General features: G+C 25.8%; 7 protein-coding genes and 1 long non-coding RNA gene across 15 annotated transcripts in view; 4 read left to right on the top strand and 4 right to left on the bottom strand.

Annotated features, from left to right (window-relative positions):
- Window positions 1-5,054, bottom strand: part of LOC145974642 (aminopeptidase N-like) — a 12,702-nt gene extending 7,648 nt beyond the window's left edge. For 2 of the 3 annotated variants that reach the window (XM_083104613.1, XM_083104614.1), the window contains exons 1-7: window positions 4,901-5,054; window positions 3,936-4,421; window positions 2,761-3,207; window positions 2,369-2,552; window positions 1,743-1,878; window positions 1,417-1,498; window positions 413-765 (exon numbers count right to left, since the gene is read on the bottom strand). In XM_083104613.1, coding sequence (XP_082960739.1) covers window positions 413-765; window positions 1,417-1,498; window positions 1,743-1,878; window positions 2,369-2,552; window positions 2,761-3,207; window positions 3,936-4,408 — 1,675 coding nt within the window. In that variant the 5' untranslated portion in view covers window positions 4,409-4,421; window positions 4,901-5,054. Of the gene's footprint in view, window positions 1-412; window positions 766-1,416; window positions 1,499-1,742; window positions 1,879-2,368; window positions 2,553-2,760; window positions 3,208-3,935; window positions 4,422-4,900 lie in introns of those variants that run through there. The other variant, XM_083104615.1, reaches the window with a different exon arrangement.
- Window positions 5,055-9,407: 4,353 nt separating this feature from the next.
- On the top strand, window positions 9,408-19,028 carry LOC145974728 (aminopeptidase N-like). The gene is made up of 12 exons (XM_083104752.1): window positions 9,408-9,911; window positions 10,317-10,769; window positions 11,134-11,314; window positions 11,793-11,928; window positions 12,343-12,421; window positions 12,995-13,332; window positions 14,438-14,712; window positions 17,010-17,221; window positions 17,334-17,639; window positions 18,164-18,233; window positions 18,605-18,682; window positions 18,864-19,028. Exons 1-12 carry the CDS (start codon window positions 9,451-9,453, stop codon window positions 19,026-19,028), a joined length of 2,754 nt encoding a protein of 917 aa, XP_082960878.1. The 5' UTR covers window positions 9,408-9,450.
- Window positions 19,029-20,940: 1,912 nt separating this feature from the next.
- Window positions 20,941-30,429, bottom strand: LOC145975015 (thyrotropin-releasing hormone-degrading ectoenzyme-like). Its single transcript, XM_083105140.1, has 13 exons — window positions 30,362-30,429; window positions 29,398-29,883; window positions 28,223-28,669; window positions 27,471-27,654; window positions 26,845-26,980; window positions 26,519-26,600; window positions 25,486-25,838; window positions 23,561-23,838; window positions 22,792-23,003; window positions 22,338-22,643; window positions 21,742-21,811; window positions 21,287-21,364; window positions 20,941-21,105 (listed from the first exon to the last, which is right to left on the bottom strand). Exons 2-13 carry the CDS (start codon window positions 29,868-29,870, stop codon window positions 20,941-20,943), a joined length of 2,784 nt encoding a protein of 927 aa, XP_082961266.1. The 5' UTR covers window positions 29,871-29,883; window positions 30,362-30,429.
- Window positions 30,430-33,562: 3,133 nt separating this feature from the next.
- Window positions 33,563-47,217, top strand: LOC145974641 (aminopeptidase N-like). 6 transcript variants are annotated; one of them, XM_083104608.1, is made up of 14 exons: window positions 33,563-33,681; window positions 34,188-34,682; window positions 35,392-35,838; window positions 36,226-36,409; window positions 36,893-37,034; window positions 37,426-37,507; window positions 38,175-38,512; window positions 41,377-41,651; window positions 43,602-43,816; window positions 43,950-44,246; window positions 44,340-44,409; window positions 44,899-44,979; window positions 45,162-45,348; window positions 45,784-47,217. In XM_083104608.1, the coding sequence occupies exons 2-13, from the start codon at window positions 34,243-34,245 to the stop codon at window positions 45,312-45,314; spliced, it is 2,724 nt and encodes a 907-aa protein (XP_082960734.1). In that variant the 5' UTR covers window positions 33,563-33,681; window positions 34,188-34,242; the 3' UTR covers window positions 45,315-45,348; window positions 45,784-47,217. The 6 variants fall into 6 exon arrangements, with proteins under 6 accessions (XP_082960734.1, XP_082960733.1, XP_082960736.1 ...); XM_083104607.1 differs by having other exon boundaries at window positions 45,162-45,343; XM_083104610.1 differs by having other exon boundaries at window positions 34,631-34,682; window positions 45,162-45,343.
- Window positions 47,218-50,735: 3,518 nt separating this feature from the next.
- Window positions 50,736-62,913, top strand: LOC145974400 (thyrotropin-releasing hormone-degrading ectoenzyme-like). Its single transcript, XM_083104217.1, has 13 exons — window positions 50,736-51,220; window positions 51,841-52,299; window positions 52,687-52,870; window positions 53,379-53,517; window positions 53,909-53,990; window positions 54,679-55,016; window positions 57,429-57,703; window positions 59,484-59,698; window positions 59,832-60,119; window positions 60,213-60,282; window positions 60,758-60,838; window positions 61,021-61,202; window positions 61,640-62,913. The coding sequence occupies exons 1-12, from the start codon at window positions 50,772-50,774 to the stop codon at window positions 61,159-61,161; spliced, it is 2,721 nt and encodes a 906-aa protein (XP_082960343.1). The 5' UTR covers window positions 50,736-50,771; the 3' UTR covers window positions 61,162-61,202; window positions 61,640-62,913.
- A 1,919-nt stretch (window positions 62,914-64,832) lies between these two features.
- LOC145974467 (uncharacterized) lies at window positions 64,833-65,501 on the bottom strand. Its single transcript, XR_014439695.1, has 3 exons — window positions 65,411-65,501; window positions 65,188-65,320; window positions 64,833-65,018 (listed from the first exon to the last, which is right to left on the bottom strand). It is a non-coding gene; the product is annotated as an uncharacterized LOC145974467 (long non-coding RNA).
- A 266-nt stretch (window positions 65,502-65,767) lies between these two features.
- LOC145975016 (uncharacterized) lies at window positions 65,768-66,432 on the bottom strand. Its single transcript, XM_083105141.1, has 3 exons — window positions 66,351-66,432; window positions 66,027-66,237; window positions 65,768-65,946 (listed from the first exon to the last, which is right to left on the bottom strand). The coding sequence occupies exons 1-3, from the start codon at window positions 66,426-66,428 to the stop codon at window positions 65,768-65,770; spliced, it is 468 nt and encodes a 155-aa protein (XP_082961267.1). The 5' UTR covers window positions 66,429-66,432.
- Window positions 66,433-69,834: 3,402 nt separating this feature from the next.
- LOC145974450 (putative chitinase 2) overlaps window positions 69,835-72,089 on the top strand; it is a 7,053-nt gene continuing 4,798 nt past the window's right edge. The window contains exons 1-2 of the mRNA XM_083104297.1: window positions 69,835-69,861; window positions 70,554-70,700. Of these exons, the coding sequence (XP_082960423.1) occupies window positions 70,643-70,700 (58 nt within the window). The 5' untranslated portion in view covers window positions 69,835-69,861; window positions 70,554-70,642. The remainder of the gene's footprint in view (window positions 69,862-70,553; window positions 70,701-72,089) is intronic.

Below are 72,089 nucleotides of genomic sequence, written 5' to 3' on the forward strand. Positions count from 1 at the left end.
CAAGATATTTTACGGTTTATGTAAAATTAAGAAATTATTTCAAGCCTCATAACTCAAAAAGTACTTAACGAAAAGGTACTTAATTATAGTGTTTTGGAAAGCTCTCGAGATAAGCTACAAGAGTATGTAAAAATATATAGGATGTTCCATTTAAGAAAATTGAAGTGACCTTCACGTGACCTTCAAATGACTCTTCAGTGTCAAACCAATGATACCATCTTATGGCCCCCTCGAAACCATAAAACTTTTGTCTGAAACATTTTTCTCTAAAATGCTTTGTTTCCGAAATAATTGCGTGCGTTAATTAAAATGGCTCACCCTGTATATAAATAAAAATTGAATAAATATGATAGAGGATAAATGTATCTATAAAATACATATCAGAACAATAAATGTATCGATTCATATTTACCACTTTCTTGTGAATCGACTAATATCCAGTCACCCTTAATTACAGAGTCGAAAGTCAGCATATGATTTGAAATATGTGGTGGCAATAGCCATACTGGACGCACAATTTTCACCAAATCGAAATACGTTTCCGTAGTAATGCTTACAGGTATCGATATATTTGTATTAAAATTTTCTACCGATATATTCAAACTGAAAGTATTATAATCTCTTTTCACATTTACCACAGGGTAGTGATTTAGTTCTGCCCAACTAGGTATTTTGTCTTGTATACTATAATTGTATTTAACTCCGAAAGATGTATCATATAGTACAGTCTGCATAACTTTCCAGAAATCATTAATGCCTGTGTATCTAAACATCCAAACAGGAATTGAATGATAAAAAAAGATAAATAAAAGAAGATATATATTTTAAAAAATATTGAAAAACAATTAAGATATTTGAAGAAGTAAAAGTGAAAAAAGGGGGGAAAGAATAAAATCAAGCAGAATTGGAAAGGTAGGAAAAATATTAACGGTAAATAGTAGAAAAGAATAAATAGAATAATAAGTAAAAAAGATAAGTGTGTCACATGGAGCGCGAAAAGAAATATATAAATAAAAGAGATAAAAGAAATGAAAAGATTTAAAAAACTAAACAAAATTATAATATTAGGGAATGTAGGAAAAGAAGAAATAAAAAAAAGAATAAAGAAAATTAGAAGAAGATTAAGATAATAAGAAAGAAAATTAAAATAATAATAAGGTGGAAGAAAATAAAATAGAAATTAAAAATTAAAAAATATAAAATTAACAAGTCTTGAAATTACTAGTAGAAATTAAATGTAAAAGAGAGAAGGTAGAAGCATAAAAGAGAATAGAAGAATTAAAAAATAGATGGAGAAGTAAAAATACATATCAAAAATTAAAAAATAAAAATAATTATATAAAAGAGCAAAATTAAATTATCATTAAAGATATGTGTTTAAAATAATAATGTAATTATATTGTAATCTATACTCACTGTTTTTGTAAATATATTTTGATACCATTTTCAAACATCTTTTTGGTGAATGTATTTTGCAATGTGTGCAACATAATGCTTACTACGAAAATTGACATCGTAAAATATAAAATGTAATATGTATAAATAAATTTAAATTCATGAACATAACTGAATTATATATGATAAATAAAAATTAATCTTAATTTAATTTTCCTGGTAAACGTTAATACTTATATAAATAATAATATAAATAAATCATAACTAAGTTATTTTCCTTCTTATAATTTTAACATTATATATAGCAATAAAGAATTTATGACAATGAATTGTTTGCTTGATTATACCTTTAATGTTACAAGGTAATTCAAACGAATTATTGAATTGTGATTTAAGCGGCCATGTGTCTTTGGTACTCCAGTGAAGAACATCATGTTGCATTTGAACTACAAAAATATCCTGTATCCGAAAGCGTGGAAAACTCTGGACGAAAAGATTTTAATATAATTAAACAAATATTTAATCATAAGAAATGCTTAGAGATAAGCAATACGCATTAAGAACTGTTATAATATATTAAAAAAATATTTACAAGCACATTCGCTCATTAAATTTTTCTTATTAAGTTTAAAACATTTATTCAAAAGTACCTGTAATAATATGTAATAATATATAAGAATAATTATGCATTTCTAAAGTTATTTAAAAGTGCATATGTAAATGCATATAATTATAATATTTTAATATATTATTACTTTTCTGGCAAGTTTTGGCTGAATATCGTTATAGAGTACAAATTTTAAATTTTAATTTTATAAAAGAATCTTCTTCCTATCTAAATTAGTATATTATGAATGATAGAAAATATTTATAAAGATTTTGGAATGATTTATTGGATACATATGATACTTAATATTTTTATATCACTCTGATCGTAATTAATTAAAAGAATTAACGCTAAATATAAAATAACCTTATCGGCGGCGTAGATTCCAAGGAATGTAGCAAAACCTTTGCTTAAACACGGATCCCACTTATATGGAAAGATTGCATTATAAAAAAACCATTCGTGCACCACTTTACGTCCTATTATTCGTATTACTTCAAATTTGCGTATCTCAGGATCTATTTCTTGATCAAAGATAATATCTGCTTCACTAAAAATAATTTACAAATATTATAATAAAGTCGAGAAAACCTGTTATAAATATGTAAATCAGTTATATCATAAATTAATTATGTTTCAATTAAATTATATTTCAGTTAATACACACAGATATCGAATTTTGTAATACTAAATATCGAGAAAAAATAATGTGTTTTAATGTAGAAATTAGTATTTTTTGTAAATCAAAATATGTTTACTTATAAAGAATAAATCCCAACTTTATCTCTTCCACATCTAACAACTTCGGAATCGCAATATGATTTGTTTCCGGAGTTTTTCTGATATACGGAAATATATTTTTTAATAATTGCGCAATTTTTAGAATAACTGTGTATGCAAATATCATAGGTGGTATCATGTCTGTTCTGCACCACAATTTGACATTCTGACTTGTATCTAGAATAAAGCCGAGATGTACCACACTCGCCGCTATGAAATAATCAGGCATCATGGGAGTACTTTGGAAATGTGTCCATTGCATATTATTTTCATCCATATTTATTTCCTGCACGGGCATATTTGATAAAGCCGTGTAATTTTTATGATGCTTTATAGAAATGTTATAACTAACATATCTAGTATTCTTCAAAAGAGGAAATAATCTTCGAGTCGCAAATGTTTGATAATGCGTTGCAGTCAACCACCTAACATATATAAAAATACATTTTAAATAACATAATTTTTCGGGTACTATTGAAGTATTAGAAATTTTAAAAGAAAGATAGAAATAGAAAAATATTAATGTATCTTAAGGATAATGCTTCAAGAATAGTTGTAACATATTTTGTATTACAATTTTATTATTACATTATGTTTTTAGTATATAATTTAACATAATATATCGTAAAAATTTTGTATGATATTATACATGTATTATATCTTTATGATGTTATACATATATTATGTACATTATAATATTTATGTGTACATAACAATATATTCACAATATTTTCTAGAATATGCATATATAACGTAAATATAATAATATGAAATATATTACAGCATATATTTTAATATTTAAAATTCCATCATATTTATGTATGATTAATCTGTCTTGCATTAAAAAGTTGTTGATAATAGGAATATTATATATGCTTGCGCAATTCAATAAATGATTTTTCTGATTAATTATTTATTAGACAATTTTTTGCGAACTTTAAGAGAGAGAGAGAGAGAGAGAGAGAACTGTATTTAAAAATAATAATTTATTAAACCATACGATATATGTTAAAACTATGTCTTGGTACCAATAATACGAATTGTTTGCAAAGATTGAAGCAAGAAACAAACGGTATTCAAAACACATATAGGCATTTATTACATATGGTGTAGTATATATAGCTAATTATTTAATGTTTGAAAAATATCTCACACTCTGTTATATTGTTGATTCATATAAAAAGTTCTAAAGCCTCCATTTTCAGCTAAAAGTCCAATAAACTTCATGTTTAGAGTGTGATATCCTCGTGATAAATCATATGGAAAAGAAATGTAGGTTTCATTTGTTTCAGTGACATAGATTAAATTATTAGGTCTATGGGCAAAAACTTTTTCTTCATTTCCTTTAGATATTTGTGTATTTTCTGTTACCATAATTTCAGTTATACCCAGATTTTCCGTGTAAATGTATATACCTTTCATTTTATAAGGAATATAAATGCTGACATTGCATTCGCCGTAGAATATATCGTCGTTGACATATAGCATAAATTTGATGTCGTAATGTAGCGGTGATATGTTGAGTGTCACCAATGGTACAGAATCAAAATTATCATTAAAAACAGCCATCGCTACGATGAATATCAAATTGCAACTTAACACTCTCAAGAATGCCATGTCACTCATTCGTTTCAAATATCTATAAAATAAACATCCTTCCTTCTTGAGAAAAGAGACTTATTGCTTTTATTATATATAAATAAAAGAAAAGTAAATAAAAAATATTATATCATCTTGTAATAATAAAATATATCCTTAGGATAAAAGAATTATAATCTTCCATTATATATTTAATAAACGCATTTGCTTTAATTTAATTTTATTAAATATAATCATATCACAATAACACATTTAATAAGTAACCGTTTTATTTAATTTTAAATTAAACTGAGATCATTTCAAAAATAATACAATAATATGCAAATCTCTCTCAAATTAGAATCTTCTCTTTTTAATAATTTTAATAATGGAAAAAACTGTCTTTTTTGACGAAATATAACTATGCTTGTCATATGTACCTCGAAATTATTTAATTTGTCCTTAACGTATATAATGTACACATTTTATTTTCTTTTTCTTTTTGAAAATAGCTATGTATTCTGTTTTATTATAACTTACCTTGTATATTATGATGTCAGCCGATCAGAATTTAATTTTTCATATTAGATAATTTATAATTAAGTATAATTAACTCTTTATTATTCCAAATTTTATTAATATCGAAAATATATCTATATTAACTTGATCTTGCTGTTTCGGGATACTATCGAGAAGTGCCAACGTTCGACATGTGATATCATAATAAGCACGTTATTGAAACAACTTTGAAAATCAAAATAATATAAAATCAGTTTAATACTTGTCTTACTAGTCAATAAACACAATAAAATGTCAATATATGATTAAATCAACTTTCTGATATATATATAAAATTTTAAAGTAATTTTGAAACTCAATTTAGAATAATTAAAAAATTGTATTCTCTCTATACTTTTATATTTTTTCCTATGAGCAAACAATCCAACGCCGTTTATATCTTAATTTACTGGCCCTACTTGTAAATTTATCAATGTCCAGAATTAATAGTTTCTTATTGTATGAATAGAACAAAAAGCAGATTTCAAAAGAAAAATTCGAAATAAATTTTAAAAATAAATTTTGCAAATTATGCAGTATATGTTATATAATTTCGTATTTTTGTAAGTGTACATAAATGTTAAAATATTGTACCAGTAAAAAGATTTATCCAACGAAAAATAAAACCTTTTTAAATAATTAATTTTCAAATTTATCAAGTTTTTCACATTACAAGTTTTTACATATATGCCATATATTTATTGTTATGCCAATTCTAAAAATGTGTCAAGAATTATAGATCCAATGTTTTGAGAGGGCTTCAGTTGCCTACATTCCCGATTGCCAACTGCTTTGATTGCGCACAACATTTTACCGACAGCTTCTTTTGCCAACATTCCCGATTGCCTACATGTATTATTGCATACACGAAAAAAATGAAGATACAAAAGTACGATTGCATATATGACATTATTGGGCACATACACATTGCACCCATGACATTATTACACACATGCTTATTGCACACATGAAATTATTGCACACATACAGATTGCACACATGACATTATTGCGCACATACACATAGCACATATGATATTATTGTACACATGCACATTGCACACATGATATTATTGTACACATGCATATTGCACATATGACATTATTGTACACATGCATATTGCACACATGACATTATGGTATATATATAAAATAAAAAAATCATATTATTATATCTTTATTTAATCTCGAGGATTGAATTCACCCAGTGATTTGAATCTGATTATACACAAGAGTCAGAACATACTTATATAATTTAATATATTTCTTATTTTTTATCTTTTATTTCAGAAATTGAAAATATTTTATAATTTGTAATGAATATTATATACAATTGCTAACTCCTCGAAATTGCCTAGGGATTGCAAAAGTCTTAATCAAAATGTATGTACGTAATATTAATCTCAAGTAGATAGAGATTTGCTTTAGAATCGACATAGAGTTGCAGTGTCTGCGAACAAATCTTTTTTATTATCTGGTGAACAAGTTAGTTCCTTCAATACAAAAGTAGTAATCATAGCAAAACAATAATATAGGCTGTCTAACGCAATAATACCCACAGAACACGAAATGTTTAAAAGTCATCATAAAGGACGTCAGAAATTATCGAATCTTATGACGAATATTAAATAACGACAAATAATTGCATTTAATTAAAATTTGATCTTGAAAAACTAACAATCAGAGAAAGACTGTATTAAATGATGAGATAATGTAATATATTTATATAATGTTATATAATTCAAAAATATTAATTTTGATATATTAATATCCCTTTTAATATATTGCTTTCTTGCATGTATATATCGTTATCTGTATTGTATGAAGCAACAGCAATTTCAGCAAATTATCCGCGCTATTGTATTTGTTTTACTAATTTATAAATCATTTATAATCGTAATAAATGATGGTGGCACAGTTTTAACCAATAATCGAATATCTTTCATATGTATTTAAAATAGATTATAATTTTATAATAATATATAAATAATATTTTGCCAATTTTTTAAAATACTGCTTGTACGTGATAATTAAAAGAGAATATTTTTAAAGATGAATGTTGATATGTATGTCTATATAATGCATTTATATGCATCATATTATTTCATAGGAGCATTTGAAATATTTCAATTCTCATACGAATTTTATAAAATATTTTTAAGATATTAATGATAAAGAATTAATGGTAATTTCATTTTTCCTGATTATAATAACTTTTTTCAATTATAATAACGAGAAAAAAAGAGAAGATTAAAAAATGAACTAACACTTGACATATAGATTAAATGTTAAATAAATAAATTAGAATCAACAATTAATAAATAGGTTTATAGTGGATTAGATTAAAATTGGTATCAACATTTTTTTATCAAATTTAGATCAAATGTACAATTTTGTTACCAGATTAAACTCAAGACAAATAATACAGTTTTCTCTATTCAAAGCTTACAACTAAGTACATGTTTAAATTCTTTCGATTAATATCAAGACTTTTTAACGTAATAAATTATTCTCTTAATTCGCAAACTGATCTGACGCTTCTAAAGTTCCATTTTAACGTAAAAAATCGAACATTTTTTTAATAACAACTTAATTATAATGCATATAATATCATTACTTAAAAATTATTAACTAAAATGTCTTTAAAAGATTAAGAATTAAAATTATATCGAAATTATTAGAAACTTTAAGTCCATAACACTTTTAAGATTGTTATAATAGTAAATAATTGCATATACGAATAAAAACCTGTGTGTGTGTATGAAAAACTTGATAAATTTGAAAATAAATTATCTAAAGACGTTACATTTTTACTTGTACACATTTTTTTACTAGTATAATATTTTACCATTTATGTAGTACTTACAAAACTGTGAAATTATATAACATATATTTTATGATATAATTTTGCAAAATTTAATTCTATTTAGTTTTTCTTTTTATCTATTTTTATTGTATTTTATTGTATAAAATATTTTGGACATTGAATACCATAAATCTACAATTAGAGCCAATAAATTAAGATACAAACAGCGATGGATTATTAGCTTATAAGAAAAAAATAAGAAAGGAGAGAATAGAACATTTTAATCGCACTAAAATACATTTTAAATATTATTAATATTAAATATATAAAGCAGAGAATTACTTAATCATGTATTAGCATTTTGTTGTGTTTAATAACTGATAAGACACGTATTAATCTGGTTTCATATTATTTTGATTTTCAAGATTGTTTCCATAACATGCTTATTATGATCGCTTGTCGAACATTGGCATTTCTCGGTAATATCTCAGAACGGCAAGAAAGAGAGAGATCAAATTAATATAGATATATTTTCAATATTAATAATAATTTATAGTAATAAATAGTTAATTATAATCTTAATTATTATCAAACAATTAAATTCTGATCAACTGACATCATAATATACGAGGTGAGTTATAACAAAACAGAATATTTAACCGCTTTCAAAAAAATAAAATGTGTACATTAGATATGTATTGAGGACAATTTAAAAAATCTTAATATACATATATAACAAACAGTATAGTATTTTTCTTCAGAGACAATCATTTTTCTCAAAATTATCGTCTTTATAAAGATAGTAGAGGAAAAAGATTTTAATTTCACATGTGCGTGTATTATTATATTATCTTAGAAGTGAATTCATTTAACTTAAAATCAAACATTTAATAAAGAAATTTTTATTAAATTATGCCAATGTGTGATTAAATCTAATCCAATTAAATTAATATTATACATTGCATTTACAGAAATATGTACTGAAAATTTATGATTCTTTTATCTTAAAGCTAGATTTCTTTAATAAAAGATTGTGTAACATTTTTTATATACTGTTTTTATTTTACACGTAATAATAGCAGTAATTAAAAAAAATATTTTACTATAACTATGTAGATAAAAACTTATATAAAGAAACATAATATGTTAAATCATGATAAATTTGAAAACTGATTATCTAAAAACGATATATTTCTTTTCTTCACATTTTTACTGGAATAATATTTTATCATTTATGGAACGCAAAAAAAACATTATTATATATAATATATTACACGACATAATGCGAAACTCATGTCAGTTGAATTCCTCTTTCGAAATCTGTCTTTTAATCTATTTATATAATAAAAAAATATATTAATTTTAGACATTTAATGTAAAAAGAGCTTACAATATCTGCCCAATAAATTAAGATACAAAGGCAATGAATTGTTTGCGTATAAGAAAGAAAATAAAAGTATAAAATACAATTTCTTGGTTGCTCTAAAATGTTTTTCAAAAATAATTGCTTTCGAAATCATATATATGTTGCGGGGATTAATTTAATCAAATATTGTGTTTATTGATTAATAAAACTTATTAAATCTGATTTCACATTATTTTGATTTTAAAAGTCGTTTCATTGACATGTTTATTATAATGTCGAGCGTTGTTATTTCTCGGTAGGTTCTCAGAACATCAAGATCAAATTGATATAGATAGAAAGAAATTTAAAGAGAAAAAGTGGCATGGCATTTTTAAAAGTGTTAAGTTCCAGTTTAATATTCATCATCGCGGCGGCTCTTTTTATTGATGAACATATGTTTGTACCGAAACTGGACATATTATATTCGCAACATTATAATATTCATTTTATACTATATGGCAATCAAGATGTCTTCCACGGTGAATACAATGTCAGCATTTATATTCCTTATGAAACGCAAAATATATTCGTTCACACAGAAAATCTGACTATAATTGGAGTTAGGGTAACAAATGATACACAAGTGTCTAAAAAAAATAAGGAAGAAGCTTCTGCCAATAGCTCTAATGCATTTATCTATGACAATGAAACATGTATAACTATCATTTCTTTCCCGTACAATTTATCATTAGGATTTTACATTCTGAATGTAAAATTTAGGGGACTTTTAGCTGAAAATGGAGGCTTCAGAACTTTCTACATGAATCAACAAAATGATAGAGTGTGAGTAATTTTTAAAACGTTAAATATTTAGGTGCTATAATTACATTAATTTCTTGTTTCAATTCTTTGCAAAGAATTCGTATTATTATCATGGCATGGTCTTAATGTATGTATAAGTGTATGGTTTAATAAATTATTATTTAAACATAGTTCTCTCTCTCTTACAGTTCGTAAAATGTTGTCTGATAAATAATAAATTCAGAAAAAGCATTTTTTACATTGTGCAATTATAATATAAAATATGTTACTACTATTCTTTAAACATTACGGTTAAGATGTATTTTTTCTCTCTCACGTTTTCTTTCTCCTTTTTCTATTTTTTCTATTCTTCTTTATATCTTCTAGTACTTTAGCAGTAACTAAAAACTTTTTGTGTTATTTAAAATATACTATTATATATGCTAGATGGTTGGCCGCAACGCATTATTACAAATTTGCGATTCGAAGTTTATTTCCACTTTTGAAGGACACTATATATGCTAGTTATAACATTTCTATAAAGCATCATATAACCTACACGGCTTTATCAAATATGGATAATGTAGTTTCACCGCAGAAAGTAAATGTGGATAAAAATAATATGCAATGGACACGCTTCAAAACTACTCCCGTAATGCCCGTTTATTTCCTAGCGGTGGGTATAGTTCGTCTCGACTGTATTGTAAGTCTGAATATCAGATTGTTCTGCAGAAAAGACATGCTACCGCATGTGAAATTTGCACACACAGTTGCTACCGATATTGCGTGGTTCTTAAAAGAGGAATTGCCGAATATTAGAAAAACTCCGGAAACAAATCATATAGTGATTCCGGAGTTGTTCGACGCAGAAGAGATAATGTTGGGATTCATTCTTCATAGGTAAACATTTTTTGGTACAGGTAAATATATTTAGAGAGAAATATACATCAAAATATATACATCAAAAAATAATATTCTTTCTCGCTACTCAATATCATAGAACTCAAAATTATGTATCTTTTTATATTTGTAGTTCTAATAAATAATAACAATAATGTATCATAGTTCAAGATGTAGAGTAATTTGCGTATGTGTGTGCGTTTGTAAATGAACACATATAATATATTATTTCTTGTTTAAAGCAATTATACATTTCTTTTTTATCTATTTAATTTAATCATTTAATTTATTTATAATATAACTAATTTTCACATTTATAACAGGAATTCTCAACTTTATTGCAATATTCATGAATTATTTTTAGAGAAGCAGATATTATTTTTAATCAAGAAACAGATTCTGAGATGCGCAAAATTGAAATAATGCGAGTAATAGGATATAAGGTGGTGCACGAATGGTTTTATCATGCAATCGATCCATATAAGTGGGAGCCCTGGTTAAGCAAAGGTTTTGCTACATTCTTTGGAATTTACGCCGCCGATGAGGTTATTTTATATTTATTTTATATTAATTATTTCAATCACACACACGTAATCAGAATGACGTAAAAATATTCAGATTTCTATGTACAGACTTTAAAAAATTCCTAAACATTTGTAAATGTGTTTTATCATTCAATAAATACTAACGTAATTTACATCGGAATTTTATTTATAAAATTTCTAATCTATAACGCTAATTAGCTACAACTTACCACATAAGCAATATTAAATTATAATGTCATAATTTATATATATTGACATATATACTTTTAAATAACTTGAAAAATACATAATTTGAAATGATATTATTGAATATCATTAGACTTTAACAAATTTTTTTTTAAATTTAATAGGAAAAATGCAGTGAACGAGTGTGTGTAAATTTTGTTTAATATATTGTACAGTTCTAATGTATGTTGTTAATGTGTGAGCATTTGTATTGATTAAATATTTATTTATATTAAAATTTTTTTGCGTCCAGATATTCCCACATTTTCGGATACAAGATTTCTTTGTGGTTCAAATGCAACACGATTTTCTTCATTGGAGCACTAAGGACACATGGCCGCTCACATCAGAATTCAATAGCTCTTTTCAAATACCTCGTTACATCAAAAGTATCAACATCAAGCAAATAATTAATTGTTGATAGATTCCTTAATGCTACATATAAAAAACATTATAATAAAAAATAACTGAGTTTTATATATAAATTAGTTGTTTTATATAATTTATTTATATTATTGTTTACATAAACATTAATATTTGCTAGAAAAATAAAATAAACTTTTACTTATCATACACCGAAAAAATTGTATTCTCAACTTAAGAATGTGCCACTTATTTTTAGAAATAGCGCTAAGAGGATTTCCTTTTTTTACTATATATTCTAAAGATAAGTGGCATATACTTGGGTTTTTTTTTCGGTGTATAAATAAGTTATGCTCATAGAATTATACATATTCAAATGATGTATAGCAAATTTATGTTATTCATACTGCATTTTTACTTTATAATGTCAATTTTCGTAGTAAGCATTATGTTTCGCACATTGCAAAATTTCTCAAAAGGAGCTTTCCGGAATTGTATCGAAATGTATTTAAATTATTGGTGAGTAAAATACAGATTACAATATGATTATATTATAAATTTAAATACATATTTTAAAGTGATTTTTTAATTTTGATTATTATAATTATATTTTGTTTTATTTCTTAATTATTGAAATTTATTTTTGTTTACTTCTCAATCTTCTTTCCTATTCCTTTATTCTTTTCTGGTGTTTCTAATTTTATTTATATTTAATTTTTACTAATGATTTCAAAATTTGTTGACTTTTCCCATGTTAATTTTTATCTTCTATTTTATATTTACTCATATGTTCTCTATTCGTGTTTCTTAATTCTTTTTATTTATATATTTTTTTTTATTTCTTTTCTATGACACATTTATCTGTTTCAATTACTATTCTATTTATTCTTTTTTGCCATTTATCATTAATACTTTCTTTTATCGTTCTAATTCTATCTAATATAATTTACACTACTATTACTACTGTTTTTTCAATTTTCGTTCCAAAATTCGTTCTTTAAAAATCTTAATTGCTTTATAATATTTTTCTTAAAATATCCTCTTTTACTAATATTTTCTTATCATTTATTTGTTATCATTTTGGATTTTTAGCTATACAAGTAGTAGTGATTTCTGGAACGAAATGCAGGCTGTTATGCATAAATCATCTTTCAAAATAAAATACAAATTAGAGGACAAAATAACTAATTGGATGCATCTAAATCATTCCCCTGTGATAAATGTGCAAAGAAATTATGATAAATACAGCTTGAATATATCGGTAAAAGATTCTAATGTAGATGTATTTACATTGAACATTATTACGCAGACCAATTTGAAGGAACTTTTGAGTGTAGTGTGGCTAATACCACACATTTCGTACCATTCACAAATTATTACAGATTTCATGGGCGAGAATGATTGGATACTAGTCAATTCATCACAAAGTGGTAAATATTTATCAATATATTTATTTTATATCACATATAGCTGCTCTTTACAAATTCGTACTTTTTTTTTAAATATTTAAGTGTTTTCTTTCTACCATGGATACCTCTCATTATTCTATGCACAAAAGTATTTAGGTAATCTAGAAATAAATATTTTACGAGATGTCGTATAGTTTTTGTGTAAAACTTTATCAACTTAAAGTATAAAATATTTCGTAAACTATTCAATTTTTGGCTATCTTACTCTTATCACTTTTTACGAGGAATATTGTGAGGAATTGATTTTATATACAAATTATATATAGAATAGCTCCATTTAAAAAAGATTAGGTTGACTTTGACTTTTACATATCCAAGCTCTATATAAGGTCTTAATATTCCTATCTTTATTTTCCCTCCAAGCTCTACAACTTTTATTTGAAACATATTTTTCTAAACGCTCGTTTTCGAATTATTACTGTGTGAAAGTTAAAGTGGGACACCGTATATATAATTCAATGCACATATAATTCAATCTGTTATTTAAATTATAGAAATAGCAAATCTTTCTATATATTAGTTAGAGGATCTTTTTCTTAAATATCCAACAATGATTAAAATTATTTAATAATTAAAAGTTTAGTTATTGGATAATTTAATTATTATATTTAATGAATATGATAATTTACAATTTGCTACACATATATATGTATAAATTAGCTATTTTTTTATCTGATTATTTCTATTTGATAAATTATGTCTACGTACTGTACTGTTATTAAAATAAAATTTTACGCACGATCTAAAGATTGTACATACATTAAAACATTGCACACAACGAAATATATAATTTGATTATAATTTTTGATTATCATAAATGTAGTCAAAAAGAATTTGAGTTGACATAACGTTTTTAGTACATTGATTTATTAGAGTGACATAATTTAATATTATCAATCCACAATTTGCTTCTTATAATAATCGCAATTTTTAATATATAATTTTTAATAGATATTTTATACGTTTTGAATATATGAAAACAAAAGATATTTTAAATTATTACTTGACAAATTTAATCAAAAAGTGTAATTTAATTTATTGATAGAATTTATTTATCGTATAACAGGATGCTATCGCATCAATTATGATGCCGAGAATTGGAGTAGACTTTCAAAATACCTGAACTCCAACTCCTTTGGAAAAATACATGTTCTCGATCGTGCTAAAATCATCGACGACACATTTCACTTTATGATGTCAGGCCAACTTAATTGGACTGTATTCTTGAATATTTCACAATATTTAAGACAAGATACAGATTATATCGCATGGCATCCTATGTTCAAAAACTTGGAACATATGTCAGGTTTCTTTGCATTTCCAGAAAGCGAACCAATAAAGGTATAAATAATATTAGTTTATATAAGTAAAAAAACGTGTGTTTTATGTTAAATAATTTATATATATATATATATATATATATATATATATATATATACACGGTGAGCCATTTTAATTAACGCACGCAATTATTTCGGAAACAAAGCATTTTAGAGAAAAATGTTTCAGACAAAAGTTTTATGGTTTCGAGGGGGCCATAAGATGGTATCATTGGTTTGACACTGAAGAGTCATTTGAAGGTCACGTGAAGGTCACTTCAATTTTTTTAAATGGAACACCCTATATATTTTTGCACACTCTTGTAGCTTATCTCGAGAGCTTTCCAAAACACTATAATTAAGTACCTTTTCGTTAAGTACTTTTTGAGTTATGAGGCATGAAATAATTTCTTAATTTTACATAAACCGTAAAATATCTTGTAAAATATTCATTTTTCGATTATCTTACCTTAGTACTTTTACGTACAAAATAATGAGAGGAATCAATTGGTCTAAAGAAAACACATAGTTGTTTTGAAGAAAAAATATGTAATTTGTAATTAACAATTCCATATTTTTTCTTAAAAACAACTATGTGTTTTCTTTACACCAATTGATTCCTCTCATTATTTTGTACGTAAAAGTATTAAGGTAAGATAATCGAAAAATGAATATCTTACAAGATATTTTACGGTTTATGTAAAATTAAGAAATTATTTCAAGCCTCATAACTCAAAAAGTACTTAACGAAAAGGTACTTAATTATAGTGTTTTGGAAAGCTCTCGAGATAAGCTACAAGAGTGTGCAAAAATATATAGGGTGTTCCATTTAAAAAAATTAAAGTGACCTTCACGTGACCTTCAAATGATTCTTCAGTGTCAAACCAATGATACCATCTTATGGTCCCCTTGAAACCATAAAACTTTTGTCTGAAACATTTTTCTCTAAAATGCTTTGTTTCCGAAATAATTGCGTGCGTTAATTAAAATGGCTCACCCTGTATATATATATGTATATACAAGGTGGCCAACGTAAAGAGTTACAAATTTATATCTCGGAAACGAAGCAATTTAGAGAAAAATGTTTTAGACACAAGTTGTATGGTTTCAAGGGGGACATAAGATGTTGCCATTAGTTTGACCTTGAAGAATCACCTGAAGGTCACGTGAAGGTCACCTCCAACTTTTTAAATGGGATACCTTATATGCTTTTGCATATTCTTGTAGCTCATCTCGAGAGCTTTCCAAAACACTATAATTAAGTTAGTTTTCATTAAGTACTTTCCGAGTTATGAGGCTTGAAGTCATTTCTTAATTTTACATAAACCGTAAAATATCTTGTAAAATATCCATTTTTCGATTATCTTGCCTTAATACTTTTATGTACAAAATAATGAGAGGAATCAATTGGTGTAAAGAAAACACATAATTGTTTCGAAAAAAAATGTAATTCTTAATTGCAAATTACATTTTTTCTTTCGAAACAATTATGTGTTTTCTTTACACCAATTGATTCCTCTTATTATTTTGTACATAAAAGTATTAAGGTAAGATAATCAAAAAATATTTTACAAGATATTTTACGGTTTATGTAAAATTAAGAAATGATTTCAAGCCTCATAACTCGGAAATTACTTAATAAAAACTAACTTAATTATAGTTATATATGTTTTGGAAAGCTCTCAAGATAAGCTACAAAAATATTCAATAAAAAATAGGTGATTCCATTTAAAAAATTGAAGGTGACTTTCACGTGACCTTCAAACGACTTTCCAAGATCAAACTAATGACACCATCTTATGACTCCCTTCAAGCCCCCATTCAACTTTTGTCTGAAACATTTTTCTGTATCTCTCTTAGTTTTCCAGATATCCGCCTGGAGCGATTAAAATGCCCCACCCTGTATATATATATATATATATATATATATATATATATATATATATATATATCAACAATATACAGAACGCGTATATTTTAAAATTTTATATTTTAAAAATACTTTTGATAAAATATCGATGAATATACACAATGCTTAACTGTCCAAAGTTCATGAAACTGCTTCCGCTTTTAAATTTTTATGCAATTATTTGTTTATAGTATTAAGAATAATAATAATAAATATCAAATTGTGTTAATTAGTGTATTATAATTACTCATTTATTATTATGTTTTTAACTTTATAAAAGATTATTATATTATTTGCATAGCGTTTTAAATAATAGCATATGCATGCATAAAAACTTTATCAATTCTTCTGTAATATATAAATTAATACAAAAATATATATATTTTTATACATTATTTAACAATTTGTAGAAGGAAATAATGCAACCATTGAATGAGATATTAAGGGGAATTAAATTTCCTCATTTTAAACTTGATATAAATCAGGAGAGCGTTTTTACTAAATCTTTGAAAAAAGAGGCTGCAAGATGGTTATGCACTTTAAGTCATGATTATTGCCTTTCAATAGCCAATAATGAATTAAAATCATATCTTAAAAGTCGTAACAAATCTTCACTATACAAGTAATTATTTTTCAAACACGATTATTTCATAAATACATTTCTCTCGTATTTTGTGAAATACTTAATAAAATTACAAATTATAATAATATATATTTCATTTCGAATATCATAGAATTTGGAAAGGATGGAAAGAATGGACATTCTGCAATGGTTTGAAGATAGCGAATAAAGATATTTGGAAGAAAGTATTTCTTATGTATTGGATAGAATCTGATAATAGTGCTTTAAAGTTCCTAGCTTGTTCCACAAATTCTCTTATCATTCAAAAGTATATGTATTTAATGAAATTTGGCGTTGTTGTGGAAGAAATAAGAGTTCTCCACCATATACAGAGTTTTTGTTCTATTATTGCAAGGCATGCAAAAAATAACTTAATACTTGATTTCATATTAAGAAATTTGGAAGATATAAAACCTGAGTAAATGATATTACTTTTTATAAATATACAGTATATATTTATACATGAAGATTTGCTTCATTTGCTAATTACACTATTCAACATTATTTTTGTAAAACGTGTACGAATATTCATTTTCAATGTATTTTTGCCTGCTGAACACGAATCCATTATCCAAATTTGACTATCACGTCACAATTTTGAGAAAATGGTGTCAAAGAGGCTAAAACGACGATTTGAAGATTTTCGTGACATTGTACAATCGTGAACACTGGCCAAATTTTTTTCTAAATTTCGTTAAAATGCCATGCAACAGTGTAAACTTTCATATTTCAAATGCAGTTGTTTGTGTCATGAGAACATTCGAATTCGTCGATTTGGGTTTTCTGATGCTATTTTTCTTAAATCTATGGTGTAATAACCGGATTTGAAAATTGTGTTCATCAAGCAAAAATACATTGAAAATGACTGTTTACATTTGAGTTACAAAGAGAATCAAATTTTATTGGACCATGTTATATAAATCTATTATTTTGTTTTTATAGAGAAATCAGTATTATTACAGCATTAACTATAATTATTAACCACGTATATTCTAAGGAACAAATTAAAAAGGTAAATTTTAAAATCTCATATACAAATATCTCATATGAAAATTTGCATATTTATTCCTTCAAACTCATTCATCAGTATATACACACACACACACACACACACACACACACACACACACACAAGATGTTTCCGGTATCGTGTAACAAAGAATAACCATAAGTATATCTCGTTAACCTGAACTAGAAAGTCTTATATTATATTTAACGAAAAACCACGTAAAATTTCGAGATATTAATTAAATCAAAGTTTTTTTGGATAAACGTTTTATAATGAATTACAATAAAGACAAGTTATATTATAACAATTTTTATTATATATTACCAGGTAAAAAATTACTACTTACATTTTAATCTAACAAATAATTTTTTTAGATAAACATGGAAATTGATTTCAGGGATAATGTACAGTCTCTGATTTATTGTAGTACTGATAATCAAAACGATGATGAGGTTTGTAAGCTTAGACATATTTAGTTATTAATTTCTTATTAACATAAGTTTCTCCATCTTTGTACATATATGTATCACTACTATCTTATTCTAATTATGCCAATAACCAGAAATCCTGGTAGATATTTATTATACAAAAGAAATTACTATTGAAAATAAATGTTAAAATAATCTGTTTTAGGTAAATAAATGTTTGTTATTTAAAACAAGGTATAAGGAAAATGAAATAATATACCTAAAACGCAAACTAAAATTACGTTGGAATCAAATAAAAATTCAATTGTATGAATTTCGACATTTAGCAAAAAGCTTGGAAGATATTCTTACACAAAGCTTGGATGATTAATCAAATCAGGAAGATAATAACGAAATGTAATGCATATACATATTTATTTTTTAATATATGAACAGTTTTCGTATTTTTATTTATTTATTTTGTTTAAAAATATGCATTCACGTATAAAAAATACATATATAATAAGTGGCAATATAGTTATTGAATCATAATAGAATAAAAAGTTAAAAAGTTAACGTTTCTATTTCTAACGTTTCTATTCAAAAGTTAAAAGCTTTCTATACAAAACAGGATAGTAAATATTAACGTGTCTCCTTTTTTTTGCGTTTTTTACAATTTGCGATTTTTCTTATAATTTTTCTATTTTTTAAAGTACTACTTGTATGCGATAATTAAAAAAGAATATTTCTTTCCAGATGAATTGATGTGTTTATGTAAATCACATATGAAATATTTCACAACTATCATAGAAATTTTATAAAACATTCTTAAAATATTAATCATAAAGACAAAGAGTTAATGCTTAATGATAATTATTTTTATAGGACAGAGTATGAGACACAACGTGCTGGTAGATGTAACTTTATTCTACTTGATACAAGAAAAGAATAATATAAAATAGAGTGTATTGAATGAGTGTCAAATAATCGTTGCAGCAGAAATAACACATTCGATTGAATAATGCAAAAGGTGAACTATATCTGTGACGTAATATACAAAAAGGAACTCGAGGAAAACAGAAAAAGGCAATCATAGTTTTAACTACAGCGGCGCAGTAGTAGTAAAATAAATCCCCAATTTTTTATGATAATTATAATAGTTCTAGAAAAGAAGAGAGTAAAGAAATGAGCAAGCGGATGATACACATAAATTAAAATCAAAATAAATAAATAGATTAAAATAAAATGTCAGAAGTTCTGTACTGAATTAGATTCAACAGATTGATTTGGTTTTTTGATTAACTTAATATTTCTTAATTAATATTTCTTTGTCGAATTTAGAATTTAAGAAGAGAGTTTAAAAGTGTGTTGTCAGATTAAGTTCAATACAGATGGTATACTGATTATTTCATTCAAAATATTTACAAATTACATATTTTAATTCTTCTAATTAATAGAAAGACTTTTTAACGTAAAAAAGTAATTAATTCTGTTAATTCGAACACTTCTAAAGAGTTTTTATTTTGATATGAAAACTCGTGCTTGTAGCAGACAAGATATCAACGATGTGTCACCAATAATTTAAAATCTGTAATTTGTTTTTAATAGAAAATGAATTAAAAATTAAGTTTATATTAAGATTATCAAAAAGCTTATATGTCACATTTAGTATGTTATTCGAATTGACATAATATAAATTAATTATTATATAATAATTTATTATATAAATTAATTATTTAATTATTAATTTGATATATATGTGTTTGTCTATGTACGTATAAACATGTAATGTGAAAAATTTGATGAACACAAGAGAACTGATTATTTATAAATATTATATCTTCTTTCTATTATAGATATATTATCTTAGTGTTCATGAAATACTAACAAAAATAATATTATACTTCGAAATAACATTATAAAATTTGTATTTCAATATTTATCGTGTATTCTATTAAATTCTACTTCTTTTATTAAAAAAAAAAGAATTATTAATTTTAGACAATCAATATATTAAAAGTATTTACATATCCCTATCATTAAATTGCGGCACAAGCGATGAAAAATTTTGTTTAGAAAGCTTTTAACTTTTGAATAGAAACGTTAGAAATAGAAACGTTAACTTTTTAACTTTTTATTCTATTATGATTCAATAACTATATTGCCACTTATTATATATGTATTTTTTATACGTGAATGCATATTTTTAAACAAAATAAATAAATAAAAATACGAAAACTGTTCATATATTAAAAAATACATATGTATATGCATTACATTTCGTTATTATCTTCCTGATTTGATTAATCATCCAAGCTTTGTGTAAGAATATCTTCCAAGTTTTTCGCTAAGTGTCGAAATTCATACAACTGAATCTTTATTTGATTCCAACGTAGTTCTAATTTGCGTTTTATGTCTATTATTATATTTTCCTTATACTTTGTCTTAAATGACAAACATCTATTTACCTAAAACATATTATTTTAACGTTTAGTTTCAACAGTAATTTCTTTTGCATAATAAATATCTACCAGGATTTCTGGCTATTAGCATAATTAGAATAAGATAGTAGTGATACATATATGTACAAAGATGAATAAGCTTATGTTAATAAGAAATTAATAACTAAATATGTCTAAGCTTACAAACCTCATCATCGTTTTGATTATCAGTACTACAATAAATCAGAGACTGTACATTATCCCTGAAATCAATTTCCATGTTTATCTAAAAAAATTATTTGTTAGATTAAAATGTAAGTAGTAATTTTTTACCTGGTAATATATAATAAAAATTGTTATAATATAACTTGTCTTTATTGTAATTCATTATAAAACGTTTATCCAAAAAAACTTTGATTTAATTAATATCTCGAAATTTTACGTGGTTTTTCGTTAAATATAATATAAGACTTTCTAGTTCAGGTTAACGAGATATACTTATGGTTATTCTTTGTTACACGATACCGGAAACATCTTGTGTGTGTGTGTGTGTGTGTGTGTGTGTGTGTGTGTGTGTGTGTGTATATACTGATGAATGAGTTTGAAGGAATAAATATGCAAATTTTCATATGAGATATTTGTATATGAGATTTCAAAATTTACCTTTTTAATTTGTTCCTTAGAATATACGTAGTTAATAATTATAGTTAATGCTGTAATAATACTGATTTCTCTATAAAAACAAAATAATAGATTTATATAACATGGTCCAATAAAATTTGATTCTCTTTGTAACTCAAATGTAAACAGTCATTTCCAATGAATTTTTGCTTGATGAACACAATTTCCAAATCCGGTTATTACACCATAGATTTAAGAAAAATAGCATCAAAAAGCCCAAATCGACGAATTCGATTGTTCTCATGACACAAACAACTGCATTTGAAATATGAAAGTTTACACTGTTGCATGGCATTTTAACGAAATTTAGACAAAAAATTTGGTATCAGTGCACGCGATCGTATAATGTCACGAAAATCCTCAAAATCATCGTTTTAGCCTCTTTGACGCCATTTCCTCAAAATTATGACATGATAGCCAAATTTCGATAATGGATTCGTGTTCAGCAGGCAAAAATTCATTGAAAATGAATATTCATACACGTTTTACAAAAATAATGTTGAATAGTGTAATTAGCAAATAAAGCAAATCTTTATGTATAAGTATATTGTATATTTATAAAAAGTAATATCATTTACTCAGGTTTTATATCTTCCAAATTTCTTAATATGAATTCAAGCATTAAGTTATCTTTTGCATGCCTTGCAATAATAGAACAAAAACTCTGTATATGGTGGAGAACTCTTGCTCTTTTCGTAATAACGCAAAATCTCATTACATACGTATACCCGCGAATGATAAGAGAATTTTTGGAGCAAGCTAGGAACTTTAAAACACTATGATCAGATTCTACCCAATACATAAGAAATACTTTCTTCGAAATATCCTTATTCGCTCTCTTTAAACCATTGCAGAATGTCCATTCTTTCCATCCCGTCCAAATTCTACGGTTATTCAAAATGAAATAAAAATAAATTATTAGAATTCATAATCATATATCTTGATCACATATATGAATTATAAAATACTTCACAAGATACGAGAAGAAATTTATAAAATGATCGTGATAAAAAATGTGCAAAAATTAATTACTTGTATAATGAATCTTTATCATCATTTGAGACATACGACATTAATTCATAATTGGCTGTCGTCAAGCAAGTGGCATCATCCATGATACATAACCATCTTGCAATCTCTTCCCTCAAATAAGTGTAATCGGTGTTTTGATTGATTTTACCTGCTTTAAAATTGGGATAGCTTATTTTCCACATAATCTCAATTAATGGTCGATTTATCTCTGCCTAAAAATTATGTAAATAATATATACAAAATATATACATATATATATATACATATATATATATATATATATATATATATATATATATTTATAAATATATATTAACTTTATATATTTATTTATTTATTATAGAAAAAAAGAGAAAGAGTTTGCGTGCAGGCACGTATGCTATTATTTATAAAAAGCTATGCAAATAATTTAATAATAATCTTACGATTAAAAAGATGATAACGAATGCATGATTATATTACACTTACAATTACTACAATTATATCACACTTACACTTACACTTACTTAGTGCAATTTGATATTATTTATTTTTTGTAAAACTAAAAAAATTATTGGATAAAAATTTAGAAGCGGAAGATGTTTCGTGAACTTTGGAAAGTTAAACATTATGTGCTCGTCTATTTTATCACAAATAATTTTGAAAAATAAATGTGTATAAGTTGTTATACTTAAATTAGTTATAAATTAATTTTATTTAATATAAAACATACATTTATTTAATATAAAACATACATTTTTTTATTTACACAAACTATTATTATTTATACCTTTATAAGAGCGCTTTCTGGAAATGCAAAAAAATTCGATATATATTCCAAGTTTTTGAACATGGGATACCATGCGATATAATCTGTATCTTGCCGTAGATATTGTAAAATATTCAAGAATAGATTCATATTAAATTGGCCTGACATCACAAAGTGAAATGTGTCATCGATGATTTTAGCACGATTGAGAACATGTATTTGTCTAAATAAATATTTATCGTTTAAGTATGTTGAAAGTCTATTCCAATTCTCGGCATCGTAATTGACACGATAATATCCTGTGAATAAATAAATTGTCAATAAATTATTAAATTTTTTTGATTGAATTTATCAAGTAATGCTTTTTGAAATTTCTGTTGAAATGTCTTTTTGTTATATTTGTGTATTGTTATATTTGTTTGTATATTGTTACATTTGTATATGTTATATATTGTTATATTTGTATGTTGTTATATTTTGTTGTATCTGTATTTTTATTATGTTCAAAGCGTATAAAGAAATATCTATTAGAAATTGTGATTACTACAAAAAGTAAATTACAGATTATCAGTATAATTATAATTGTCATACTGATAAATCAATGTATTTATAGAGGCAAAAAGCATTATATCAATTTAAATTTATTTTCATTCATGATAACCAATAATGATAATCAAATTATACTACATGCTTTGTTGCGTGTAACACTATATTGTATGTATACTGAGAAAAAAATCTGGTTACATTAATTAGAAATCTGGCAGATTCAACCAGTATGTCTGTTGGAAAATGAACGAATCCCTTTAGGAAAATTCCTTTAGGAATTACCAGATGATTAACTAATTCCTGTTAAATTTATCAAATTTTCTGGGTAATAATACTAAATTTACAAAAAAATGGCATTACCGTGTCCATGTTTAGTTAATATAGCAAGAAGTTTTATAGATTCAACTAGAAAATACTAACCATCCTTGTAGTAAATTCTATTAAACGTTCTAGTTATAAAAAATCGAGTCTTATCGTAATAACTAGAAATTTTGCTTGATTTAACTAAAATGCCTTCTATCAGATATGTCTTGTCAGTACAATCAAATGATTTTTCTCAGTGTATATATTTTATATTGTCGGCTTTTTAATATGACAGTCAAAGCCATTATGACTAATTCCAATCAAAATCCTATTATTACAAAGAACTTAACTTTTTAACTTTCTTTTTGCGTCTATTGTGCTTGAACAATATTGGGAACTTGGCCAATTTGATTCCTCGAATCTCCAAAACTGACCCTATGCTTCATTTAAAAGTTTTTTGAGATTAATGTACCATAGTATTGTTTGGCATACAAATTGATTCGAATTTCAAGGGCCACAAAATAGGCGAATTTGGGATAATTTTTTTTGTTCATATAATAAGTGTAAAGACAACTCTCAATTCCAGATTTTTAGCAAATCTTTCTTTACCCTCCTGAAGAAGCGTAGGCGAAAAAAATAACGAGTTGATTCGGTGAATCGGGAATCGAGTCTTTCGCCTACAGTTCTCAAGAGCGGGAAAAGAAGGATAAAAAAATCTCGAATTGAGATTTAAATATACACTTACAATTAGTATATAGAGAGAAGAATTTGAATCGCGTTCTCAATTAATCGGTTTCATCGAAAAATTAATATTCGATGACTTACTATTTGCATCTGGTTCTTATTCACCACGAAATAGAAATAATAAAGATATGCTATTTCAATAATAATACACAAAATGTTTCGCACACTTTGTAAATACTCTATACATATTTTGCCGCATATAAAGTTAGTTATATTTATATGGCATTTAATGTACTTTGTATTTTTAAACTAAAAAATACATATCGAAATAAAAATTGAATAAATCGCTGATAGAGGATAAATGTATCTATAAAATATATATAAGAACAATAAATGTATCGATCCATATTTACCACTTTCTTGTGAATCGACTAATATCCAGTCATCCTTAATTATAGAGTCGAAAGTCAGCATATGATTTGAAATATGTGGTGGCATTAGCCATACTGGACGCACAATTTTCTCCAAAAAGAAATACGTTTCCGTAGTAATGCTTACAGGTATCGATATATTTGTATTAAAATTTTCTACCGATATATTCAAACTGAAAGTATTATAATCTCTTTTCACATTTACCACAGGGTAGTGGTTTAGTTCTGCCCAACTAGGTATTTTGTCTTGTATACTATAATTGTATTTAACTCCGAAAGATGTACCATACAGTACAGTCTGCATAACTTTCCAGAAATCATTAATGCTTGTGTACCTAAAAATCCAAACAGGAATTGAATGATAAGAAAAGATAAATAAAAGAAGATATATATTTTAAAAAATATTGAAAAACAATTAAGATATTTCAAGAAGTAAAAGTGGAAGAAGAAAAAAGGGACAGAATAAAATCAAGCAGAATTGGAAAGATAGGAAAAATATCAACGGTAAATAGTAGAAAAGAATAAATAGAACAATAGGTAAAAAAGATAAGTGTGTCACATGGAGCGCGAAAAGAAATATATAAATAAAAAGTAGTAAAAGAAGTAAGAAAAGAAAATGTGAGATTTAAAAAACTAAACAAAATTATAATATTAGAGATGTATGAAAAAAAGATATAAAAAAAAGAATAAAGAAAAATAAATTGGAAGAAGATTAAGATAATAAGAAAGAAAATTAAAATAATAATAATAAGGTGTAGGATAACATAAAAGAAATTAAAAATTAAAAAATATAAAATTAACAAGTCTTGAAATTACTAGTAGAAATTAAATGTAAAAGAGAGAGAGAAGGTAGGAGCATAAGAGAGAACAGAAGAATAAAAAAATAGATGGAGAAGTAAAAATACATATCAAAAATTAAAAAATAAAAATAATTATATAAAAGAGCAAAATTAAATTATCATTAAAAAATATGTGTTTAAAATAATAATGTAATTATATTGTAATCTATACTCACTGTTTTTGTAAATATGTTTCGATACCATTTTCAAACATCTTTTTGGTGAATGTATTTTGCAATGTGTGCAACATAATGCTTACTACGAAAATTGACATCGTAAAATATAAAATGTAATATGTATAAATAAATTTAAATTCATGAACATAACTGAATTATATATGATAAATAAAAATTAATCTTAATTTAATTTTCCTGGTAAACGTTAATACTTATATAAATAATAATATAAATAAATCATAACTAAGTTATTTTCCTTCTTATAATTTTAACATTATATAGAGCAATAAAGAATTTATGACAATGAATTGTTTGCTTGATTATACCTTTAATGTTACAAGGTAATTCAAACGAATTATTGAATTGTGATTTAAGCGGCCATGTGTCTTTGGTACTCCAGTGAAGAACATCATGTTGCATTTGAACTACAAAGAAATCCTGTATCCCAAAGTGTGGAAAACTCTGGACGAAAAGATTTTAATATAATTAAACAAATATTTAATCATAAGAAATACTCACACATAAGCAATACGCATTAAGAACTGTTATAATAATATATTAAAAAATATTTACAAGCTCATTCGCTCATTAAATTTTTCTTATTAAGTTTAAAAAATTTATTCAAAAGTACCTGTAATAATATGTAATAATATATAATAATAATTATGCATTTCTAAAGTTATTTAAAGGTTCATATGTAAATACATGTAATTATAATATTTTAATTTATTATTACTTTACTGACAAGTTTTAGCTCAATCGTTATAAAGTACAAATTTTAAATTTTAATTTTATAAAAGAATTTTCTTCCGATCTAAATTAGTATATTATGAATGATAGAAAATATTTATAAAGATTTTGGAATGATTTATTGAATACATAAGATTCTTAATATTTTTATATCACTCTGATCGTAATTAATTAAAAGAATTAACGCTAAACATAAAATAACCTTATCGGCGGCGTAGATTCCAAGGAATGTAGCAAAACCTTTGCTTAAACACGGATCCCACTTATATGGAAAGATTGCATTATAAAAAAACCATTCGTACACCACTTTACGTCCTATTATTCGTATTATTTCAAATTTGCGTATCTCAGGATCTATTTCTTGATCAAAGATAATATCTGCTTCACTAAAAATAATTTACAAATATTATAATAAAGTCGAGAAAACCTGTTATAAATATGTAAATCAGTTATATCATAAATTAATAAACTTGTGTGATATTAATATTCGGATAATAAGAGCCTATCGCGGATGTAATTGCGCGAAATTTTTCTTTGATACAATGATCAAGACTTTATTTGGAATAATCTCTTGGTTTGAGATTTAATTCCAACGAATTCCCCTCTAACTCCCCTAGATGGAAGTAGGCGAGAAAAATATCGGTCTGAATTCGTTGAAATTAAATCTCAAACCAAGAGATTATTCCAAATAAAGTCTTGATCATTGTATCAAAGAAAAATTTCGCGCAATTACATCCGCGATAGGCTCTTATTACCCGAATATTAATATCACACAAGTTTATTTATATTCAAGAGCCGACATCAAGAATCTAAAAAATAAATTAATTATGTTTCAATTAAATTATATTTCAGTTAATACACACAGATATCGAATTTTATAATACTGAATATCGAGAAAAAATAATGTGTTTTAATGTAGAAATTAGTATTTTTTGTAAATCAAAATTTGTTTACTTATAAAGAATAAGTCCCAACTTTATCTCTTCCACATCTAACAACTTCGAAATCGCGATATGATTTGGTTCCGGAGTTTTTCTGATATACGGAAATATATTTTTTAATAATTGCGCAATTTTTAGAATAACTGTGTGTGCAAATATCATAGGTGGTATCATGTCTGTTCTGCACCACAATTTGACATTCTGACTTGTATCTAGAATAAAGTCGAGATGTACCACACTCGCCGCTATGAAATAATCAGGCATCATGGGAGTACTTTGGAAATGTGTCCATATCATATTATTTTCATCCATATTTATTTCCTGCACGGGCATATTTGATAAAGCCGTGTAATTTTTATGATGCTTTATAGAAATGTTATAACTAACATATCTAGTATCCTTCAAAAGAGGAAATAATCTTCGAGTCGCAAATGTTTGATAATGCGTTGCAGTCAACCATCTAACATATATAAAAATACATTTTAAATAACATAATTTTTCGGGTACTATTGAAGTATTAGAAATTTTAAAAGAAAGATAGAAATAGAAAAATATTAATGTATCTTAAGGATAATGCTTCAAGAATAGTTGTAACATATTTTGTATTACAATTTTATTATTACATTATGTTTTTAGTATGTAATTTAACATAATATATCGTAAAAATTTTGTATGATATTATACATATATTATATCTTTATGATGTTATACATATATTATGTACATTATAATATTTATGTGTACATAACAATATATTCACAATATTTTCTAGAATATGCATATATAACGTAAATATAATAATATGAAATATATTACAGCATATATTTTAATATTTAAAATTCCATCATATTTATGTATGATTAATCTGTCTTGCATTAAAAAGTTGTTGATAATAGGAATATTATATATGCTTGCGCAATTCAATAAATGATTTTTCTGATTAATTATTTATTAGACAATTTTTTGCGAACTTTAAGAGAGAGAGAGAGAGAGAGAGAGAACTGTATTTAAAAATAATAATTTATTAAACCATACGATATATGTTAAAACTATGTCTTGGTACCAATAATACGAATTGTTTGCAAAGATTGAAGCAAGAAACAAACGGTATTCAAAACACATATAGGCATTTATTACATATGGTGTAGTATATATAGCTAATTATTTAATGTTTGAAAAATATCTCACACTCTGTTATATTGTTGATTCATATAAAAAGTTCTAAAGCCTCCATTTTCAGCTAAAAGTCCAATAAACTTCATGTTTAGAGTGTGATATCCTCGTGATAAATCATATGGAAAAGAAATGTAGGTTTCATTTGTTTCAGTGACATAGATTAAATTATTAGGTCTATGGGCAAAAACTTTTTCTTCATTTCCTTTAGATATTTGTGTATTTTCTGTTACCATAATTTCAGTTATACCCAGATTTTCCGTGTAAATGTATATACCTTTCATTTTATAAGGAATATAAATGCTGACATTGCATTCGCCGTAGAATATATCGTCGTTGACATATAGCATAAATTTGATGTCGTAATGTAGCGGTGATATGTTGAGTGTCACCAATGGTACAGAATCAAAATTATCATTAAAAACAGCCATCGCTACGATGAATATCAAATTGCAACTTAACACTCTCAAGAATGCCATGTCACTCATTCGTTTCAAATATCTGTAAAATAAACATCCTTCCTTCTTGAGAAAAGGACTTATTGCTTTTATTATATATAAATAAAAGAAAAGTAAATAAAAAATATTATATCATCTTGTAATAATAAAATATATCCTTAGGATAAAAGAATTATAATCTTCCATTATATATTTAATAAACGCATTTGCTTTAATTTAATTTTATTAAATATAATCGTATCACAATAACACATTTAATAAGTAACCGTTTTATTTAATTTTAAATTAAACTGAGATCGTTTCAAAAATAATACAATAATATGCAAATCTCTCTCAAATTAGAATCTTCTCTTTTTAATAATTTTAATAATGGAAAGAACTGTCTTTTTTGACGAAATATAACTATGCTTGTCATATGTACCTCGAAATTATTTAATTTGTCCTTAACGTATATAATGTACACATTTTATTTTCTTTTTCTTTTTGAAAATAGCTATGTATTCTGTTTTATTATAACTTACCTTGTATATTATGATGTCAGCCGATCAGAATGTAGTTTTCCGTATCAGATAATATATAATTAAGTATAATTAGCTCTTTATTATTCTAAATTTTATTAATATCGAAAATATATCTATATTAACTTGATCTTGCTGTTCCGGGATAATATCGAGAAATGTCAACGTTCGACATGTGATATCATAATAAGCACGTTATCGAAACAACTTTGAAAATCAAAATAATATGAAATCAGTTTAATACTTGTCTTACCACTTAATAAACACAATAAAATGTCAATATATGATTAAATCAACTTTCTGAAATATATATATATATATATATATATATATATATATATATAATTTTAAAGTAATTTTGAAACACATTTTGAAGTGATTTAGAATAATTAAAAAATTGTATTCTCTCTATACTTTTATATTTTTTTCCTATGAGCAAACAATCCAATGCTGGTTATATCTTAATTTACTGGCCCTACTTGTAAATTTATCAATGTCAAAAATTAATATTTTCTTATTGTATAAATAGAACAAAAAACAGATTTCAAAAGAAAAACTCGAAATAAATTTTAGAAATGAATTTTGCAAATTATGCAGTATGTTATATAATTTTGTATTTTTGTAAGTGTACATAAATGTTAAAGTATTGTACCAGTAAAAGAATATATGCAACGAAAAATAAAACATTTTTAAATAATTAATTTTCAAATTTATTAAGTTTTTCACATTACAAGATTTTACATATATGCTATATATTTATTGTTATGTCAATCCTAAAAATGTGTCAAGAATTATAGATCCAATGTTTTGAGAGGACTTCTTTTGCCAACATTCCCGATTGCCTACATCCCGATTGCCTACATGTATTATTGCATACACGAAAAAAATGAAGATACGAAAGTACGATTGCATACATGACATTATTGGGCACATATACATTGCACACATGACATTATTGCACACATACACATTGCACACATGACATTATGGTATACATAAAATAAGAAAATCATATTATTATATATTTATTTATTAATATCTCGAGGATTGATTTTTAATTCACACAGTGATTTGAATCTGTGATTATACACAAGAGTCAGAACATTATACTTATATAATTTAATAAATTTCTTATCTATTTTATCTTTTATTTCAGAAATCGAAAATATTTTATAATTTGTAATGAATATTATATACAATTGCTAGCTCCTTGAAATTGTCTAGGGATTGCAAAAGTCTTAATCAGAATGTATGTACATAATAGTCTCAAGTAAATTAGAGATTTGCTTTAGAATCGACATGGAGTCGCAGTGTCTGCGAACAAATCTCTAATACCGACTGAATTACCGAATTATATCTATCTTGTACTGAGAAAATCCATTGGAGTAATATTTTTGACTATTTCGTGTCGTCATCCATCTAAAAATTAAAGTTATTTATTTGTTTACTTATTATAACAAAATAATAATACATTGGACATGCTAAATAAATATTAAGAATCTACTTAAAAATTAAAAGATAAGAATATGAATAATGAAAAAAAGAATAACAATATAAAAGAAAAAGGATATGTATATAAAAGGTACATACAAAGATAACATTAAAGTAAGAAACGGATATATCTTTAAATATACTGAATAGTAAAGAACTATCAAAATAATTATTTGCTAATATAAAAACGGTTAATAAATTTAAATTTTTTATATAAAATATATCAGTTTCTTGCTTGAGGAAAATGATTTTGTCAAAGGAAACCAAGAGATGTTCTATTTAAAAAATATAAAATTTATAAAACGCTCCACTATCAGAATAATATGATATGCTTATTTAAAAGAGTAGAGATTTAAAAGTTTTAAAGTTTTAATAAAATCTTTCTTATTATCTGGTGAACAAGTTGGTTCCTCCAATACAAAAGTAGTAATCATAGCAAAACAGTAATATAAGCTGTCTAACGCAATAATACCCACAGAATACGAAATGTTTAAAAGTTATAAAGAACGTCAGAAATAATCGAATCTTATGACGAATATTAAATAACGACAAATAATTGCATTTAATTAAAATTTGATCCTGAAAAACTAACAATCAGAGAAAGACTGTATTAAATAATGAGATAATGTAATGTATTTATATAATGTTATATAATTCAAAAATATTAATTTTGATTAATATTAATATCCCTTTTAATATATTGCTTTATTGCTTTATTTATATATCGTTATCTGTATTGTATGAAGCAACAGCAATTTCAGCAAGTTATTTGCGCTATTGTATTTGTTTTACTAATTTATAAAATATTTACAATCGTAATAAATGATGGTGGCACAGTTTTAACCAATAATCAAATACCTTTCATATGTATTTAAAATAGATTATAATAATATATAAATAATATTTTGCCATTTCTTTAAAATACTACTTGTATGTGATAATTAAAAGAGGATATTTTTAAAGATAAATATTGACATGTATGTTTATATAATGCATTTATATACATCATATTATTTCATATGAGCATTTGAAATATTTCATACGAATTTTATAAAACATTTTTAAGATATTAATGATAAAGAATTAATGGTAATTTCATTTTGCACTTTTAGGATTGGTATAATAGTAAATAATTGCATATACGAATAAAAACCTATGTGTGTTTGTGTATGAAAAATTTGATAAATTTGAATATAAATTATCTAAGAACGTTACATCTTTACTTGAACACATTTTTTTACTAATATAATATTTTACCATTTATGTAGTACTTACACAAAACTACGAAATTATATAACATATATTTTATGATACAATTTTGCAAAATTTAATTCTATTTAGTTTTCCTTTTTATCTATTTTTATTGTATTTATAAAATATATTTATAAAATATATTGGACATTGAATACCATAAATCTACAATTAGACCCAATAAATTAAGATACAAACAGCGATGGATTATTAGCTTATAAGAAAAAATAAAAGAGGAGAGAATACAACTTTTTAATCGCACTAAAATGCATTTTAAATATTATTAATTAAATATATAAAGCAGAGAGTTACTTAATCATGTATTAGCATTTTGTTGTGATTAATAACTGATAAGACACGTATTAATCTGGTTTCATATTATTTTGATCTTGAGGATTGTTTCCATAACATGCTTATTATGATCGCTTGTCGAACGTTGGCATTTCTCGGTAGTATCTCAGAACGGCAAGATCAAATTAATATAGATATATTTTCAATATTAATAATTTATAGCAATAAAGAGTTAATTATACTTAATTATTATCAAAGGACTAAATTCTGCTTACATCATAATATACGAGGTGAGTTATAACAAAACAAAATACATGGCCGTTTAAAAAAAAATAAATGAAATATGTACATTTTATTCGTTGAGGACAATTCAAATAATTTTGAAGTGCAAAAATAATAATTCTTTTCGTCTGAAGCTGTCTTTTCCATAATTATTAAAAGGGTCAACATTTTCATTTAAAGCATATATTATTATATTATTTTTCAAATAAAATTCAATTTAATTTCTACTCAAATGTCTAATAAAGAACTTCTTTATTAAATGTGAAAGCATGATAAATTTAATCAAATTAATATATTGTGTTTGCTAAAATATATATTGAAAATTTATAAGAATTTCTCTTACCCTAAGATATATCTTATTATATACATTTTATTAATAAAAAATGATATGATATTTTACTCTCTCTCTTTATTTATACATAATAAAAGCAACAATGAAAGCAAATTTTTTATTATACATATACATACATATATATTCCACATAAATATTATTTTATTTGTCTCTTTTTTCAAGAGGAAAAGATGATTATTTAGATATTTAAGACCAATGAAGAAAGAAAAAGAGTGACATGGCACTCCTAAAAGTATTAAGTTGCAGTTTAATATTTATTGTTGCTGCGGCTCCTTTTATTAATGCACAATTATATTACTTACACCATTGTAACATCCACTTTATACTATATGCCAATCAAGATATCTTCCACGGCGAATACAATGTTAGTACTTATATTCCTTATGACACGCAACATATATATTGTTATACAGAAAATCTGTTTATAAGTAAAACTATACTAACAAACAATACACAAATATCTAAAGAAAATGAAGAAAAAGTTTCTACCCATAGGGCTAAGAAATTTGTCCATGACCTAGAAACGTATATAACCACCATTTCTTTTCCGTATGTTTTATCATCAGGAAGTTACATTCTATATATGAAATTTTCCGGTCTTTTAGCTGAAGATGGAGGCTTTAGAACTTCCTACATGAATCAACAAAATAATAGAGTGTGAGTAATTTTTAAACCATTAAATAACTTAGACGTTATAAATACGATTCTTGCTTCAACTTTTGCAAACTATTCCTGTTATTATTATTACTATGGTTGATATAGTTTTAACATATATGCGTATGATTTAATAAATTACTATTTAAACATAGTTCTCTTATAATTCACAAAAATTTCCTTATAAATAATTAATTCAGGAAAAATCTTTTGCATTGCAAATATATATAATATTTCTATTGTCAAATACTTTTTACGAGACAGATATTGGTCACACATAAATAACGAAATCTTAAATATTAAAAATGCTGTTATATGTTATATTATTATCTTCACATATTTATTATCTTGTAAGTGCAATTTTTAGAGAATATGGTGAATATATTATTTTATATATTTTACATTTATTATAGATATTATAGATATTACAAAAATTGTTTATAACATCCGTGTATATTACATAAAAATATAGTATAATGATAAAATACGTATAGATATAAAATATACATATAAATATAAAATATACATATATAGATGTAAATATAATATAGATATAAAATATACATATAAATATAAAATATACATATTACAATTACTCTTTTAATAATATTTTTAATAGTCTTAATATACATTTGTATATTTTCTATTTCTGTTTTCTTTTCCTTTAACTGAATACACTTTGTTATTTAAAATACATTGTTATATATGCTAGGTGGTTGGCCGCAACGCATTATCACACATTTGCGACTCGGAGATTATTTCCATTTTTGAAGGATGCTACATATGTTAGTTATAACATTTCCATAAAGCATCATAAAAATTATACGGCTTTGTCAAATATGCCCGTACGGGCAATGAATATAGACACAAATAACATGATATGGACACATTTCCAAATTACTCCCAGAATGGCCGAAAATATGATAGCGGTGGGTCTAGTTCATCTTACCCCTACATTCGAAAGCAATCAGAGAGTCAGATTCTGGTGCAGAATAGGCATCCTACAGTCCGTGAAATTTGCACACACAACTGCTAAATTTACTCTGCAGTTCTTAGAAACGAGATTTCCAAACATTAGGAAAACACCAGAAATAAATCATATCGCAATTCCGAAGTTGTTAGATGAAGAAGACATAAAGTTGGGATTCGTTCTTTACAGGTAAATATATTTTGATTTAAAAGAAATGCTAAAATCTCTATATTAAAACTCAATATTATTTCTCGATATATTCAATATTATAAAGTGTGATACCTATGTGTGTGTATATAACTGTGAAACATATACACCCTGTATAAAATACACGTTTTGTTCCTTTTTCTTTTGTCGCACCTTATTTAAATGTATTCTTAAACAGAATTGTCGCAGTCTTACAATGTGATTAACACACGAATTGATTATGAAATATAATTAATCTCTGATGTAACTAATTATATTCATAACAAGAATTCTCTAAAAGTGTGTCTAGTGATTGTACAACTGAACAGCGATCGCTAACGTAAGAAAAGAATTCTCGATTTTATTGCAATATTTGCGAATTATTTTTAGAGAAGCAGATATTATTTTTGATTCAGAATCAGATTATGAGATACGCCAAATACTTGAAATAACGCAAGTAGTAACATATAAAATGGTACACGAATGGCTTTATAATGCAATCAATCCAGCTGAATGGGAACCCTGGTTAAATAAAGGTTTAGCTACGTTCCTTGGAATTTGCGCCGCCAATGAGGTTATTTTATAATTAACGTTAATTATTTCAATCACACACACATAATCGGAATGACATAAAAATATTCAGATTTCTCTGTACAAAATGTAAAATATTTCTAAAGCTTTGTAAATATTTTTTATCATTCTCTCAATATATATTAACGTAAGTTAGATCGGAATTATTTTATAAAATTTGTGATCTATATCAGCCGAAGCTTGCTACATAAGCAACATTAAACTAATATATACATATATATACTTTTAAATAACTTTAAAAATACATAATTTGAAATGATATTATTGAATATCATTAGATACTTGAATATATTTTTTAAACTTAAACTTAAGAAAATTTCAACGAACGAATGTGTGTAAATTTTATTTAATATGTAAGGTTTGTTTAATTCATTGTAGTTCTAATGTATGTTGCTAATGTGTGAATATTTGTTTTGATTAAGTTATTTATTACATATTTATTTATATAAAATTTTTTCGTATCCAGATATCCCCACATTTATGGATACCAGAACACTTTGTGGTTCAAATGCAACATGATTTTCTTCATTGGAGCACCAAGGACACATGGCCGCTCACAATCGAATCAAAATTCAATAACTCTTTTGAAATTCCTCGTTACATCAAGGGTATATTTTAATGTTGCTTTTTTTATAATTATTTTTTGTTTTATTTCCTAATTTTTGAAATTTAATTTTGTTTACATCTCGACATTCTTTTTTATTCCTTTATACTTTTATATTTTTAATTTTATTTATATTTCATTTTTAATAGTAATTTCAATATTTAAGCAAATAATTCATTGTCGATAAATTCTTTAATGCCTCGTGTAAAAAACATTATATATAATAAAATAATAACTTGTTTTATGTATAAGTTAGTTGTTTTATATAATTTATTTATATTATTGTTTACATAATTATAAATCAGTTATGTTCATAAATTTATATATTCAAATGCTGTATAGCAAATTTATTTTACACATACTACATTTTTACTTTAAAATGTTAATTTTCATAGCAACCATTATGTTCCGCACATTGCAAACTGTACTCACCGAAAAAATGTTCCGGAATAGTATCAAAATATATTTAAATCAACTGTGAGTAATACAGATTACAATATGATTATATTATAAATTTAAATACATATTTTTAAATGATTTTTTAATTTTGTTTTTCTTATATTTATTTTTTGTTTTATTTCTTAATTTTTGAAGTTTAATTTTATTTACTTCTCGACATTCTATTCTATTCCTTTATACTTTTATGTTTCTAATTTTATATTTATATTTAATTTTTAATGGTAATTTCAAGATTTGTTAATTTTTCTTATGTTAATTTTTATCTATCTATTTTATTTTGTTCGTACTTATTACTCTTATTATTTTAATTTTCGTCTTCTTTCGATTTTCCTTAATTTCTTTCTTTATCTGTATTTTCGCTCTTAATTCTTGTTTTTTATATTTTCTCATATGTTCTCTACTTATGTCTTTTAATTCTTTTTATTTGTATATTTTTTTATTTCTTTTCTATTCATATTTATCTGTTTTAATTACTATTCTATTTAATCTTTTCTACCATTTATCATTAATATTTTCTCTTATCGTTCTAATTCTATCTAATATAATTTACACTACTATCACTACTGCTCTTTCAATTTTCGTTCCAAACTTCGTTCTTTAAAAATCTTAATTGCATTACAATATTTTTCTTAAAATATCTTCTTTTACTAATATTTTCTTATTTTTTACTCGGTGGGATTTTTAGCTATACAAGCAGTAATGATTTCTGGAACGTTATGCAATCTGCCCTGGATGAATCATCTTTCGGAATGAAATACAATTTAGAATATAAAATAACTAATTGGATAGAGCTAAATCGTTATCCTGTGATAAATGTGCAAAGGAATTATGATAAATACAGCTTGAATATATCGGTAGAAGATTCTAATATAGATGTATGGACATTGAACATTATTACGCAGACCAATTTGAAGGAACTTTTGAGTGTAGTGTGGCTAACACCACATATTTCGTACCATTCACAAATTATTAAAGATTTCATGGGCAAGAATGACTGGATATTAGTCAATTCACTACAAAGTGGTAAATATTTATCAATAAATTTATTATACTTTTACATATAGCTGCTCTTTACAAATTCATACTTTTTCTTAAAAAAGTTTGTGTTTTCTTTATATCATTGATATCTCTCATTATTCTATGCATAAAAGTATTTAGGTAATCAAGAAATAAATATTTTACGAGATGTATAGTTTTTGTGTAAAACTTTATCAACTTAAAGTATAAAATATTTCGTAAACTATTCAATTTTTGGCTATCTTACTCTTAACTTTTTACGAGGAATATTGTGAGGAATTGATTTTATATACAAATTATATATGGAATAGCTCAGGAGGGTCCCGTTTGCCTACATTCCCGATTGCCAACTGCTTCGTTTGCGCACAACATTTTGCCGACAGCTTCTTTTGCCAACATTCCCGATTGCTTACATCCCGATAGCCTACATGTATTATTGCATACACGAAAAAAATGAAGAAACGAAAGTACAGTTGCACACATGACATTATTGCGCACATACATTGCACACATGATATTATTTCATGTAAAAAATAAAAATATAATTAGATGCTTTCGTATGCGACCCATTTCCGAATTTGATCAATTTTTACAGATATATAGTACGTACTAAATGAAATCGAATGCCACAAATGCAAATGGGCAGAAACGTTTTGTTTTTAACGTATTCAAATTTTTATTATTTTTATATTATATTATTTATATTATCTTGAATTTTTCGATTGTGTAAGCACAAAGTCGATTCTTGGAGAACTGAGTTGGTCACTAAACATAGTGCGGTCGGAAATGAGGTCTATAATTGTTCTATTCTACATGGGTTACTGACTTTCACGCGAAGCGAGATTCATTTCTATTTCTAAAGTATAGTCCTATAGGTCCAAAATATTTTTAAATTCTAATATTTCTTTCTATATGGAAATCTTAAATATTATTCATTTAAAAAGATAATTAAAATTAAAATATTAAAAATAAATGTTTCTGCATATCCGCTCTTATAGGATTCGACTTTATGTAGTATTACATGCATGTAAAAATTCATCGAATTCGAAAGTGGCATACGGAAATCTTATCATCAAATTGATTAAAGATTTTAAGATAGGATTCTGTGAGTAATCCAGTATCAGTCTGCACTTTTAATCGTGGATTCTAATTATGCAAAGCCATTTTCTTATTGTATGTGTGCAATGTGTTTATATGTGTTCAATATCATATGTGTATTAAGATTATGTGTGCAATGTGCATGTGTACAATAATATCATGTGTGCAATGTATTTGTGTGCAATAATGTCATGTGTGCAATAAAGTCGTGTGTGGAAAGTGTTAATATGATTTTCTTACTTTATGTGTGCAAAATGTCATGTGTGCAATCGTACTTTCGTTTCTTTATTTTTTTCGTGTGTGCAATAGTACATGTAGGCAATCGGAATGTGGGCAATCGGGAATGGCAACTGAAGTCCTCCCTATTCAACAATGATTAAAATTATTTAATATTTAAAAATTTAATTATTGGATAATTTAATTATTATATTTAATTGAATATAATAATCTACAATTTGTTACACATACATACAGGGTAGACCATTTTAATCTACGCACTGAAATATCTCAAAATCCATAAGTTTAAGACAAAAATGTTTCAGACAAAAGTTGTATGGTTTCGAGGGTGCCATAAGGGAGTATCATTGGTTTGACCTCGAAGAGTTATTTGAAGGTCACGTGAAGGTCACCTTCAATTTTTTAAACGGAACCCCCTATTTTTTATTACATATTCTTGTAGCTTATTTCGAGAGCTTTCCAAAATACTATAATGAAATATTTTTCCCTTAAGTACTTATTGAGTTATAAGGCTTGAAATCATTTCTTAATTTTACATAAATCGTAAAATATCTTGTAAAATATTCATTTTTCGATTATCTTACTTTAATACTTTTATGTACAGAATAATGAGAGGAATCAATTGGTGTAAAGAAAACACATAGTTATTTTTAAGAAAAAATATGTAATGTAATTGTTAATTGCAAATTACATATTTTTTCTTCGCAACAACTATGTGTTTTCTTTACAGCAATTGATTCCTCTCATTATTTTGTACGTAAAAGTATTAAGGTAAGATAATCGAAAAATGAATATTTTACAAGATATTTTACGGTTTATGTAAAATTAAGAAATGATTTCAAGCCTTATAACTCAATAAGTACTTAAGGGAAAAATATTTTATTATAGTGTTTTGGAAAGCTCTCGAGATAAGCAACAAGAATATGCAATAAAAAATAGGGAGTTCTATTTAAGAAATTGAAGGTGACCTTCATGTGACATTCAAATAACTCTTCAACGTCAAAGCAATAGTACCCTCTTATGGCCCCCTCGAAACCATACAACTTTTGTCTGAAACATTTTTGTTTTAAACTTATAGATTTTGAGATATTTTAGTGCGTAGATTAAAATGGCCTATCCTGTATACATGAGTTATTTTTTAACTGATTATTTCTATTTGATAAATTTTGTCTGTACTGTACTGTTATAATAAAATTTCAAGCATGATCTAAAGATTGTACATACATTAAAATGTTACGCACAACGAAATATATTGTATAATTTGATTATCATGAATGTAGTTAAAATCAATTTAAGTTATCATAATTCTCTCTTTGCATAGCACTCTAAATATATTGATTTGTCAGCGTGACATAATTTAATATTAATAATCCACAATTTGCTTCTTACGACAATTTTTAATACACAATTTCTAATACATTTTTTTATACGCTTTGAATATAAGAAGATAAAAGATATTTCAAATTATTACTTGACAAATTCAATCAAAAAAGTTTAATTTAATTCATTGATAGAATTTATTTATCATATAACAGGATGCTATCGCGTTAATTATGACGCCGAGAATTGGAGTAGACTTTCGGAATACCTGAACTTCAACACCTTTGAAAAAATACATGTTCTCGATCGTGCTAAAATCATCGACGACGCATTTCATTTTGTGATGTCAGGCCAATTTAATTTGAATCTATTCTTGAATATTTCACGTTACCTGCGACATGATACAGATTATATCGCATGGTATCCTATGTTCAAAAACTTGGAATATATGTCGGGTTTCTTTGCATTTCCAGAAAGCGTATCAATAAAGGTATAAATAATATTAGTTTGTATAAGTAAAAAAACCTGTGTTTTATATTAAATAATTTATACATATATATATATATATATATATATATATATATATATATATACAGGGTGTTTTAAAAAGGTATGTCAAAAATTTAAGGAGATATTCCGCACACCTAAAGGATGAAAAAATGTTATATAGACATAGGTGCGGAAATGCTTATTTCAGGAGTTATGTTGAAAATACTGTTAGCTGTATTACTTACACAAGGAAAAATTTAAGACTAATTATTGTAGACGACAATCATTTAATTAGGCTTGTTTAAATTTGGTTTCAATGTGACCTTGAGTATGTTACAATAAATGTTGAAAATGTTCACCATTTTCCTGAATACAAGCAGTGACACGTCGACGCATCGATTCATGGACGGTGAACATTTTTAACATTTATTGTAAGATACTCAAGGTCACATTAAAACCAAATGTAAATAAGCCTAATTAAACGATTGTCGTCTACAATAATTAATCCTAAATTTTTCCTTGTGTAAATAATACAGCTAACAGTATTTTCAACATAACTCCTGAAATAAGCATTTTCGCACCTATGTCTATATAACATTTTTTCATCCTTCAAGTGTGAGGAATATCTCCTTAAATTTTTGACATACCTTCTTAAAACACCCTGTATACACACGCATATACAGGGTGTTTCATAAGTGGTGGGCAAAATTTCAGGAATAGATTCCTTATGCTAAGAGAAGAAAAAAAAGTTCATCAACATAGGTCCGGAAATGATTAGTTTTTGAGTTATTAAGATTTTGAACAATTAGAGGAAATGTTCAATATGTCCACCTCCTGTCACAATACAAGCCTCAGCTCGTCGTTTCATTGAGTCCCGAACACGCTCCCAAATTCCTGGCGTGGCGCGTATCGTCTGAAAAGCTGCCACAATTCGGTTGCGGAGAGTTTCTACGTTATCCACTGCAGATGAATACACTAAAGACTTTGCATAACCCCACAGAAAGAAGTCCAACGGGTTTAAATCTGGTGAGCGTGGGGGCCAAACAATTGATCCACCTCTACCTACCCACTTGCCAGGAAACGTTTCATCGAGATGCTGACGGACAAGGAGACTAAAATGTGCGGGAGCACCATCATGCATAAAGTGCAGTTCTCGACGTAAAGAAGAATAAGAATAATATACCGCGCTAACGTAAACATAGGCCGCCGAACTTGAAAAACATTGTTGATGCCTGTAAAAGGACTTCTAAGACGAGAAATGAGACAAAATTTTATATTACAAGAATCTTAATAACTCAAAATCTAATCATTTTCGGAACTATGTTGATTAACTTTCTTTTTCTTCTCTAAGCATGAGGAATCCATTCCTGAAATTTTGCCCACCACTTATGAAACACCCCTGTATATATATATATATATATATATATATATATATATATATATATATATATATATAATATAATAACCTTAAGTGTCCGCTACTAGGGGAGAGAGAGAACTCCCCTTATATATATCCTATATATATATATATATATATATATATATATATATATATATATATATATATATATATATCAACAATATACCGAACGCGTATATTTTAAAATTTTATATTTTAAAAATACTTTTGATAAAATATCGATGAACATATACAATGTTTAACTATCCAAAGTTCATTAAACTGCTTCCGCTTTTAAATTTTCATGCAATTATTTGTTTAGTATTAAGAATAATAATAATAAATATCAAATTGTGTTAATTAGTGTATTATAATTACTCGTTTATTATTATGTATTTAATTTTATAAAATGATTATTATATTATTTGCATAGCGTCTTAAATACCAGCATATGCGTGCATAAAAATGTTATCAAACTTTATCAATTCTTTTAAAATATATAAATTAATAGAAAAATATATATATTTTTTTATATTACTTGACAATTTGTAGACAGAAATAATGCAATCATTGCATGAGATCTTTCCGGAAACAAAATCTTTCGATATTAAACTACGTGAAATCATTTGGGAGTCCGCTTCCACTAAATATTTAAAGCAAGAGGCTGCAAGGTGGTTATGTAATATGGGTCATGATTATTGCTTGTCAAAAGCAAATGATGAATTAGAATGGTATCTTTTGAATCGTAACAAATCTTCACCATACAAGTAATTACTTTTTGCAATTATTTTTCAATCACGATCATTTCATAAATACATTTCTCTCGTATTTTGTGAAATACATACTTGTTAAAATTACAAATTTTAATAATCTATGTATATTTCATTTTGAATATCATAGAATTATGAACGGATGGAAAGAATGGACATTCTGCAATGGTTTGATAGCATTGAGTAAAGATACTTGGATGGAAGTGTTTTATATGTATTCGAGGGAATCAGATTATAGTATTTTAAAATTTTTAGCTTGTCCCAAAAGTGCTTCATTCATTCTCCATTATATGCATTTAATGGCTAATATGACAAATGTAACAGCTATCGATCGTATAAACAGTTTTTGTACTATTGTTGCGAGGCATGCAAAGAATACTCCAGTATTTGATTTCATTTTAGACGATTTAGAGAAAAGAAAACCCAAGTAATGACTACTTTTTTATAAATACGTAATACTTGTGCAATGAAGATTTACTCCATTTTCTAACTATATATATCTATTATTTTATTTTTATAGAGAAATTAGTTTTATTACAGCATTAACTATGATTATTAACCATGTATATTCGAAACAACAACTTAATAAGGTAAATTTTATACATTTATATGTAGGCTTGTTTATACATGCACATACACATATATATATATATATATAATAGTTTATTAATCTCTTGATTTGATTCTCAATTATCAGTATATATACTGTCTATCTAAACATATTCTAGATTTATCTGTTCTATGATATATGTATTAGAATCGCCGATTATTGGGACACATTAATGGGATATTATTGGAATATTTATATATAAATTATGAAGCTTTTTCTATTATTAGTCACATGTTATTTTTATTTATCTTAAACACAATGCAATTTTGAAAGACCAATATTAAACAGTTTCTCTCTCTAATGGAAGTTGTCACAAACTTAATAATTTATAGAAATGAGAAATCTTATCAGACTTGCATTTCATTGCATAATTATACTAAAGACAAATTATATGTTATTAAATTATATTCTTACATTATAGGGCAAAATTAACATTTACATATTAAACTAAAAAAATAATTTATTTTAGATAAAGAAGTACACGGATATTAATTTGAAGGATAATATGGAATTTGCGATTAATTATGAACATCATGAAAACGGTGACACGGTAAATTATAGAAATCTAAATATACATATTTCGTTATGAATTTCTTATTATTAATTTATTTATGTATTTATTTTTATATCAAATAACTATCTTATGCTAATTATGCTAATAACCAAAAATTATGACTAACTTTTATGAAAAGAAATTATTGTTGAAATAAATATTAAAATAATCCGTTTTAGGTATGGAAATCCTTGCCACTTACAATGAATATGATAAAAATGTATGTAAACCGCAAGTTAGAACTACGTTTTCATCAAATAAAGACTCAACTGTACCAATATCGATATCTTACAAAAGACTATGATTATATATTTAAATTATATACTAATTAATCAATCAAAGTAGGAAAAGATAGTAAAATGTAATGTATGCACATATTTATTTTTGATATAGTTTTTGAATAGTTTTTGTATTTTCATTTCTTTATTTTGGTTGAAAATACGCATTCATGAATATAAAAAGTACATATACGATAATGACAACAAAGCGATTGCATTAAAATAGAATAAAAAGTTAATGCGTTGTATTTAAACAGTGATAGTAAACATTATCACGTTTTCTTTCTTTTACGATTTTTTTACGCGATAATTCTTATAATATTTCTGTTTTTTTAAATATTAATTGTGTGTGATAATAAAAAAGAATATTTCATATAAGATGAATGTGTTTATGTAATGCACATATGAAGTATTTCACAATTATTATATACAAATTAATTTTATAAAACATAAGATAAAACTTAAGATACTAATCATAAATTCAAAGAGTTAATGATTAATGATAATTATTTTTATTGAACAGAACATGAAACACAACGAGCTGATAGATGTAACTTTATTGTACTCTACATAAGAAAAAAGTATATAATATATATACTTTTTTCCTATATACAGTACAATAAATTATATTGAATGAGCGTCAAATAATTATTACAACAGAAGTAACCGAATGATATCGACTGGATAATGCAAAAGGTAGAGAGTAAACTACACCTGTGACAAAAAGGAACTAGTGAAGGGCAATCATTTTTATAACTATAACAACGCAGTAATGGTAGAAAATGAATATCTAACAATTATTATTTATCATAATTACAATAGGTCTAGTAAAAGAAGAGAGAAAAAATGAACAAGCGAATGATATATAAATTAGAATCAAATGTTAAATAAATAGATTGGAATAAAATATCAGATGTCCTGTACTGAATTAGATTCAACAAATTGATTTGGACTTAACTTAATTTCTTTGTGGAATTTAGAGTTTAAAAATTTTGTTGTCAGAATAAATTCAATACAGATGATACTGATTATTTTATTTAAAAAATTAGAACAAATTACATATTATAATTTTCTAATTAATGGAAAGATTTTTTATTGTAAAGAAAACGACTTATTCTCTTAATTCGAAGATTTCTAAGGCTTCTAAAGTTCTAAATTAATGTCAAAAATGTATCGTGCTTGCCGCAAGATATCAGTAGTATGTTATTATATGTATGTATATGGCACAAATATTTGATATCTGTAATTTCATGTTTCTAATAGAAAATGAATTGACAATTAAATTTATATTAAAATGGACAAAACGCTTAAATGTCACACATTGAGGTTATTCGAATTAATATAATATAAGATAATTATTCATTATCTATTAAATATATATGTATGTGTGTCTATGTATGTATAAACTTGTAATATTAAAAATTTGATGAACACAAGAGAATTTATTATCTATAAATGTTATATCTTCTTTTTATTCACTATTAGATCTTAGTGTGTTCACGTAATACTAACATATAATATTACGAAATTTCTATTTTTCTAGATTTGTTTTTATTCTATTAATTGCTATTAATTTCTATTCCGTTTATTATAAAAATAGTATTATTAGATTTAGACAATCAAAAATATATTAGAAATATTTATTTACGTTGATTAATTGTGATACAAGCGATGACAAAACTAAAGACAAAGAAAAATTGTGCACAAATTGTAATATTGTTGCTGTAAAAATTAATAATATTAAACATGTACTCATTTTGTAATTATTTTTAGATAGAAAGATTATAAAAATTACGAATATATTTTATTCTATCTACGATAAAAATATGCATTGTTAATAATGTCTATAAAAAAGGTTCAGGCTTAAAAAATAGTAAGAATAAACTTTGCACAAACATTATGTGATTTTATACCTTGAGGAACATGTATTTAAAATAATTTTAATATAAAATTTTGTAATAAAATTCATAAGTAGTTTATAAAGTTTTAATTGAAATCATGAATATTCCAATAAAAAGAAATTTAAAAATAATTTTTAAAACTTCATAAAAAATCTCAGCACTTTTTTACAATCACTGAAACATCTTCTCGCACGATTTATAAAAACGTGCTCGAGCAATGAGATTGAGAATTACAATTTTTCCTTAAAATTCCTTTAATCCGCACCATGTAACTTTAATCGATGTGTTAGCTCGTGGATATCATTCTCTTACAAACGAGATTATTATCCATAATTATCTTACAATTAGTCGAATTTTCTATGTACATACTCCTGTGAGAAACTTTTCATCGGCTTCCATTTCACGAGGATTAACTTCGTAACCTTTGGCGTTAGATTTCTATAAGAGATTTTTATTATATTTTATTTCGCACATTATTTTGTGTATATAAGTATTGAAATAAGATAATCGAGCAATAAATATTTTACTAGATATTTTACGGTTTATGTAAAATTAAGAAATTATTTCAAGCCTCATAACTCGAAAAGTACTCAATGAAAAAATACTTTATTATAGTGTATTGAAAAGCTCTCGAGGTAAGCTACAAGAATGTGTAATGAAAAATGGGGGTTTCCATTTAAGAATTTGAAGGTGATCTTCCTGTGATCTTCAAATGACTATCCAAGATCAAATAATTGTCACCAAATAATTGTCTTATGTCCCCCTTTCATTCATACAACTTTTTTCTTTTCCATTTTTTGTATATGTAAAAATAACCCTGTTATTTTAGGTGTAAGGGTTAAAGAAAACACTTTGTATAAATATATGAACATAATTGATTTATTTGTATGAGATAAATAAAAGTTAATTTTATTTTTATGGCAAACGTTAATATATTTATATTATTTATTCATATTTGATGTTTCAAGGAATTTATAAATAATGAGAAATATGATTACGTCTATAATATAACCAATAAGTTAAATAAATTATTGTAGACATACACAAATTACACACATGCATATTGCACACATATTATTGCACAGATACACATTGTACAAATGATATTATTTCATGTAAAAAATAAAAATATAATTTGATGCTTTGGGCAAGACTTTTATATGCGATCCATCTCCGAATTTGATCAATTTTTACAGACATGTAGTACACGTACTAAATGAAATCAAATGCCACAAATGCGAATGGGCAGAAACGTTTTGTTGAGGTCTTCAAATTTTTATAAATGTTGAATTTTTCAATTGCGCAAGATTAATCCTTTAGAGAACTGAGTGGGTCACTGACAGCACAGCGGCCCGAAATAAGGTCTATAATTGTTTTGTTTCACACGGGTTATCGACTTTCACATGAAGCGAGATTCATTTCTATTTCAAAAGTATAGTTCTAGATTCAAAATATTTTTGAATTCTAATATTTTTTCTCTATATGGAAATCTCTTAAATATTGTTCATTTGAGAAGATAATTAAAATTCAACTATCTTAAAAAATAAATGTTTCTGCACATTCGCTCTTTTAGCATCGACTTTATTTAGTACTACATGCTTGCAAAAGTTGATTGAATTCGAAAGTGAGTCGAATACGGAAATCTTATCATCAAATTGATTGAAGATTTTAAGATGGGATTCTGTGAGCAATCCAGTATCAGTATCTTTCAATTGTGGATTCTAATTATGCAAAGCCATTTTCATATTGTATGTGTGCAATGTGTTCAATAATGTATGTATTAATATCACGTGTGCAATATGTGTTAAGGCCCAGCTAATATACGCTCCGAGGTTTGTTTTTTTTCATTATGTATTTTATGAGATCTGTTTCTTTTCACTGTATTGTATCTATAGCGCATGCCCTTTTGGGGGTCAGAATGGCCCTGTCGTCCCTTTTGTGGGATCTAAGTGGCCTCGTCGTGTGATCGAAAAGAAAAAGCCGTCAGTCGCGTGTTAGCCAAGTTTTAGAATAAAGCTAATTATCGAAGTGCGACTCAATTCATTGTTTTCACCTACATTTTCCTTAGAAGAAAACGCAAAAATAAGTGGTCCAAAACGTAAAACTTTTGCCACTTGGGTAAATCTTTTTCACATGTATAAACTACGATTCTTGCGGGGCACGTCGAACGAAGATTTAACAACCAATATGCATGTGTGCAATAATGAAGCCCTCGCCACATGATATCAACTAAAAAATTTTAAACTGAAATATATTTAAAAGATTAAGAATTAAAATTACATTCGAATTATTAAAAATTTTGGGTCCATAACATTTTTAGTATTGATATAATAGTAAATAAATGCATATACATATAAAAACTTGTGTGTGTGAAAAACTTGATAAATTTGAAAATAAATTATTTAGAACCGATATATCTTTCCTTTCATACATTTTTTACTAGTATAATATATTATCACTTATGTAATACTTACACAAAACTATGAAATTATATAACATATATTTTGTAATATAATTTTACAAAATTTAATTCTATTTAGTTTTTCTTTTTATCTATTTTTATTGTATTTATAAAATATTTTGGACATTGAATACCATAAATCTACAATTAGAGCCAATAAATTAAGATACAAAGAGCGATGGATTATTTGCTTATAAGAAAAAATAAAAGTATGGAAGAAAAGTATGAAAATAAAAAGTATAGAGAGAATACAACTTTTTAATTGCAATAAAATGCATTTTAAAAAAATAACTAATTAAATATATCGAACAGAGAGTTGATTTAATCATATATTAGCATTTTATTGTGTTCATTAACTGATAAGACGTATTAGTCTAGTTTCATATTATTATTTTGATTTTCAAGATTGTTTCCATAACACGCTTATTATGATATCGCGAGCCGAACGTTGGCATTTCTCGGTAGTATCTCAGAACGGCAAGATCAAATTAATATAGACATATTTTTCAATGTTAATAATTTATAGTATTAAAGAGTTAATTATACTTAATTATTATCAAAAGACTAAAATCTGCTTACATCATAATATACGAGGTGAGTTATAACAAAACAAAATACATAGCCATTTAAAAAAAAATTAAAATATGTACATTATACTCGTTGAGAACAATTCAAATAATTTTAAAGTTCAAACATAATAATTCGTTTCGTCTGAAACTGCCTTTTTCAAAATTATTAAAAGGGTCAACATTTTCATTTGAAGCATATATTATTATATTATTTTTCAAATAAAATTCAATTTAATTTCAACTCAAATGTCTAATGAAGAACTTCTTTATTAAATGTGAAAGCATGATAAATTTAATCAAATTAATATATTGCGTTTGCAAAAATATATATTGAAAATTTATAAGAATTTCTTTTACCCTAACATATATATTATTATATACATTTTATTAATAAAAAATGATATGATATTTTACTCTCTCTATTTATACATAATAAAAGCAACAAAGAAAGCAAATTTTTTATTACACATATACATACATATATATTCCACATATATATTATTTTATTTGTCTCTTTTTTCAAGAGGAATAGATGATTATTTAGATATTTAAGACCAATGAGAGAAAGAAGAAGAGTGACATGGCACTCTTAAAAGTATTAAGTTGCAATTTAATATTTATTGTTGCTGCGGCTACTTTTATGGATGCAAAATTATATTACACACAACAACATCCACATTATAACATCCACTTTATACTATATGCCAATCAAGATATCTTCCGCGGCGAATACAATGTTAGCGTTTATATTCCTTATGACACGCAACATATATATTTTTATACAGAAAATCTGTCTATAATTAAAACTATACTAACAAACAATACACAAATATCTAAAGAAAATGAAGAAAAAGTTTCTGCCTATAGGGCTGAGAAATTTGTCTATGACCTTGAAACGTATATAACCACCATTTCTTTTCCGTATGTTTTATCATCAGGAAGATACATTCTATATACGAAATTTTCCGGTCTTTTAGCTGAAGATGGAGGTTTTAGAACTCCCTACATGAATCAACAAAATAATAGAGTGTGAGTAATTTTTAAACCATTAAATAACTTAAACGTTATAAATGCTATTCTTGCTTCAACTTTTGCAAACTATTCGTGTTATTATAATTACTATGGTTGATATAGTTTTAACATATATGCGTATGATTTAATAAATTACTATTTAAACATAGTTCTCTTATAATTCACAAAAATTTCCCTAAAAATAATTAATTCAGGAAAAATCTTTTGCATTGCAAATATATATAATATTTCTATTATCAAATAATTTTTACGAGACAGATATTGGTCACACATAAATAACGAAATCTTAAATATTAAAATGCTGTTATATGTTATATTATTATCTTCATATATTTATTATCTTGTAAGTGCAATTTTTAGAGAATATAGTGAATATATTATTTTATATGTTTTACATTTATTATAGATATTACAAAAATTGTTTATAACCTACGTGTATATTACCTAAAAATATAGTATAATGATAAAATACGTAATATAAAATATACATATTACAATTACTTTTTTAATAATATTTTTAATTGTCTTAATATACATTTGTATATTTTCTATTTCCGTTTCCTTTTCCTTTAACTGAATACACTTTGTGATTTAAAATATATTGTTATATATGCTAGGTGGTTGGCCGCAACGAATTATCACACATTTGCGACTCGAAGATTATTTCCACTTTTGAAGGATAGTATTACATATGCTACTTATAACATTTCTATAAAGCATCATAAAAATTATACGGCTTTGTCAAATATGCCCGTACGGGCAATGAATATAGATACAAATAATATGATATGGACACATTTCCAAATTACTCCCAGAATGGCCGAAAATATGATAGCGGTGGGTCTATTCGTTCATCTCAATCTCACCTCTATATTAGAAAAAAATCAGAGAGTCAGATTCTGGTGCAGAACAGGCATCCTACAGTACATGGAATTTGCATACACAACTGCTAAAATGACTCTGTACTTCTTAGAAACGAGATTTTCAAACATTTGGAAAACTCCAGAAACAAATCATATCGCAATTCCGAAGTTGTTAGATGAAGAAGACATAAAGTTGGGATTCGTTCTTTACAGGTAAATATATTTTGATTTAAAAGAAATGCTAAAATCTCTATATTAAAACTCAATATTTTTTCTCGATATATTCAATATTATAAAGTGTGATACCTATGTGTGTGTATATAAATGTGAAACATATTCACCCTGTATAAAATACACGTTTTGTCCTTTTTTCTTTTGTCGCATGTTATTTAAATGTATTCTTAAACAGAATTGTCGCAGTCTTACAATGTGATTAACACACGAATTGATTATGAAATATAATTAATCTCTGATGTAACTAATTATATTCATAACAAGAATTCTCTAAAAGTGTGTCTAGTGATTGTACAACTGAACAGCGATCGCTAACGTAAGAAAAGAATTCTCGATTTTATTGCAATATTTGCGAATTATTTTTAGAGAAGCAGATATTATTTTTGATTCAGAATCAGATTATGAGATACGCCAAATACTTGAAATAACGCAAGTAGTAACATATAAAGTAGTATACGAATGGCTTTATAATACAATCGATCCAGCTGAATGGGAACCCTGGTTAAATAAAGGTTTAGCTACGTTCCTTGGAATTTGCGCCGCCAATGAGGTTATTTTATAATTAACGTTAATTATTTTAATCACACACACATAATCGGAATAACATAAAAATATTCAGATTTCTATGTACAGAATGTAAAATATTTCTAAAGCTTTGTAAATATTTCTTATCATTCTCTCAATATATATCAACGTAAATTAGATCGGAATTGTTTTATAAAATTTGTGATCTATAATCAGCCGAAGCTTGCCACATAAGCAACTAATATATTAAACTAATATATACATATATATATATATATATATATATATACTTTTAAATAACTTTAAAAATACATAATTTGAAATGATATTATTGAATATCATTAGATACTTGAATATATTTTTTAAACTTAAACTTAAGAAAATTTCAATGAACGAATGTGTGTAAATTTTACTTAATACGTAAGGTTTGTTTTATTCATTGTAGTTCTAATGTATGTTGCTAATGTGTGAGTATTTGTTTTGATTAAGTTATTTATTACATATTTATTTATATAAAATTTTTTCATATCCAGATATCCCCACATTTATGGATATCAGAACACTTTGTGGTTCAAATGCAACATGATTTTCTTCATTGGAGCACCAAGAACATATGGCCGCACACAATCGAAGAATTCAATAGCTCTTCTGAATTTCCTCGTTACATCAAGGGTATATTTTAATTTTGCTCCTTTTATAATCATTTTTTGTTTTATTTCCTAATTTTTGAAATTTAATTTTGTTTACATCTCGACATTCTTTTTTATTCCTTTATACTTTTATATTTTTAATTTTATTTATATTTCATTTTTAATAGTAATTTCAATATTTAAGCAAATAATTCATTGTCGATAAATTCTTTAATGCCTCGTGTAAAAAACATTATATATAATAAAATAATAACTTGTTTTATGTATAAGTTAGTTGTTTTATATAATTTATTTATATTATTGTTTACATAATTATAAATCAGTTATGTTCATAAATTTATATATTCAAATGCTGTATAGCAAATTTATTTTACACATACTACATTTTTACTTTAAAATGTTAATTTTCATAGCAACCATTATGTTCCGCACATTGCAAACTGTACTCACCGAAAAAATGTTCCGGAATAGTATCAAAATATATTTAAATCAACTGTGAGTAATACAGATTACAATATGATTATATTATAAATTTAAATACATATTTTTAAATGATTTTTTAATTTTGTTTTTCTTATATTTATTTTTTGTTTTATTTCTTAATTTTTGAAGTTTAATTTTATTTACTTCTCGACATTCTATTCTATTCCTTTATACTTTTATGTTTCTAATTTTATATTTATATTTAATTTTTAATAGTAAATTCAAGATTTGTTAATTTTTCTTATGTTAATTTTTATCTCATATTTTTATCTCATATTTTATTTTGTTCGTACTTATTACTATTAATATTTTAATTTTCGTCTTCTTTCGATTTTCCTTAATTTCTTTTTTATCTGTATTTTCGTTCTTAATTCTTGTTTTTTATATTTTCTCATATGTTCTCTACTTATGTCTTTTAATTCTTTTTATTTGTATATTTTTTTATTTCTTTTCTATGACATATTTATCTGTTTTAATTACTATTCTATTTAATCTTTTCTACCATTAATATTATCTATCATTAATATTTTCTCTTATCGTTCTAATTCTATCTAATATAATTTACACTACTATCACTACTGCTCTTTCAGTTTTCGTTCCAAACTTCGTTCTTTAAAACTCTTAATTGCATTACAATATTTTTCTTAAAATATCTTCTTTTACTAAAATTTTCTTATTTTTTACTCGTTGGGATTTTTAGCTATACAAGCAGTGATGATTTCTGGGACATTATGCAATCTGCCCTGGATAAATCATCTTCTGGAATGAAATACAATTTAGAATATAAAATATCTAAGTGGATACAGCTAAATCGTTATCCTGTGATAAATGTGCAAAGGAATTATGATAAATACAGCTTGAATATATCGGTAGAAGATTCTAATATAGATGTATGGACATTGAACATTATTACGCAGACCAATTTGAAGGAACTTTTGAGTGTAGTGTGGCTAACACCACATATTCCGTACCATTCACAAATTATTAAAGATTTCATGGGCAAGAATGACTGGATATTAGTCAATTCATCACAAAGTGGTAAATATTTATCGATATATTTATTTTATATCACATATATAGCTGCTCTTTACAAATTCATACTTTTTCTTAAAAATATTTAAGTGTTTCCTTCCTACCATTGATACCTCTCATTATTTTATGCATAAAAGTATTTAGGTAATCAAGAAATAAATATTTTAGAAGATGTTGTTTTTGTGTAAAACTTTATCAACTTAAAGTATAAAATATTTCGTAAACTATCAATTTTCAATTTTTGGCTATCTTACTTTTAATATTTTACGAGGAATATTGTGAGAAATTGATTTTATATACAAATTATATATAGAATAGCTCGGGGGGGGGTCCCGTTTGCCTACATTCCCGATTGCCAACTGCTTCGTTTGCGCACAACATTTTGCCGACAGCTTCTTTTGCCAACATTCCCGATTGCCTACATCCCGATAGCCTACATGTATTATTGCATACACGAAAAAAATGAAGAAACGAAAGTACAGTTGCACACATGACATTATTGCGCACATACATTGCACACATGACATTATTTCATGTAAAAAATAAAAATATAATTAGATGCTTTCGTATCCCGCGACCCATTTCCGAATTTGATCAATTTTTACAGATATAGAGTACGTACTACATGAAGTCGAATACCACAAATGCAAATGGGCAGAAACGTTTTATTTTTAACGTATTCAAATTTTTATTATTTTTATATTATATTATTTATATTATCTTGAATTTTTCGATTGTGTAAGCGCAAAGTCGATTCTTGGAGAACTGAGTTGGTCACTAAACATAGTGCGGTCCGAAATGAGGTCTATAATTGTTCTGTTCCACATGGGTTTTCAACCTCCACGCGAAGCGAGGTCTACCCCATCAGTCCCCGTGCTTACGGTCCGAAACGAAGTATATAATTGTTCTATTCTACATGGGTTTCTGACTTTTACGCGAAGCGAGATTCATTTCTATTTCTAAAGTATAGTCCTATAGGTCCAAAATATTTTTGAATTCTAACACTTCTTTCTATATGGAAATCTTAAATATTATTCATTTAAAAAGATAATTAAAATTAAAATATCAAAAATAAATGTTTCTGCATATTCGCTCTTATAAGATTCGATTTTACGTAGTATTACATGCTTGTAAAAATTCATCGAATTCGAAAGTGGCATACGGAAATCTTAACATCAAATTGATTAAAGATTTTAAGATAGGATTCTGTGAGTAATCCAGTATCAGTCTGCACTTTTAATCGTGGATTCTAATTATGCAAAGCCATTTTCTTATTGTATGTGTGCAATGTGTTTATATGTGTTCAATATCATATGTGTATTAAGATTATGTGTGCAATGTGCATGTGAACAATAATGTCATGTGTGCAATGTGTATGTGCGCAATAATGTCATGTGTGCAATCATACTTTCGTTTCTTTATTTTTTTCGTGTGTGCAATAATACATGTAGGCAATCGGAATGTAGGCAATCGGGAAAGTTAGCGAAAGAAGCTGTTGACAAAATGATGTGCGCAAACAAAGCAGTTGTCAATCGGGAATGTAGGCAACTGAAGTCCTCCCTATCCAACAATGATTAAAATTATTTAATATTTAAAAATTTAATTATTGGGCAATTTAATTATTATATTTAATTGAATATGATAATCTACAATTTGCTACACATACATATATATAAATGAGTTATTTTTTATCTGATTATTTCTATTTGATAAATTTTGTCTATACTGTACTGTTATTATAATAAAATTTCAATCACATGATTTCCCCACGTCCCACGTGAAAATTAAGTCCTTTTCAATAAACTCTACCCACTCCACATCTATCTTAAATCACCTTACTCCTATATTTAAAAATGGCTTATAAATTCATAAAAATAAAAAATTTAACATTCACATAGACCTAAAAAAATATATTAAAATATAAATTTGAATTAAATTCTTCATATATAATAAATTTATTAATAAAACACCCATAATTATAAAAACTAATGTTAATAATTTTAATCTTAAACTAATATAAATAAAATAATTATCCAAAAACAAACTCAAAAAAATATAGCACCTCCAAAGAAGATGACACGTCTAAAGAACCCACGTCTAAAGATTGTGACATACATTAAAATGTTACACACAACGAAATATATTGTATAATTTGATTATCATGAATGTAGTTAAAATCAATTTAAGTTATCATAATTCTTTGCATAGCACTCTAAATATATTGATTTGTCAGCGTGACATAATTTAATATTAATAATCCACAATTTGCTTCTTACGACAATTTTTAATACACAATTTCTAATACATTTTTTTATACGCTTTGAATATAAGAAGATAAAAGATATTTCAAATTATTACTTGACAAATTCAAAAAAGTTTAATTTAATTCATTGATAGAATTTATTTATCATATAACAGGATGCTATCGCGTTAATTATGACGCCGAGAATTGGAGTAGACTTTCGGAATACCTGAACTTCAACACCTTTGAAAAAATACATGTTCTCGATCGTGCTAAAATCATCGACGACGCATTTCATTTTGTGATGTCAGGTCAATTTAATTTGAATCTATTCTTGAATATTTCACGTTACCTGCGACATGATACAAATTATATCGCATGGTATCCTATGTTCAAAAACTTGGAACATATGTCGGGTTTCTTTGCATTTCCAGAAAGCATACCAATAAAGGTATAAATAATATTAGTTTGTATAAGTAAAAAAACCTGTGTTTTATATTAAATAATTTATACATACATATATATATATATATATATATATATATATATACAGGGTGTTTTAAAAAAGTATGTCAAAAATTTAAGGAGATATTCCTCACACCTGAAGGATGAAAAAATGTTATATAGACATAGGTGCGGAAATGCTTATTTCAGGAGTTATGTTGAAAATACTGTTAGCTGTATTACTTACACAAGGAAAAATTTAGGATTAATTATTGTAGACGACAATCATTTAATTAGGCTTGTTTACATTTGGTTTTAATATTACAAATGTTCACCGTCCATGAATCGATGCGTCGACGTGTCACTGCTTGTATTCAGGAAAATGGTGAACATTTTCAACATTTATTGTAACATACTCAAGGTCACATTAAAACCAAATGTAAATAAGCCTAATTAAACGATTGTCGTCTACAATAATTAATCCTAAATTTTTCCTTGTGTAAGTAATACAGCTAACAGTATTTTCAACATAACTCCTGAAATAAGCATTTCCGCACCTATGTCTATATAACATTTTTTCATCCTTCAGGTGTGAAGAATATCTCCTTAAATTTTTGACATACTTTTTTAAAACACCCTGTATACACACGCATATACAATGTGTTTCATAAGTGGTGGGCAAAATTTCAGGAATGGATTCCTTATGCTTAGAGAAGAAAAAAGAGTTCATCAACATAGGTCCGGAAATGATTAGTTTTTGAGTTATTAAGATTTTGGACAATTAGAGGAAATGTTCAATATGTCCACCTCCTGTCACAATACAAGTCTCAGCTCGTCGTCTCATTGAGCCCCAAACACGCTCCCAAATTCCTGGCGTGGCGCGTATCGTCTGAAAAGCTGCCACAATTCGGTTGCGGAGAGTTTCTACGTTATCCACTGCAGATGAATACACTAAAGACTTTGCATAACCCCACAAAAAGAAGTCCAATGGGTTTAAATCTGGTGAGCGTGGGGGCCAAGCAATTGGTCCACCTCTACCTACCCACTTGCCAGGAAACATTTCATCGAGATGCCGACGGACAAGGAGACTAAAATGTGCGGGAGCACCATCATGCATAAAGTGCAGTTCTCGACGTAAACAAGAATAAGAATAATATACCGCGCTAACGTAAACATAGGCCTCCGAACTTGAAAAACATTGTTGATGCCTGTAAAAGGACTTCTAAGACGAGAAATGAGACAAAATTTTGTATTACAAAAATCTTAATAACTCAAAAACTAATCATTTCCGGACCTATGTTGATTAACTTTTTTTTCTTCTCTAAGCATGAGGAATCCATTCCTGAAATTTTGTCCACCACTTATGAAACACCCTGTATATATATATATATATATATATATATATATATATCAACAATATACAGAACGCGTATATTTTAAAATTTTATATTTTAAAAATACTTTTGATAAAATATCGATGAATATATATAATGTTTAACTATCCAAAGTTCATTAAACTGCTTCCTCTTTTAAATTTGCATGCAATTATTTGTTTAGTATTAAGAATAATAATAATAAATATCAAATTGTGTTAATTAGTGTATTTTAATTACTCATTTATTATTATGTTTTTAATTTTATAAAATGATTATTACATTATTTGCATACCGTCTTAAATAACAGCATATGCGTGCATAAAAATGTTATCAAATTTTATCAATTCTTTTATAATATATAAATTAATAGAAAAATATATATATTTTTTTATATTACTTAACAATTTGTAGACAGAAATAATGCAATCATTGCATGAGATCTTTCCGGAAATAACATATCTCGATTTTAAACTAAATCAAATTGTTTGGGAATCCGCTTTCACTAAATATTTAAGGGAAGAGGCTGCAAGGTGGTTATGTAATATAGGTCATGATGATTGTTCGTCAAAAGCAAATAATGAATTAGAATGGTATCTTTTGAATCGTAACAAATCTTCACCATACAAGTAATTACTTTTTGCAATTATTTTTCAATCACGATCATATCATAAATACATTTCTCTCGTATTTTGTGAAATACATACTTGTTAAAATTACAAATTTTAATAATCTATTTATATTTCATTTCGAATATCATAGAATTATGAAGGGATGGAAAGAATGGACATTCTGCAATGGTTTGATGACAGCGAGTAACGATACTTGGATGGAAGTGTTTTATATGTATTCGAGGGAATCAGATTATAGTATTTTAAAATTTTTAGCTTGTTCCAAAAGTGCTTCAATCATTCTGCAATATATGCATTTAATTGCTAATATGACAAATGTAACAGCTATCGATCGTATAAACAGTTTTTGTACTATTGTTGCGAGGCATGCAAGGAATAATCTAGTATTTGATTTCATTTTAGAGAAAATAAAACCCCAGTAATGACTACCTTTTTATAAATACGTAATACTTGTGCAATGAAGATTTGCTCCATTTTCTAATTATATATATCTATTATTTTATTTTTATAGAGAAATCAGTTTTATTACAGCATTTACTATGATTATTAACCATCTATATTCGAAACAACAAATTAATGAGGTAAATTTTATACATTTATATGTAGGTTTGTATATACATGCACATAAACATATATATAATAGTTTATTAATCTCCTGGTTTGATTCTCAATTATCAATATATATACTATCTAAACATATTCTAGATTTATCTGTTCTATGATATATGTATTAGAATCGCCGATTATTGGGACATATTAATGGGATATTATTGGAATATTTATATATAAATTATGAAGCTTTTTCTATTATTAGTTACATGTTATTTTTATTTATCTTAAACACAATGCAATTTTGAAAGACCTATATTAAACAGTTTCTCTCTCCAATGGAAGTTGTCACAAACTTAATAATTTATAGAAATAAGAAATCTTATCAGACTTGCATTTCATAGCATAATTATACTAAAGACAAATTATATGTTATTAAATTATATTCTTACATTATAAGGCAAAATTATCATTTACATATTAAACTAAAAAAATAATTTATTTTAGATAAAGAAGTACATGGGTATTAATTTGAAGGATAATCTGGAATTTGCGATTAAATATGAACATCATGAAAACGGTGACACGGTAAATTTTAGAAATCTAAATATACATATTTCGTTATGAATTTCTTATTATTAATTTATTTATGTATTTATTTTTATATCAAATAACTATCTTATGCTAATTATGCTAATAACCAAAAATTATGACTGACTTTTATGAAAAGAAATTATTGTTGAAATAAATATTAATATAATCCATTTTAGGTATGGAAATCCTTGCCACTTACAATGAATATGATAATAATGTATGTAAACCACAAGATAGAACTACGTTTTCGTCAAATAAGGACTCAACGGTACCAATATCGATATCTTATAGAAGACTATGATTATACATTTAAATAATATACTAATTAATCAATCAAAGCAGAAAAAGATAGTGAAATGTAATGTATGCACATATTTATTTTTGATATAGTTTTTGAATAGTTTTTGTATTTTTCATTTCTTTATGTTGGTTGAAAATACGCATTCATGAATATAAAAAGTACATATACGATAACGACAACAAAGCGATTGCATTAAAATAGAATAAAAAGTTAATGCGTTGTATTTAAACAGTGATAGTAAACATTATCACGTTTTCTTTCTTTTACGACTTTTTTACGCGATAATTCTTATAATATTTCTATTTTTTTAAATATTAATTGTGTGTGATAATAAAAAAGAATATTTCTTTTAAGATGAATGTGTTTATGTAATGCACATATGAAGTATTTCACAATTATTATATACAAATTTTATAAAACATAAGATAAAACTTAAGATACTAATCATAAATTCAAAGAGTTAATGATTAATGATAATTATTTTTATTGAGCAGAACATGAAACACAACGAGCTGATAAATGTAACTTTATTGTACTCTACATAAGAAAAAAGTATATAATATATATACTTTTTTCCTATATGCAGTACAATAAATTGAATGAGCGTCAAATAATTGTTACAACAGAAGTAACCGAATGATATCGACTGGATAAATGTAAAGAGTAAACTACACCTGTGACAAAAAGGAACTAGTAAAGGGCAATCATTTTTATAACTATAATAGCGCAGTAATGGTAGAAAATGAATATCTAACAATTATTATTTATGATAATTACAATAGGTCTAATAAAAGAAGAGAGAAAAAATGAACAAGCGAATGATATATAAATTAGAATCAAATGTTAAATAAATAGGCTGGAATAAAATATCAGATGTCCTGTACTGAATTAGATTCAACAAATTGATTTGGACTTAACTTAATTTCTTTGTGGAATTTAGAGTTTAAAAATTTTGTTGTCAGAATAAATTCAATACAGATGATACTGATTATTTTATTTAAAAAATTAGAACAAATTACATATTATAATTTTCTAATTAATGGAAAGATTTTTTATTGTAAAGAAAACGACTTATTCTCTTAATTCAAAGATTTCTAAGGCTTCTAAAGTTCTAAATTAATGTCAAAAATGTATCGTGCTTGCCACAAGATATCAGTAGTATGTCATTATATGTATGTATATGGCGCAAATATTTGATATCTGTAATTTGATGTTTCTAATAGAAAATGAATTGACAATTAAATTTATATTAAAATGGATAAAACGCTTATATCTCACACATTGAGGTTATTCGAATTAATATAATATAAGATAATTATTCATTATCTATTAAATATATATGTATGTGTGTCTATGTATGTATAAACTTGTAATGTTAAAAATTTGATGAACACAAGAGAATATATTATCTATAAATGTTATATCTTCTTTTTATTCACTATTAGATCTTAGTGTGTTCACGTAATACTAACATATAATATTATGAAACTTGTATTTTTCTAGATTTATTTTTATTCTATTAGTTGCTATTAATTTCTATTCTTTTTATTATAAAAAATGTATTATTAGACAATCAATATATATTAGAAGTATTTACTTATGTTGATCATTAAATTGTGATACAAGCGATGACAAAACTAAAGACAAAGAAAAATTGTGTACAAATTGTAATATTGTTGCTGTAAAAATTAATAATATCAAACATGTACTCATTTTGCAATTATTTTTGATAGAAAGTTTATAAAAATTACGAATATATTTTATTCTATCTACGATAAAAATATGCATTGTTAATAATGTCTGTAAAAAAGGTTCAGGCTTAAAAAATAAAAAGAATAAACTTTGCAAAAACATTATGTGATTTTATACCTTGAGAAACATGTATTTAAAATCATTTTAATATAAAATTTTATAATAAAATTTATAAGTAGTTTATAAAGTTTTAATTGAAATCATGAATATTCCAACAAAAAGAGATTTAAAAATAATTTTTAAAAATCAGTTCTTAAGATTTCATAAGAGATCTCAACACTTTGGACTTTTTACAATCAACTGAAATATCTTCCCGCACGTTTTATAAAAATGTATGCGAGCAATGAAATTGAGAATTACAACTCGTCTTTAAAATTTTCCTTATATCTGCACCATGGAACTTTATTCGATGTGTTATCTCATCCCAGAATGTCATTCTCTCCCAGAAAAGATTATTATCCATAATTATCTTAGTCGAATTTCCTATGTATAGATACTACGGTGAAGAACTTGTTTTCACCAGTTTCCATTTCAGGGGAATTAACTTCGTAATTTTTGGCGTTGGATTTCTACAAGAGATTTTTATTATATTATGTATTTTATTGATGCATCTTTTTTATATCTCGATGTACATCAAAAGAAAAATTTATTATAAATCTATTATATAATAATTATAGCATTAATTAATCTAGTATATAATAATTATAACATAATAGCGAAAAATATATATACTATTAAACTAAATCCTGATGAATATTAATTTTATTGTACTGATCTTTTATATTCCCGTGAAATTTATATATACAGGGCATCTGTGTAATCTCCCGCCAAAAAAAGCTATAAGTAGATCTCCTTAAACTGAACTAAAAGGTCATGTATCATTTTGAAAACCACCACGTAAAATTTTGTGGCACGCAGTTTCGATTATCATATTATAAAAATTATGCGTATCTCGCAATCGAATATTCCGATCATTGTCGATTTATTTATTTGTCGCGTTTTCTCGCGAATTTTAAATCACGATTTATTTAGTAATTTAATTTGCTGATTTCGAAGCTTATTCTATCTTTTCGCGTTTTGAATATTAATAATCTACACAAAATGCGCCAATAATGCAAATACTTTTTTTTACAATCGAAGAAACGATCAATAATTTTATTAATGACTCTTTTGATCACGATTATTTATACATAAAACTTATTAAAATCTTTTATTGCATATCGATTATTAATAATAAATGCCGCGTAATTAATCATCGCTAATCAGTCTTGTCTGGACTATTTATATTATATATATATATATATATATATATATATATATATATATATATATATTTGAATATCTATACTTAAGAACAAATGTCCATAGAAAGTATTCCGATGGACTCCATAGAAAGGAAGAAGCATGACAAATTCAAAATTGCTATAAATTGATCTCTGTACAGAATACAGTTTCTATGCTAGATGTTTAATAAATTTCTTTATCTTATTTTAGAAAATTATTTTTAATTATTTATATACAGCTTTTCAAATATTTGAATATTTTGGATATCAAAATTACTGTTAATTTAATATAGTTTAATTTTATTATATATTTTTGAACAACAAATATAACATATGTTACGATTGCTCTTGCAATTATTTTAATATATTTCACTAACACATTTGGATTATTTCTTAAGCATAATAATATTCTAAATTTTTAAAATCATTTTAATCTGTGCTTGCTTAATGTATTCGAAATGTAGTATTTATTAACAAATAAACAATAAGGCAATTTTGTTATAAAATATACATTTTTATTATCGTTATCTTAAGAATACATCTTAAGAACATCTTAAGAATACATTATAAATTGTAAATTGTATATAAATTATACATTTATAAATTATAAATTATACATATTAATTATATATTTTTATTATTGTCTTTGTTACCGGTTTAATCGTTGGCTTAATTGCGTGTATTGATACGATATCATACTTATCGGTATAAGTATTTGAATTATTTTGGTAAACGCATCTTTTCATTCTATTCAATCGATTTGTAAATACACTTTCCATGTACTCTTGTTGCCCAGGTGATATTTTGTTAATAAAAGGAAACCCATAAAAATTGTAAGCTGGAAGAAATAATAATTATTATAAGTAAAATTATATATCTCTCTCTCTTTCCGTATTATATAAATAAATAAAAAGTAAATAAAGTTATTGAAATGATTCACCTCATCATAAAATAAAATTTGTTAGAAAGAATTTGATTTTCAACATAGTCAAAGTAAGAATACTTACGTGTAAGATAATTGGTTTCATATTCTACACTGTCAAGATCGCAGTACTTTATAAAAAATCCGGCATTTAGAAGTAATTGACATACATCTGTATCAGCATCACTTGCATATTGAAACGGCAAAGTATTGTATTTCTTCATGTAAATATAGGAATAAAAGTTAAAAATATGTAAAAAAATATATATAACTAGAAAATAATATCTAAAATATTAACATATCTTTACCTCGAAATATGACCTAAAAATTGGGCAATCCTTCATACAGTCATACATTTTGAATGCATCGTGAGATATAATCATACTTAAATGGAATCTCCCACCAGGTTTCAACATCTTATAAACATTCTGAAACTCTTGCCTGTTAATAAAGAAAATAATATATTTAATCGATAATTATAAAAGTTGGGCATATTACGATATTTTTAAACTACAAATTTTATTTCTTCAATCTGACTTTATTTTAATATGATATCAAAATTAATTAACAATAAAATATTTTCTGTTGCTAGGATGTTTTATCGTAACTTGAATCATAATATTTTAACGACAAAATGTTGATTAAAGAAAATAAGAAATTTATACTTACAGAATATCATTACGAGAATGCACAGTGGGAAATGAAAATATGTGATCAAATTCGGCGATATATTTTTCCGGCAAAATACCTTTCGTTTGAATATCAAGAACTTCAAAATTGATTCGGTCAGTGTTATCATAATTTCTTCTAGCATATTCGATCATGCTTTCTGAACTATCGATACCTATAAATAAACAATAATTGGGAATTAGGGAATAATTTTATCTTAATTATATATTCTTATGTAATCGATTATATTCTTACCTATTATTGTCGATTTTCGATGAAGCTTCGGCAAAAGAAGATGTCTCGTTGTATATCCGAAAGAACAATTAATTTCCATGCATTTTCCAGGTAGCACTAGCCCTTCATATTTTAGATCCCATGAGTCTGTATAGAGACTAACATTTTTTTCTTTTAAAGTTTCCTCTGGATTGAACTTCATCATTTTTATAGAATCAAAGCCGTACAAACACTAAAACGTTATTACTTTTTTATAATCCGGTCATTAAACTAAAAATATTACGTCGTTCAAATAATTAAAAGTATTTATGTATTATAATATTTTGAAAATTCCACGATACCTACACAACACACACGGAATCTGTACAGAACGTACAACGTAGTCCGACTGTTACATACAAAATGAGACCCAAAATTTTGCATGGCCTCTCGGGCACGCAGTCAAGTTTGGGGATATAACGAAGTGGGGAACAGCTATTGTGTCTATTTAGTGGAGGTGAGTTATTTGTACTTTGTCTCGGTGGTCAGTTGAACTAGGCCTTCTGGTTGGTCAATCTCTTATTGGTCTAATCACACCGTGGCCAGAAAATCATTCCATTTTAGGGCGGTAGACTTTCTCTTTTTTTTCGACTATTGGGTATCTATTATGGCTGTTTTCCGACATTCCTCGCCAATACTGAAAATCTATAGTTTAAGTCACGCATACTATATCTATATGTATCTCTTGTATATCTATATGTATTTATTCTTCATCTTCATAAATTAATGAATAGGAATAGGAACTGGCGATTTTCAAAAAAAATTTTTTATTATTATCTTAAGCCTAACAAAATTGAAGAATGATAGATGTTACATTTATACACAAGTCGAAATTTTCGAAAAATATGTATGTTAATCCGATCTGTTTATGAATTGTATCCTTTATGCAAACGATAATGCTACGAGATCATATCTCCCTCATTTCTTCTTTTCATATCTTTTAAATTGAGACAGCAATATCGCATACGATTTTTCACGAGCGATTACAATTGTCGTAACAAGTTACAAGCTGACATTTTACGGGATTCTTCATTATAATTTTGCAAAATTGATTTCAATTTTTTAAAAATTTTCTTGCATATTTATGATTTTAAAAATAATCTCTCAAGAGAGCTTTCGTTGATGTATGAACAAAAATTTTCAGACATTTATAATATACAGTAGGTAAAGTGAAATCCTGTTCATGTGAGATAATTTATGAGTTACGGACGGAAAAAGATTTTTCTTTTATTTTCGACTATTGTATATCCATTGCATACATACATTGAGAAATGATAATAGAAAGTAGCAAAGAAAAAAATTTTTATTTTCCTCCGAGTTGACTAAAGAAAAATTAGATGTTACAGTTAAAACATGCAGGTCGAAATTTTCGTTAATTATGTACGTTAATCCAATCGATATATCTAATGTTGTTGCATGCGAGCGGTAAACGCGATTATCCTTTTCTTGGTTTTTCTTCTTTTATCTTTTAAATAAAGTCAGCGATGCCATAAACGGTTTTTGACAATGAGCGATTGCCGTTGTTAAAACAATGTAGCATGCCCCTGTAGGAATGGTCTAAAATTTCTATACTAAAATTTTGAGAAATTTATTTTATTTTTCTTAAATTTTCTTTCATATTTATGATTTTAAAAATAATCTTCTAGGAGAGGTTTTATCGACATATGCAGAAAATGAGTAATTTACAGGCATGTATGATTTATAGTAGGTGAAATCGAAAGTGAAATCGTGTTTATTTAAGATACTTTACGAACGACGGGGGGGCGGTGTGACTAACAAACTTTCTTTCATTTTCGACTATTGTGTATTCATTGTATAAATACATATATTTACAACTGACAGTAGCAAAAGAAAAAATTTTTTTAAATGTCCTGACTGATAAAATTGAAGAAAACTAGATACTCGTATTACAATTAGAACACATAAATTGAAATTTTGGAGAAATATATACGAAATATTGATCCGATCGACATTCTTTTAATGGTTTGTATAGTCCATGCGAGCGTTAAAGCTACGTGACTATCTTGCCGCTTTTTTGCTTCTTCTTCTTCTCTCTTTTAAATTAAGAGAGCGATATGGTATATGATTTTTGGCGCCGAGTGATTACTATTTTCACAATGAGTCATATGTCTAAGAACGTATATAATATTGCAACACATCGGAAAATTATTTACAAAATTATAACAATAATTAATTTTTATAATAAATAACGCTATTAAAATTCTCAAACTGTATATTTTGCGTAATTTATTCATTTAATCAACTAAGAATCGTAGTAACTGAAATTTAAAATAAATTATTATTTCGACATGAAATCGATTTTTCGAGCAGAAATTATTTCTTTAATGATATTTATAGAGTCAAATATAATTCGTCCGCGACGCTTTATTTTTCGATCATTTAAATATAATTCGGATTGGAAACGTAAAACAATCGAATCGTAGATCTAAATAATTAATATAATGATCTTTTAATAAATAATCATATAATTAATCTATATAATTTAAAATATTTTTACATTTTAATATTCCGCGTAATTTTTTTGCAAAGTACGTAAAATAATTCGATGATCGGACAATAACACAGTATTCGGCTTTGGCATAAGTATAAGAATCAGATTTTTTAAAAGATTAAATTTATTAAAAATTTATATTTAAAAAATTTTTTTTGATAATTACAATCTATATATTTAATCAAGTAATTAAAATCTCTCGGAGGAGGTCGAAGATATGTATATCATTATATTTTTAACGTAAGATTAATGATTAAATCGATAGATTTCGAATATTAATAAATTATAATTATTTATATTATTAATATAATTAATATGATTAATATAATTATATTATTAATATTCTTATATTTTTAATATCAATTATATAAATGCATTTTTAATTAATGTTTAAAAAATTGTGTGAAAATAGATAAATGTTTTGTTTTCTGCTAAAAATCTTACGAAAACGATATTAATATTGGCTTACAATATTTTTACTTTTCTTATTTTCACGTTTTGATTTTATTGTACAATTGTATCTTACAAATTTACAAGGTGACAGCGGTAGACCAAAACTAAATGGAACGCAGGTGTTGTCTCTTGAAGTGAGGGTTGTGCTTGTCCGAATTCACCAGATGTTTCTTTATTCTCGCATAGATTTTTATCTACAAATTTGAAAGAGACTATTCTTCCAAATGAAACCTCAAAATATTCTTTCCAATATGTGACAACAATTGTTGTATGGTCAATATTAATATAACATAATAAAGCTGTTTCTTCTATTTTTGTTGGTATATTTTAAGGCGAAAGAGCGAGAAGAGATTTTAGCATTGCCATGAACGCCACTATACAATTTCAAATTTATTCTCTTCATTGGTCTCACTGTTTCTTCCTGATATTTTAATTTTGTCTTTTCTTTTCTTTTTTCTATTTTCTCAACGTCTCCTTGCTTACCTGCATTTCATATATTTCTGTGTTTTATTAACTTTATCTTAATCTATACTCTTTGTTTTTCTGCATTTTCAGCTTCTTCGTCAGCGTATTTGTTTCTTTTAGACTATTTTAATCCATTTGCAAAAAAACATACACAGAACATAAATGCGGAGAAACGATTATTTATTTCAGAAAATCAACGGAGGATCTGTAAAACATACCAAATTTCCGGTAATATATAACCGATTCTAAATGCATCCTTCTCGCGGTTATGTGTATCTTCGTTTTTTGCTTCAGAATGAACAGAGAGTGAAAATGATCTGGCTTGGCCGATTCGCGCGAATCTGACTCCTAACAGTCTATAGCTTACAGTCGAACGAATCGGTGCCGGTATGTTAGCTTATCAGCTATATAATCGTTATCTGGATTATTGAGAAACGTTGTTGGTGATAAATAGCGGGAAAAATTCGATATTGTCTAATTACCTAAAATAAATAAAATGACATCGTTATCGCAACCCTGGTAAAAATTAAATGCAATTTTTTGATTGAATTTTATTGACCAGTACCGATTCTTTTCTAGTAATTGAACAGTAAACTGCTTGGCATCCCGATCAAGATGCAACGCTTTTCGCGCAGTTGCTGCGTAGAAAAAGTGTACAAAGTCTAAATTCAGTTATTTTACAGTAAATAAACAATAAATAGAAATATTGTAAAAATTTTACCCACATTACATATTATGCAGTAGAATTGTTTTAGCTAATTTTGCCCAGTTGCTATGCAGTATTTCCACGTATAAAAAGAAATCAGTAATATTAGATGGTAATAGACCCAGTGTTCGGTCAAACTGCATGAATTTCTACCAGGGAAGTTATATAAAAGCTAAATCTTCCAATTGTCAATAATAATAATTGGGAATCCGTCATCGTAGCGTCTATTAAATATGGCAAATGTCACGTAAAGTATGCAGTGGATGAAGAAAATCTGAATAAGACGCTAAATCTCTGAGATATAAATTTATGAATAATAATTCATGCTTTCACATTAAATATAAGATTTTAATGTTTATCGTATATTTCGAAGGTATTCTCTAATAAATATCAGTTCTGATCACTGATAACTTGTTAAGCATATTAAATAAATCGCATTGAAAGGGAATTCAGTGTATCACGATGTTGTTTACTTATGTGGCTTTCTTACTTCTATTTTTTGAGCCTTATAATGTTCATGGTGAGTTTGCGTATAAAATCTACATTTTTATGAGATTAATATATATGTTGTATTTATATCTAATAATGTAGAATATATATATATATATTTAGGGGAGACCGGCGACAAAAGTAACAGCGTCATGAAAGTAACAAGCCTCCTACTAAACTACACAATATGTTGAATAATTTGTACTATATAGTCAAACGCGTACGTCCCGATTCTCTTCCTTTTCAGCTAATTGCTGTAGAACGATCGCGCCGGTTGCACATGCAGAAGTGAAATTAGTGTATTTGCATTATTCACCTAAGTATTTCTTGTTTTAGTTTTTTTGTATCTATGCCTAATTAAAGTGTATATATTGACGTAATTATTTGCCGGTATATTCTTCTAAAATGTATTCATAAGTTTTTATAGTTGATTTGGCTAAGTCTTGCATCAGATTTAGGTTATAATGCTTTTATTCTAAAAAATGTGTTTGGGGACGAAAGTAACACGACACTCTGTGGACGAAAGTAACATGTTTCAATGCTTAAAGTATAAGAGCTGGTCCCATAATAACTGTACCAAAGGCGATTCTTATTACGTATGCCATAATTGTGATTCAGAATGGATACTAATCTCTTTTGTATAAGTAGTTATCATACAATTTTTACACTATTACTTAGAATTAAACTATTATTTAGACTTAAAAAAGTACAAAGCTGGTGTGATATTAAGTATAATTATTTTATGATATTACTTATAATTATTTTGCTTAACGAAGATTATTTCTTTTAAGTTTTTTAAAGATGATAAAAATAAATATTTATTTTATTTTTTATTTTAATATAATATAATACAAATTTATAATAAAAGTTATCTTGCTTAATAAAAGATTATAATAAAAGTTACCTTAAATTGAAAAAAGGCATATTTATTTTATTTTCCCGAAAATAAGAACTGTTACTTTCATCCCCAGACTGTGTTACTTTCGTCCCCGGTCCCCAGGACAAAAGTAACAATCAACGTACTTGCGAAAAGCTATAATAACTCTTTAAATATTTATCATTTGAGATTGAAATAGGTATTAATAGTATAGATTGAGATAGGTATAATAATAGAGCAATAAATGGAGTTTTTTAACATATAATCTTTTTTTTTATATCTCTAACGATAATTAATTTGTTACCTATAATACAAAAAATGTTACTTTTGTCCCCGGTCTCCCCTATGTCTTATACTATGTACCCAGTTGATAAAATTCCATTATGTAATATATTAACAAGCGAAAATAAAAGCCGACACGAGGCACGATGAGAAGGCAATATTTTCATAAGGCTTGTGAATGTATATACAGAGTCTCGAGATTAGCTTCCCGCATTTCATCTACGAATGGATCATTGATTTTCTGATTGATTCTTATTGATT

This window comes from Camponotus vicinus, unplaced genomic scaffold, assembly GCF_025532165.1.
Source record: "Camponotus vicinus isolate PSW18456_S1 unplaced genomic scaffold, iyCamVici1.0 SCAF_7, whole genome shotgun sequence".
In the NCBI taxonomy this organism is placed as follows: Eukaryota; Metazoa; Arthropoda; class Insecta; order Hymenoptera; family Formicidae; genus Camponotus; species Camponotus vicinus.

Bases quoted from the DNA above. Each gene is read 5' to 3' on its own strand.
- LOC145974641 (XM_083104608.1), top strand. From the start codon at position 34,243: ATGGCACTCCTAAAAGTATTAAGTTGCAGTTTAATATTTATTGTTGCT. The intron at 43,817-43,949 runs GTAATTACTTTT...TGAATATCATAG, and splicing joins AACAAATCTTCACCATACAA to AATTATGAACGGATGGAAAG. The intron at 44,247-44,339 runs GTAATGACTACT...TTATTTTTATAG, and splicing joins TTAGAGAAAAGAAAACCCAA to AGAAATTAGTTTTATTACAG.
- LOC145975015 (XM_083105140.1), bottom strand. From the start codon at position 29,870: ATGAGTGACATGGCATTCTTGAGAGTGTTAAGTTGCAATTTGATATTC. The intron at 28,670-29,397 runs GTGAGATATTTT...TATATATGTTAG, and splicing joins AATCAACAATATAACAGAGT to ATGGTTGACTGCAACGCATT. The intron at 23,839-25,485 runs GTAAATATGGAT...ATTTATTCACAG, and splicing joins AGTCGATTCACAAGAAAGTG to GATATTATCGTGTCAATTAC.
- LOC145974400 (XM_083104217.1), top strand. From the start codon at position 50,772: ATGGCACTCTTAAAAGTATTAAGTTGCAATTTAATATTTATTGTTGCT. The intron at 55,017-57,428 runs GTAAATATTTAT...ATCATATAACAG, and splicing joins AGTCAATTCATCACAAAGTG to GATGCTATCGCGTTAATTAT. The intron at 59,699-59,831 runs GTAATTACTTTT...CGAATATCATAG, and splicing joins AACAAATCTTCACCATACAA to AATTATGAAGGGATGGAAAG.
- LOC145975016 (XM_083105141.1), bottom strand. From the start codon at position 66,428: ATGCAAAATTTTGGGTCTCATTTTGTATGTAACAGTCGGACTACGTTG. The intron at 66,238-66,350 runs GTAGGTATCGTG...ATAACGTTTTAG, and splicing joins ACAGATTCCGTGTGTGTTGT to TGTTTGTACGGCTTTGATTC. The intron at 65,947-66,026 runs GTAAGAATATAA...GTTTATTTATAG, and splicing joins TCGAAAATCGACAATAATAG to GTATCGATAGTTCAGAAAGC.
- LOC145974728 (XM_083104752.1), top strand. From the start codon at position 9,451: ATGGCATTTTTAAAAGTGTTAAGTTCCAGTTTAATATTCATCATCGCG. The intron at 13,333-14,437 runs GTAAATATTTAT...ATCGTATAACAG, and splicing joins AGTCAATTCATCACAAAGTG to GATGCTATCGCATCAATTAT. The intron at 14,713-17,009 runs GTATAAATAATA...AACAATTTGTAG, and splicing joins CAGAAAGCGAACCAATAAAG to AAGGAAATAATGCAACCATT.